Below are 70480 nucleotides of genomic sequence, written 5' to 3'. Positions count from 1 at the left end.
TGCAGGGCCCACTGTTTTCCTCTCCCTTCCCCAGCCTAGCCCTGTCTGGCCCTGCAGAGGAACTGCAGGCACTGGAGGTCAGGGACAGCCACTCTGGGTCTGGAATGCTCAGCAGATGCTCAGCTCGGGCAGCTCCTGCAGCCCCAGGGCCAGCCCCGCTGCCCAGCCCAGCAGCAGAGTTGGCCCCGGGGCTCCTCAGGCAGCTCCTGCTGGCCCAGGGACAGGCCAGCCTCTTGCCAGGGCTCCTCTGCACACCCACGGGCTCCTGCTCTGCTCCTGGCCCATGCCAGCTGCCCCCAGAGCCTTTGCCAGGGGAACACGTCTGTGCTGGCCCCAGCAGCCATTGCTGCAGCCCCTGCCCTGGTGCCCAGAGCCCCGAGCTGGGGCTGCTGCTCTGCAGAGCACGGGGGCTGTGCTGCCCGGGGCCCTGGGCTGCCTCTGCTGAGCTCTGCTGCTCAGCCTGGCACACAGAGGCAGCTGATGGTGCTCCCTGCACTCACCCCCTCCCACACAGGCTCTGCAGGGCATGGAGGGGGCTCAGAGGTGCCTGCCTTGTGCCAGGGCTGCCAGAGGGGCTTGGGGCTGCCCTGGATCCTCCTGGGGGAGTTCCCTGAGGGTCAGAGCAGGCAGTGCCCAGACTCCTTTCCCTGGGCCTGCTGTGTCCCTGGGCTGCAGAGCTCTCCTGGCTCACAGCAGACATTCAGTCCTTGATCTCGGGGTGAGCCCAGCCTGGCCAGGCCTGTGCCCAGTGAGCTCCACTCCCTGCTGGTCCCTGGCACACACTGTCCCTGCAGGTCCCCTGTGTTCTCCTGGCAGCTCCCAAGGCCCTCCAGACAAACCTTCCCCTGCCATCAGCCCTGGCACAAGCTGCAGAGCCCCAGGAAGGTTCAGCACAGACCATTCAGCATCTGATGGGCACTGGCCACCCACAAGCAAAACCTGACCCAGACCTGAGTCCCCTGAAGGCCCCAGTGAGACCCTGATCTCATCCCACTGAGCCCTGGGAGAACAAGCAACACAAAGAGCCTCTTGAGAGTCCTGAGAGTGACTCTGGAGGAGAGCAAAGCCTTCCTGCCCTGCGCTCAGGAGATGCCCTTTGCTGGTGGAGCTGCTGTGCTGGAGCCCAGCTGTGTCCCAGCAGTGCCCATGGCCTGTCCCTGCCTGAGGGCACAGCACGGACACGCAGCAGGACAGTGACCAAGCTGCCAGAGCACTCCGGCCTTGCCCCCACAGCAGGGCTGGGAAGGGGAGTGTGGAGTTGGGCAGAGCAGATGTGGAAAGAGGCAGGGCCATTGTCCCTGGCCATGCTGCTGTGCTGGGAGCCCCTTCCCTCCACCTCTGCTCACAGGCACTGCCCCTGCAGAGCCAGAGAAGGGCTGAGGAAATGCCTTGGACACACAGGTCAGGGCAGGCACTTGTTTTTATTTAAATGCCAAAGGAACAAGCCTCTTGCAAGTCTTTCTGTTTCAAAAGAAAGGTAGATATTAATATAGAAATGCTAAAAGTAATACTACAGTATTTTGTAAGAAACATTACAACAATACAAATAGTCCCCATAATAAGAAATAGACAAATAGGGGGGAAAAGGCTGAGATTGTAAGAGTTACATTCTGAAGGCTATGCAGCAGAAAAGGGAATTTATTGCTTTTGAAGATACAGTCACCAGTTTTCTCAGGGAATCCTTGAGCTCCTTGTTCCTCAGGCTGTAGATGAGGGGGTTCAGGGCTGGAGTCACCACCGAGTACAGAACTGACACTGAAAGATCCAGGGATGGGGAGGAGAGGGAGGGGGGCTTTAGGTAGGCAAATGTGCCAGTGCTGAGGAACATGGTGGCCACAGCCAGGTGAGGGAGGCAGGTGGAAAAGGCTTTGTGCTGTCCCTGCTCAGAGGGGATCCTCAGCACAGCCCTGAAAATCTGCACATAGGAGAAAACAATGAACGCAAAACAACTGAGATATAGAACAGCACTTAGGACAGTAATCCCAAATTCCCTGAGTTTGGAGTGTGAGCAGGAGAGCTTGAGGATGTGTGGGATTTCACAGAAGAACTGGCCCAGGACATTGCCATGGCACAGGGGCAGAGAAAATGTATTGGCTGTGTGCATGAGAGCATTGAGAAAGGCACTGGCCCAGGCAGCTGCTGCCATGTGGGCACAAGCTCTGCTGCCCAGGAGGGTCCCGTAGTGCAGGGGTTTGCAGATGGACATGTAGCGGTCGTAGCACATGATGGTCAGGAGAGAAAACTCTGCTGAAATGAAAAACACTAAAATAAATAGCTGTGCAGCACATCCTGTGTAGGAGATGTTCCTGGTGTCCCAGAGGGAATTGTGCATGGCTTTGGGGACAGTGGTGCAGATGGAGCCCAGGTCGCTGAGGGCCAGGTTGAGCAGGAAGAAGAACATGGGTGTGTGCAGGTGGTGGCCGCAGGCTACGGCGCTGATGATGAGGCCATTGGCCAGGAGGGGAGCCAGGGAGATGCCCAGCAAGAGGCAGAAGTGCAGGAGCTGCAGCTGCCGCGTGTCTGCCAATGCCAGCAGGAGGAAGTGGCTGATGGAGCTGCTGTTGGACATTTGTTCAGTCTGTCCATGGAGTCCTGTCCAAGGAGGAGACAGTAGTAAATCAGGGCAGACTTTGATGTATGATGCCCAAGCCCTTTTTCCCAGCCCTCCCCCTGCTGCTCTGTGCCATCCAATTTTCCTTTTCTCAGAGCCCTTCCTTCAGCCCTGTACCTGGAGCTCTGCTGGGATCTGGCCCTGTTGCTGTGACGAGCAGGGGCTCTGCCCATGGACACAGAGGGGTCAGATCTGCTTTGCAGCAGTGAGGTCATGGGAACGGGGACAGGGGCCAGTCCTGGGCTTGGACTTCATCAGCCCAAACTGCTCCTGAGGCAGAGGAGCTTGGCATCATCTCCTGTCCCAGGGCTAAGGAACAGTGGCAGCCAAAGGCAGTTTGAGAGAGTTTCCTGCTGTGCCCAGTGAGATCAGAGAGAACTGAGCAATGCAAGAGCAGTGGTTGTGACTCAGTGAAGGGTGAGGGGAGCTTCTCTGTTGCTCCATCTGTCCCTATCTGCCCTTTTGAGATCCAGGGCAGTCCCTGTGTTCCCCTGGAAATCAGCCTGACACAGCTGAGAGCAGAGGGACCCACAGCAGAGCAAACTGTCTCAGCCTTTCTCAGTCTCAGTCCCACTCTGGCCAAGGACACTCCTGTCCCCCAGTGTCCCCTGGAGGCAGCTCACAGCTTGGATGGCATCCCAAGGACACACCAAGGGTCATGTCCATGGCATTGCTTGAGGAGAGTTGGCTCATTGCCAGCCTGCCCTGCCCAGAGCTCCCCGGGCACAGGGAGCTGGGACACCCCATTGCTGAGCTCAGCCTGCACAGGAGGAGCCCAAGGGCTGGGCCTGACCCTGCAGCTGGAACTGCCATCCCAGAGAGCCCCTCAGCAATGCCAGGAGCACCTGGGCAAGGCAAGGAGAGAGAAAGCCGGGCCTGAGGAAAAGCCTTTCCCTGCCCAGCCCTGCCCAGCCCCTGCCAGGCAGCACCAGGGCAGGGCAGTGGCCCTCAGGCCCTGTCAGCAGGAATGGGCACATGGCAGGAGAGATGCCCTTCATCTCTGGGGCTGCTCTGCCAGCCCACGAGGGACTGAGGGCCCCGAGCCCCGGGCTGAGGGCTGTGCTGGCTGGGAGGGGACACGAGAGCTGTGCTGCTCAGGGCAGTGTCTGCCCTGCAGGGCAGGGCTGGCAGTGCCACATCTGCCCTGCAGCAGGGCTTCCCTCAGCACTGCCTCCCTCCCTCCCTGCCCACGGCTCTGCTGCTGGAGCTGTCCCAGCCCGAGCTGCTCCTGTGGCCCCGGGCTCCTTCCCTGCCAGAGCTGCCAGAGCCCAGCCCAGCCCCTGGGCCAGCTCTGCCCTGCAGCTGCTCAGGGCTGCAGGGATTAAAGAACAGCTCCCCCAGCCTGGGCACCATGGAAAGGTGATGCTGGATGGGCCTGGAGGCTGGGGGGGGGGGCACTTGCTGAGGTTCCCAGAAAAACTCAGGGTAATGGTTTAAGAGCCCCAGCCCCTTCTCTGCCCTGCACAGCTGAGTTTCCCTTGCCACCAAGCTGAGCCAGGGAAAAGTGGGAGCACAGATTCAGGAAAGCAGAGACCCAAGCAGGAAAGCCCTGCCCTGAATGAGCTCATGAAAAGTCCCCTCAGGAATGAGCTGGGCATGAGCTGGAGCTCTGAGCAGCCCTGGCCCACACAGCACCCTCTCCACTGCAGCAGGACCTGCCCTGGCAGGAGTCACTCCTTGCCCCCACAGCTCCCCTGCCCTGTCCATGGGGAGCTGCCAGGCAGGCTGAGAGCTGCCCCTGGCAGGTGGCACATCCCCTGGGCTGGCCAAGAGCCCTGAGGGCTGCAGGACCTGCTCTGCAGGACAGCCCTGGCAGTCCTGGCTGCAGCCCCAGCTTCACACCCCCTGCAGCCCTGCCCTGGCAGCAGGAGCCGTCCTGCCCAGTCCCTCTGACGGTGCCCAGGGCAGCCCTGTTCTGCAGCACATCCTCCTCCTCCTGCTCCCCTGCCACAGAGAAATTGGGAGAGTCCTTCTGGCACATCCCCCAGGCTGTGGAGTGTGCTGGCTTCAGGAGATCCCTCCAGGAGCACAGGGGACATTGCCCTGCATCCACTGACTCACCATGTGGAGGGCTGTGAAGATCTTTCCCCCAGTGAAGTTTCAGCTCAATGACTTCCTCAGCCTGTCTCTGCCAGGCTCCTGTCCCCTCAGTGCCTGCAGGCAGAGCCCTCAGCCCTGCTGGGCTGGGAGAGGAGCTGGTCCTGGGAAGACCTGTTCCTTTAAAGCTCAGCAGCACAGACACAGAACAAAGACTTTAATGACCCTCTTGGGACATGGACTCTGTTTACATCAGACTCAGTCCCTGAGAGAGCCTTCCAAAGACTTCTCCAGAACTCAAAGTTAAATTTAAACTCCAAAGTTTCTTGAAGTTTTAATGGGTCCCACTGAGGGACATGACTGAGAAAGTGTCCCCACGTTCCAGTCACAGCAGAACACTGGAGGCAGTGATGACAGCTGGGGACAAACAAGGCAAAGGTGTCTCTGGTGCTGAATAAACCTGGATGTGTTTCAGGAATGCAAAGGCCCAAGGCCTGAGCCCCAGCCCCTGGCAAGGCACATCCTGTTCCTCCCTCCTTGTTCAGGGCTCTTCCCGGGATGGGCTCTGGCATGTGGGGATGTGCAATGCCAAGGGCAGCACCATGGGGCGGCCCTGGCCAGGCTGCTGAGCAGGAACAAGCAGCCACCCTGTGATGTCACACAGCCCCTTGGATGTCACACAGCCACCTGTGATCTCATACAGCATCCTGTGATGTCACAGAGCACCCTATGATGTAACACAGCCACCTGTGATGTCACAGCCCACTCTGGGATGTCATACAGCACCCTTGTTTTGTCACAGAGCCAATTCTGGGATGTCACCCTGGAATGTCATGCAGCTGCATTGTGATGTCCCAGAAGACTCTGTGATGTCAGAAAGTTGCTTTGGGATGTCACAGTCTGTTCTGTGATGTCACAGTCTTCTCTATGATGTTACACAGCCACCTAGTGATGTCACAACCCACTCGCTGATGTCACAGAGCCACCAGCTGTTACGTCCGGATCTGCTCTATGGCCTCATACCCTACTCCATGATGTCACAGACAGCTCTGTGATGTCACAACCCCCTCAGTGATGTCACAAAAACCTCTCTGTTATGTCATGCTGCCACTCTCTAATGTCACAGCACACACTTTGACCTCACAGCCTGCCCTATGATGTCATACAGCCATGCCACGATGTCACAGCCCACTCTGTGCTGTCACACAGTCTCCTCTATGATGCTGTAGCTGCTCAGTGACCTCACACAACAAACTCTGTGGTGTCACAGCCCAACCTGAGACCTCACACAGCCCACTCTGTGCTGTCACACAGCCCCTTGCTGACATCACAGCTGCTCTGTGCCTCTAGGACACAGCCACAGAGGTGCCGCTGTGACACAGCCCCCTCTGGGACATCCCCCAGCCCCTGCCAGTGCTGAGCCCCTGTCAGCTCTGGCTGTGCCCTGCTGGTGTCCCTGAGCTGCCCTGGCAGTGCTCCAGCCCTGCTGGGGTGTGCACAGGAGCTGCTCCTGGCCAGAGCTGTCTCTCTGCAGCGCTGCCCTTGCCAGGAGCTGCCTCTGGGCCAGGAGCCCGGCCCAGCTCAGCAGCACAGACACAGCACAAGGACTTTAATCACACTCTGGGGCTTTGGTGCTCTTTCTGTCTTCCATGGCCAAAGTGCTGCCCCAGTTGGCTCTGTCAGGGCCTTGCAGCTGCTGCACATCCCTGTGCCCTGTGCAGCCCAGGCTGTCCTACGGTGTCCCTGCCCTGCGTCTCTGTCCCTGCAGGCTGTCGTCATCCCCCGGCTGCCCCACCTGGCTGGCCCCTTCCTTTGCTGGCAGCTCTGCCTCCTGCCTGCCTCTGCCTGCCCACACAAAGCCTTGGGCTGCTCCAGGCTCCTTCTGGGGGACGTGTTGCACCACAGCCCTGCCCTGGCAGGGAAATTCCTTTCTCCTGCTGTCCAGTCTGGGCCTCCCCAGGTGCCCTTGGTGCCATTATTGCCTTCTCATGCTTATATCCTCTTTGAAGAAAAGCTCCAGCCTCTCTGAAACCACCCTTCCAGCCCTCTCAGACTACTCCTGTTCTGTCCTCAGTCTCCACACCACTGGGCCCAGAGCTATCAGACTCTACATCCTGGTTATGTGATGAGGCCTCCAAACCCCATCTTGGGAGATTTTTGGGTCCTCTTCAAGGTCTGTGAAAATAGAAAAAAAGTGGTCAAAGTTATTTTCTCCCAAATCTTGCAGTGACAGAACAGGGGTCAATGTCTTTAAACTGAATGAGGGTGGATTTACTTTTGTTAAAACGAGGAAATATTTTCCAATTATGAGAGTGGCACAAAACTGCAACTGTTTTCCCAGAAAAGTGGATTCCCAACCCCAGGAATTCCACAAGAGCAGGACCTTTGTGCAGCCTGACCCAGCGAAACAACCTCATCCCCAAGAACAGAATTCCTGTTGTGTGGGTTCTCTGCTGTGCTGGGTGCCCTCACAATGCTTTTGGCCAGAATGTCTGCTGAGGGCAGCCAGGCTGCTGCAGGGGCAGTGACCTCACAGCCATCACCATGGCAGCCCTGTGCCCTGGGCCTGGCTCTCCCCTTTCCTCTGCCCCTGCCTTGTCTCTGCTGGCATGAAGAGTTTTGTCATTCATATCTTGTCCCCAAGGTGCTGGGGCCAATGGCTTCCCAGGCAGGCTCCTGGAGCAGAAGTGGCTTTTCAGAGCCCAGGCAGAAATGAGCCCTGAGGCAGCAGCTCTGCAGTGCTGGCCACCAGGCCGGGCTGCCAAGGGAGGCTTCTGGCCATGGCCTGCAAGCAGCTGCTGCTGCCAAGGTGCCTTTGGTGCCTCAGGCTCTGCCTGGCACAGCTCCCAGCACGGCACTCTGCCCTTGTGCCCGAGCCCTTCCCTGTGCTGGGGCTGGCCTGGGCCTTTTCCTGCAGCGGGACCTGCCCTGCTGATGGCACAGGAAAGGCAGTTCCTGCTGGAGCAGGAGGCTCTGCCTGCAATGGGCTCCAACAACTCCTGCAAGGCCCTGTTGACTTCAAAATTGCTTCCTGGAGCACTATATTCTAATAACTGTTATAATCCCAGTACTGTGGTTAAGACCTTTCTGACTAATCATGATCACAATCCATCAGGGCTGTATTTATATAAATTTATCTGGTATTCCATCGTTAATCGTGTGGGTCAAATTGCATTAAGGTTCAATTCCACCTCTCCAATCTTTTATACATAAACCTTTGACAAACCCTGGGGCTGGGATTGGATGCAGCCTCTCCCAGTCTCCTCTATTAGAAGGAATTTTAGAAGTCTAGGGGTCCTGCAGGGATTTGAGGTTCCATGGTGGCTGTTGGAAGTAATTTCTCCACTTCATGTCTCAACAGGAGTTTCTCCAACAAAGAAATGAAGCTTTGCCTGAAGCTCCCACTGTGCCCATGACAGGAACCCCTGTGAGTGTCTGGGACATCCTGGCTCTTTGGCAGCCTGGGGACTCCTGGAATGTCACTGGGGAGCCCCTGTGAGTGCCTGTGACAGATTGGTGCCTTTGCAGCCCAAGGTTCCCTGGGATGTCACCATGGAATGGCTGTGACTGCCTCTGACCACACGGCTCTTTACGATCCCCAGAAACCCCTGGGAGGTGTCCATGGAGTCCCTGTCTCTGCCTGTGACATTCCAGCTCTTGAACAGCCTGGAGACTTTTGGAAAGTCCCCATGGAACCCCTTTGAGGGCCTGTGACAAATCTGATCCTTAGCAGGCAACCATCACCAGGACCCTGTTGCTATGGGTCATGGGATCCCAGATCCACAGAACTGGCTGAGCTGGGAGGGACCCATCAGGATCCTGGAGTCCAACTGCTGGCCCTGCACAGGACACCCCAACAATGCCAGCCTGGGCCTGGCAGCGCTGTCCAAATGCTGCTGGAGCTCAGAGAGCCCTGGAGCTGGGAGCCTTCCCTGGGGAGCCTGGGCAGTGCCCCAGCAGCCTCTGGGCAAAAACCTTTTCCTGAGATCCAACCTGAGCCTTCCCCGACTCAGCGGCAGCCGTTCCCTCCAGTGCTGTCCCTGGGCACCAGAGGGAAGAGGTTCCCACAGCCCCAGCCAGGGACCCACTCCCAAGGCTGTTGCCATGGCCAGCAGGGCTGGGACCAGCTGGGATGCTCGGTTTCCACAGGCTGGGGTTTAGGAATGGGATTCCCCAATTTCCTGCTCCCACTAAAACCGCACTGCTGCTCGCTGCCCTCCCACCTCCCATGAAAAGAACAAAAGCCAAAGATCCTGGGCTGGGATAAGAACAATTTATTTGGAACAGCAACGAGATAAAAACAAACAGGAACAGAAACAATATTGACAACAGAAGGGTTATAAAAAAGGGAAAACTACAACAAAACTGACTGCATCTTCCTGGCCATAACTTCCTCCTGCCTGGGAAGGACACCCTTCTCCTCAGGAGGAGATAGAGAGAGTCCCTTTCCTGCCCCTGGCAATGACCTGAGTTTGGAGTGAATGCAATGACACAGCCCTGGCCAGACCCTCATGTTCTTCAGGCTCACATCATGTCATTGGCAGGGGCAGGAAAACGAACAGGTGTCTTCCCAGCATGGATCACAGTGAACACGTATCACCAGGGCCCTTCCAAACGTGGTTCTCCCATGGGGGATGAAGTTGGAGCAGTGCACAAAGCTCTTCCTGCAGTTGCAGCATTTGCATGTCTTCCCTTACTGGTGACTGTGTTGGTGTCTGCTCAAATGAGAGCTCTGTCTGAAGCTCTTCCCACACTGGGGACACTCGTAGGGCCTCTCCCTGGTATGGATACGCTGGTGGGTGACAAGGTGGGAGTTGCGGTTGAAGCCCTTCCCGCAGTCAGGGCAGCAGAAGGGCCTCTCATCCGTGTGAATCCGCTGGTGCTGGAGGAGACAGGAGCTCATGTGAAACCTCTTCCCACACTGGGGACACTCGTAGGGCCTCTCCCCAGTGTGGATGCACTGGTGCTTCATGAGGTAGGAGTTGTACTTGAAGCCCTTCCCGCAGTCAGAGCAGCGGAAGGGCCTCTCATCCGTGTGAATCCGCTGGTGGCAGAGGAGATTTGAGCTGGTGTGAAACCTCTTCTGGCACTCAGGACACTCGTAGGGCCTCTCCCCAGTGTGGATGCGTTGATGCCTGACAAGTTTTGAGCTGCAGCTGAAGCCGTTCCCACACTCCCCACACTCGTAGGCCCATTCCCCTGTGTGGATCATCTGGTGGCTGATCAGGGTGCTGCTCTGCCTGAAGCTCTTCCCACACTCCAAGCACTTGTAGGGCTTCTCCCCATCAGGAAGCTTCTCATGGACCACCAGCTCCAAGCCCTGGCTGAAGCTCTGTCCACCTTCCTGGCACAGGGTGGGTCTTTCCTCCTCAGAGCACCCTGGGCTGGGATTGAAGCCCCTCCTCCTGCGGGATCTCAGGGAATTTTCCTCCTTGTTAGATTCCTGTGCCATGGATCCGCTCAAATCTGCCTCTTCCATGAGGTTCTGCCATGGGGATTTGTCCTCCCTGGTCTCTATTCTCAGCTTGTCTGAGGAAGGCAGGGCAAGGAGAGGATGGGATTTGCCTCCATGCCAGAGGGGAGGGGAAGAAAATCCTCCCAGTGCATCCCTGGCAGGATGGCATTGCCAATGTTGTTGTCCTGCAGCCAGGGGCCATGCTGGGCTAGGAGATGGAGCAAAAAAAAAGGGGAAAGGGGCACTGACTTCCTCCTCACCTGCCTGCATGTCCCAGGGCATCTTCCTCTTCCTCACAACCTCCTCCTCCATCTGGAAGAGATTTTGGCATGGGAAATTCTGGTTTGGGAGGAAAACAATGGATGAGTACATGGCGTTTTGTACTGCTTTCAAGGCAAACCACAGGGAGAGTCTAAGTCAGAATTACAATTTAAAAAGGAAATTTAGATCAAGATAATGATACAGAAACACTGCCTTAAACTGACACAGTCAGGATATAACCTGCCACCCTGTTGGTCAGGGTGCTGGTAGCAGTCCCATTAAATGGTGGCTGCAATCCTGTTGCAGTGATGATCGTGATTCTGTCAAGGCAGTGATCCTGGAGAAGGGTCTGGTCTTCCTCTGAAGGTCCAGTGGTGCCTATGGAGCTCTTCTCCTCTGGGAAACCAGTAGCCAAGGTGCTCCTGGTGTCAGAAGCCTCCGGTTATATCCAGGTAGGAATGCTTGGCTCCTCCCCCTGGGCGGAGCATCCCACAATGGGATGATATCATTTTACCAGTCCTGCAGGGACACTCAATGGCCCATTCACAGAAGAGAGCCCCTGGAGGGCATTATCAGGGCTGAGTCATGGAAGAGATAAAGAACACTGCCCTGCCTGTTTATAACAGTTTATGAAGATGGAGATTGAAAACATGCATTTGGTTACATCTTGCACTGCAACCTGAAACAGTGGGGTAATCCCTGCTCGGGGGGTGAACACCACCCCCCTTACCCAAACTGGCTCAGGTGTAAAACCCCCACCCTGGGACAGCCACACACACAGGGGACAATGTCAATCTTGCCCTGGCCCAGGGAAAATCTCTGTTCCTGTCACTACATTGCCCTACCCCCTTTTTTCTCTTTTTCTCTTTTTCCATCTCTCTCTACCTCACACTTATTATTCAATAAAATCCACTTTGGATTTGGTCTTGGTAGCACCTTAATTGGTGCAGAAGCATCTCTCTAAGCATTTTCTTAACCGGATTGCAACATTATTTTGGCACAGTGCGTTTAGGCACTGTTGTCTGACCCCAAGAGCCTTTGATAACAGCATGGTTCCCTCCTCTGAGGAGGTTGTAGTTCATTTGGGAGGAAATCTTGGAAATTTGGACACATCTTCCCCTAAGCGAGTTATGTGAGAAAATGGCTGTTGTGGGTAGCCAGTGTAAAGAAAATATTTTCTTGTTCTTCCTTGAAAAGTTTGTTCAAATCACTGGAGAAAACGGAACAAATATTTTCAGTGAGGCTGACAAGGTTCATTGACCCCAAGGTGAGGAACACAAGGCTGCTAAAGTGCCACAGGAAGCCCAGCTAAGGTAGCCAAGTTCCTGAATAACTCCCAAATTCGCAGGCTTAGGGGCTTTGCCAAATGTGAGAATCGTTATTCTCTTCATCCCTGTCACATTTGTGATAGTTACACAAAACTTTCTCTTGCTTTTAATAATCTGTACTGGGCTGAATTTCCACTTTTCTTTTACGAGAACCTGCCAGCAGCTGAGCTGGAACTGTGCAGGAACCGATGGAAATTGGAATATTCACACAATTGCTTCTATTGTTGTTTTATTAATGCTTGGGATTGGTTTGCGTTTTCATCACATGCCACTTGTGGGAAAATCAAATATTCATCAAAGTGGTTTATGCAGAGTTGAATTTGATTTCTGCCAAGTTTATTTTGTCCAGTGCCCAGGGGATGCTCGAGGGGTCTCTGTTCTTGCCTCTCATCCTGGGGGATGCTTGGGAGGGGCTTTTGGGGGCTGTCCCTGTCACCCCAGGCCATTACTCAGGGGCTGTCCCTGTCCCTGTCACCCCAGACCATTCCTGAGGTGGTCTCCATCATTCTCATCCCAGGGAATGCCTGGGGGTCTCCCTCCCTCTCACCCCCATGCCAGGAGATGCTCGGGGCAGTCTCTGTCCCTCTCAGCCAAGGGGATGCTCAGGGGTCTCTGTCCACTTGCTCTGGGCGATGCTCAGGGGTCTCCATCCCTCTGGCCTCAGGGAATGCTTGTGCAGGGCTGAGGACCAGGGGCTCTGTGTCCCGCTCACCACTGAGGGTGCTCGGGGCTTGTGGGGCTCCCCGACCATCTCATCCCTGTGGAGACGAGGGTGGTCTCTGTCCCTCTCAGCCCTGGTGTGACCCCAACCAAACATCATCGGGGTCAGAGGGACAGAGACACCCCCAAACCCCCAGAAGGGCTGAACCTGGGATCATGCTCATATCCTCTTCATCTGTTTAACCCAGAAATGAGTTCTGCACCTTTAAGGCTGGTTCTGAGACCGAAGGGAGGCAGGAAGTGAGCAGGTTTTTTAAGAAACTGCACTCCTCCATATTCCGGCTCCTGGACAGACAGATTGCAGGACAGGGCTCTCCATTGGTTTTAATTAGTTTTTAGCTCTCTAAGGCAGATAAGTGCCCTGGACTGTGGTTTTTCTTTTACTTTAGAGCTGTTTAAACCTGCTCTGAACATCCAGGAGAGCACTGGCAGCTCCACCTGTGGCCCATTGGCCTGGGCCTGGTCCACAGCATTTCCAGTGCTGGAGAAACTGATAAGAGACTGAGTGAGCCGAGCTACAGCCCACAGAAGGACTTTCTGAGTTTGTCATCTCTTTTGGAGCGGCAACAGATTTTATTGTTTAATATTGGTCATTTTCTGTGCTCATGAATGCTTTGTCTGTTAAATAAACAGGTTTTTCAACTTTTCTCCAAGGAAATATTTTCCCAAATTGACTGGGGGAGAGGCTGCTTGAATTTGCTCTCTAGAGGAAACCTCTTTTAGAGGTTTTCTCCAAAATTTGCCCTAAACCAGGACGGGGCAGTGGGGAGAGGAGAGAGCCCCAAGTAACTGGATTGGGTGGAGATTGCAGACGGGGACCCTGGGACCCCAAAAGCCCCCAGCATCCCTAAGCAGGACCCTGGAGAGGGGGGATCCCCAGGTGCTCTGGGATCCTCGGCAGCCTTGAGAGAGGGGACCACCAGAACCCCAGAGGGATGAGACTGGAAATGGGACACTCCTGGTGGCTTTTTTTGATTCACTTTTGCTTTTTGAAGGTTTTTATGGACACCAGGTGACTTGGGCAGAGGACCTTCAGAGTCACTGTGCTCATCCCTTGTTTTTCCCCAAAGCAGGTTTTCCCCTTCCCAAATCTTGGCCCAATTGAGGAGAATCCTGCACGGAAAAGGAGGCCCAGAGACACCCAGGCAGGTGAGGAGGAAGTCAGTGCCCCTTTCCCCCTCTCTCTTGCTCCATCTCCCAGCCCAGCATGGCCCCTGGCTGCAGGACAACCCCGCTGCCAACGCTGTCCTGCTGGGGATGCACTGGGGGATCTGCTGCCCCTTCCCTCTGGCACGGAGGCACATTCACAGGCTCTGGGGCAGGAGGGGGAACCGCGGGCGCTTTGGGGTGCGTGGCTCAGCTGCTCCCGGCGCGGTTCCCCCGAGCCCCCGGCACGGCTCCGCCAGGCCCCCCCACCATGGCACTGGCCAGAGGTTTTTTAACAGAAATGCTGGTAAATTGACCATCTGGAATGACACAAAATACAATTGCAAGAAGCTGCTGGTTTGCTGGGCAGTTTGCCACATTCCACATTATTGTTTCTTTCAGTAAAATTGCACTTTAAAAGGCATTAGTAAATTCATGCTGGCATAAAATTTGTGGCTACCATGGGCTTCTCTCAAAACTAATTTACATAAAATCATGACACACACCTTCTATCCTTTTAATCCCTCCAATAAATCCATCATGCTGTTATTTCAATCCCAGATTGTTCAACTTTTCAGTGCCTTTTTTCCATTAATAACATCATTTAATAAGTTAAATTTTGTTCTATGTATAACTCCTAATGATACTAATTTTTGATTCTATGATGTTTAATGTAATGCAAATTCAGGGTTGATAAGATTAAGCAAAATAGAACTTCATTATTGTTAGATTTGAGCAATGTTAAGATACATTCTATTAATTTGAAATCCTGCTGTTCTGGATTGAGAGATAATGTGTGTATTCTATTTGCCATCTGTCAGAGGTAGGGCAGTTATCTTCTGCTAATTGGGCAGTTTTCTTTATCTTTTCAACAAATCAATCCTCCCTCCAGGGAGATATCTTTTGTTAATGGGCCATTGAGTGTAACTGCAGGACTGATAATATTGCATAATCCCACTGTGAGATGCTCTGCCCAGAGGGAGGAGCCATGCATTGCAGACATGGTGAGGCTGGGGGTGAGGAGCAGCTTGTCCAAACAGGGTCAGCCCTCAAGGGGCTCATTCTTCTACATGCCCAGACCTCCCAAGGAGACATTCAGCATCAAGATCTACTGGGGAATGCTTCTATCAGCTCTTCTCTGAACTGGAACCTAAAAAAAATACTTGATTAAAGAAAAAAAATAATAATGAGGTGCACTTTGAAATCTTTCATCCTTAAAGGAACTCTACACTGACTCCAATCAGCTGCACAAGCCATGGACACATGAAGAGCACTGAAGAAAGAGCCCTCAAGATCTTTCTCTGTTTTGACAATCCCCATGTTGGATTTGTTGCTGAGTCCAGGACCCCGACACACTGAGAGGAGGATGAAGAAGCTGCTCAAGGAGTCAGCAGCAAAACTCCAAGTGCCTTGGAGCATGGCTGGGCCCCAGTGAGGGCAGGGAGTGCCAAAGGCTCCCCAGGGACTGGTGAGAGCAGATCCTTGAGGCCAGGAGTGCAGGGAGCCCAAGGCTCTGGGCAGGGAACTGCAATGCTGAGCAAGGCCTGGGCTGGCTGGGGGAAGCAGAAAGGCCAAGCCCTGAGCCCAGCCTGGGCCAGCAGGGCCTGTCCCTCACGGGTGGCTCGGGGCTCTCTGTGGGGCAGGGGGATGTGAGGGGCAGCAAGGACAAATGCCATAAACCCGTGTGACACTCCAGATCCTGATGGAAACAAGAGGCCAGTGGAGCACTGTAGGGCCTCATGGAAACAGGAGGCCATTGTGAGCCTGCAGGGCTGGAACACCCCAGAACACTGAAATGCTGGGGGGAACCAAAGGCTCCTTTCCTTGACTTTGGTGCACAGGAGAAACAGCAACCAGATATTCTCAACATGGCCAGATGCAAAGAATATTCTTGGTAGGACAGGACCCACAACAAGTTCATCAAGTCCAGCTCTGAAGTGATTGGCCCACACAAGGATTGAATCCACTACCTCAGATATCCAAAATCGTTCCATGTAAGTAGGACTACAAGGAGAAGAAATACAGAACAACAGAAAGACAGACAATTGATAGACATGCATGTAAGTATCAACAGTTCTGTTTCCAGTGTTACTAACAGAAGAACCCCAGCAGAAGGCAGGATCCAGACCATGGGCTTGGCCTCGTGCTCCAGCTTTTAATCCCCTGGGCCTTCATGGGCCTGCCCCAGGGGTGGGACTGCCAGTGGCTTGCCCAATCAGAGTCAGGGAGGGCACCCGCTGCTAATGTGTGATTGATTGGCAGCTCTGCCAATCAGAGCTCGGCCAGTGCAGCGGTTGTGTTATTGATTGACAGCTCAGCCAACCAGAGCTTGGTTAGAACAGCCCCTGCTGTGTGATTGACAGCTCTGCCAGGGTGGGGCGGGGCTCTGTCCCACCACAAACCAAGGCCTGACCCCGGCCTGGCCCCACACGGGCATTCCGAGCATCCCGAGGTGTCTCGGGACATCGATCTCATCCAGCCCCTGACAGCGACCACGGTGACACTTCAGAACCTCATGGTACCATGGGTGAGTTGTAACAATGGAGATCCAAGGAAACTATGGTGGGACTGGGGAACTTGATAGAATCAAGGAGACCATTGTGCAGTTCAGGGGCCCTGTGGAAGCAAGGGTCAATGATGAAACTGTGGGGCCAATAAGAACAAGGAGCCATTGTGACACAGAAGGGCCACATGGAGCCAAGGGACCACTGTGACTCTACTGGGGCTCATTAAACCAAGAAGCCATTGCGACATTGCAAGACCTCATGGAATCCATGAGAACATTGTGACATTGAGGAGACTCATGAAATCAAGGGAACATAGAACAAGTCTGCTAGGTTTAGCCTCCTGGGGGCTGTCTGACAGGTCCCACTGAATTTGGCATGTCAAGGGCCACTTCCCATCTGACTGTGAAGCACTAGGGCTCTGTGCTTTCATTCCTATGGAAAAGAAATGTTTTTCTTGTCTAGGTGGCCATGGCCAAAATTGGAATTCTGCCTCTAAAATTCCCTATATCCCATGCTTACTCCCAGACCAAATCTGCCAATACAGTCAAGTCTGGCTAGCCTTGGCCTCTGGTGACTACCTCTCATCTGCCACTGCACCACTGGGGCTCAGTTTTTTCCTTCCTGTGGAGACCTCTGCGACACTGCGAGGCGTTGTGGAGCCAAAGGGCATTGTTACACTGTAGGAACTTGTGGAACCAAAGGGATCATTGTGACATGTGGCCACATGAGTCCAAAAGCTCTCCTTGAGGGCTGCCCCAGGCTAGCTCTTTGGCACACAAGCCACAGCGAGGGGGGGCACTCTCCTCGCTTCCGCTTGCAAGGAGAGAGCCTTATGCACTAATGCCTTGAAGGAGTCTGGGCCAATGCCAACGGGAGTGAAGACAGCGGGTTTCGACTTCTGGTGATACAGGGTCTATTGGGAGGAGCAGGGAGATGAAAAGTCTAGGAGGTCTAGAAACTGAAGACAGTGGGAAAGGGCTTACAGCAGCTTATAAAGGGGGGTGGCAACAGGGGTGGAGTTGGCCCTCCAACCAAGAGAGGAGCAGGAAGGAGTGGAAAAGGAAAGAAGGACACTGCTGTGGGACCAATGGAGAGCAACTAGGGGAGCGGCCCCACCCCCTAAACCAATCACTTGATGCCCAGAAGAGAAGCTTCTAGATGGAGAAGATGTGTCGCCAAGTGATGGACAGGGCACCAGGCTCAGTCAAAACAAAAGATGCATTTGTAACTGGGGCAACAGGGGAGGAGACAGAGAGACTGACAAGGACTGCGGGGGAGGAGGCAACCTGGGTAGAACCATTGTATAACTAAAGGGGTGAATGGAACAAAACAACTTACAATATACAACTTAGCATAAGTAAAAACCCAAAAAAAACACAACACAACATCTCTCCCTTTTTGGTTTAAAATTAATCACAAGAGGAGAAAACAAGTCCTTAAAATGAAGTAAATTCAATTTGATTGTTAAATTCCAAGTAAATGTCCCCAAACCAAGGTTGAGCTAGTGGGGCAGAAGCCCACCAGCCCTCCTCAGGAGCCAGATGGTCTTCGGTGGAGTCTTGATCTTCTTCCTCCAGGTCTGATGTTGGAATTTGCACTCAGTTAATGCTTGGGGAAGATGTCATCTTTGTAAGAAATTTTAGTATTAGCTGCCATATGATGCTGGCAGCAACACAGACAATTAAAATGACTAAACAGAACAAAAGAATGGTTATTAAAACAGAGCCCACCCAGCCTGAAAGGCCCCATCTGGAGAAAATGTCCCCCAGGCAGTCTGCACTCTCTTTCTTAATCTGATGCACCATGTCCTTCAGTTGTGCAATTGTATTCCTGATGTCCTTGGCCTTAGATGTCAAGTTCAGACAGGAGAGCCCCTCAAACTTCACATTGATGGTAATGGAGCAGGAGCAGGAAATCAGTTGCTGCCCTGTTCGGAAGGGTTGCCTGCCTTGTTATTTCTTCATCTGATAGGAGGTCGCTCAGGACTGCTGAGATTAAGTTCGCTTGTTTGGCTACCCAGAACTCTAGGTGAGCTAATTCACCTGCAGCTTTTGTCGCAGCCACCCAAGGTAAAAGGACTGTGATTGCAACACCTTTAGGTTTGGACCAATGAACAATTTCCAAATCACACTTAGAATCTAATTCTTGAAGGTTTCTCCGGGAATGGGCTGAATTGTGTGTGACGTTTCTAGATTTCCAATTTGAAATTTGGGTATTGTTGGGTGCAAACAGCGTCAGCCTCCCAAAAGAACAAGGGCCTCCTATCAGGCGAGAGGGGATGCCTGCCCAAGCTGGGTCTCCACAAATTAAGAAAATTCCCCGGGGAAGGGATCGGGATTTGTGGTCATAAGTCGAAGCCATGGAAATTTGGGAAACGGCTTTGCACCAGTTTCCAGCGGTGTAATCTTGATTGTGTTGAAGGACTGGGAGGTAGGATTTATCAAGGGGGTCTGGGGAAAACAGAAATTGGACACAAACTGAGGCTGGCACGGAGCCGAGCAAGGTAAACTCAAGGGGTTCAGAATCTGAATGATTTAATTTGGGGAGGAGATTTCTCCAGACAAGGTTAGGGTTAATTCCAGGGGAGAGGTAACTTTCTAATGGGCAAGGAGTTTCAGGGAACTGTTGAGAGGGGGAGGAAACTCATCTAGGTTTGAAGGGATCCCCACAAGGCAGGTCGACAAGGGGTGTGCTGCTGAAACAGTGGTCAAACAAAGAAGATCCTGGTCAAGGACCTTGGTGAGCACTTTCCAGATGTTAACTTTTGGCTGGGGGATGATCCACATATCAACAGGTGGTATGGTGGACCAGATGAAAACCAGGATGACGGTGATCCAAAGCCAGATGAGGGCCATTAGGTTTGGGTTTACTGGAAAAGAATCAGAATCAGTGAGTACAATGCAAAAAAAGGGGGGTGGTTCTACTCCAGGATGATGAGATCATCTGAAAAAGGTCTCTTCTTCCTCCTCCAACAAACATCTTCTACTTGCACTACCTGACAAGCCAAACGTTTTTTTGGTAGAAATGGCTTGACCCATTTGGAGGGGTACCCACTTAGGCCCAGAGGGAGTGGATACTCAAGCGTATTCCCCTCCCCAGGTGACAAGCTGGAAGGGGCCCTCCACTTTCCAGGTCTCCGGGTCTCTTACCATGACCCAGGACCTGTCCTTCAGCTCCAGTAGAGGGTTTGCGTGGTAACACCGAGTCATGGGTGGATTCAAATTGGTGAGGCACTGGCCCAGGCTGTGCACAGAGGCTGTGCATGCCCCATCCTTGGGAACAGGGCTCTGAGCAGCCTGCTCTGGGGGAAGACTGCTCAGCTGGGAACAAGATGTTGTTCTTCAGGCTCCCTTCCAAGCCCAACCATTCAGGGACTCCATCATTCCATGGTCTCCACTGTCCACTTCAGATGGAGCCTGGGAACTGTGATGTCACAGCCCACGCTCCAGCTGGAACGTCCAGCGCCCAGCAAAGGGCACAACACAACCCTTGGCTGCTGTGTTGACACGCTCTGCACCTTGCTCCTGCCCTCGCCTTTCACTCTTCTTATCCCCCCGATACCCCCATCATTCCTGACAGCTCCTGACTGCCTGGATTTCCTCATCCAGCCCTGCAGGATGCTCCCCTTTGTTCTGAGGAAGGTATGGTGCCATTCCATGGAGGTGGACACCCCGCACCTGCCCGGGTGGGCTGGAGCTCTGTGGGGATGGAGTGGGACAGGGACCCCACTCTGAGGTTCTGCTACCTCTGCAGCCTGTCCCAGACAGAGAGGAGGAGATGGAGGTAGATACAAAGATTGATATGGAGGAGGAGATGGAAATCGACGGAGAAGACCCTGGAGAGGAAGAGATGGATGTGGATGTGGATGTGGATGATGAAGAAGAGATGGATGTGGATATGGATGAGCAAGAAGATATGGATGTGGATATGGAAGAGTCCATTGAGGACATGGATATTGATTAAGAAGGTGAGGAAGAGGCCATGATCTTGGCATGAAGAGCAATGCCAGCAGCGGGACAGGCAGAGTGGGTCTCCTGCTGCCAGGCTGGGGCTGGGCTGGGTGCTCCCTGCTCAGGGACATTGTACCCAGGGCACTGGATTCTGGTGGCCATCCACAGCCTGTCCTGTGCCTGCTTTGCTCCACACAAGCTCCATGCCAGACCCAGCCAGGCTCAGTCCTGGTAGCAGAGTCCTGCTGCTGTGCCAGTGTCTGCCAAGCCTGGGGGCACATGCAAGAACCCTCTGTGCCTGACTGGAGTGACCGTGGCATTTGCTTTTCTTCCAGGTGCAATGGACAGCACAGACAGAGACACCACCCTTGTATATATATGTTCTACAGTTTGTTGTTGTTCTTTAGAATGTAGATTGTAGGGCTATTTTTGACATCTGTAAATACGTTTCCCATAGTTTTGCTAGGTAGGTTTTTATGTATATATGTTCTCTCGATTGTTGTTGTTACAAATATTCTTACAATGTAAATGTATTCTGCATTTTTGCTGCTGTTTTTCTGTAATAAACAAATTTTACTTTTCACACCCCAGTTCTCCTTGTATTTGCTTCAGGCACAGGCAGCATTTTGGAAACTGGTTGTTTCCACTTGCTCCAGGTCGCCAGGACTGGGGGTCCCTGGCATAGCCACCACAGGAGTGGGGGTCCCTGTGCACAGAGGGGTCCCACTGACAGAGGTGAGCCTCTCCTTGCAGTTTCTCTGGACACACTTGGGAGCTGTAGGGGCAAAGCCCAGCGTGCCCTGGCCCATGGATCCCATGTTGGAGCAGGGCTGAGCCTGTGTGCTCCTGCAGAGCCTCAGCCATGCCTCTTCCCTGGTGTGAGAGTCTGTCCGAAACTTCCCTCATTTTTTTTGCCTCTCGATCGTCATGAAAGCCAAGACCACCGGGGAAAGGGAAAGATCCTGTTCTGAAAATCCAGGTCTGTCTGGTCCATCAAGCCAGATTATTGCCTACGGGTGTGTTTGCTCAACTCATGGAACACTGCACCCGAGAAGGGGCAGTGTGCTCTCCTTCACCTGCATCACCTAGCAATGCTAGTGCTGGAATTTCTCCACCCTTCTGACTTGGCTGGACTTTCTTTCTGGAAGGACCTTCCCGGGGGTCACCACAAAAGGACCCTCCATTCACCGTACATCAACCACCGTGACAGATGGACTGAGATGGGAGAAGGTTCTCCCTCAAGGACTGAGACATGCGACCCCTACATGGAAAAGCTCCCCCCTTCTTCCCAAAAGGACTGAGACTGAAATCCCCACCGTAGGGTGAGGGAAGGTATGCATGGGGACCGGAGCAAGTTTTGCAAGCGACCACTGGACCGAGAAGACAATGGTTCTTGCCTACGACATCTGCTGCTGACGACACCTGCTCCTGATGGACTACTGATGGACTCCTTGTAGACTATTTTGAAATGGGTCCCCTTCCCCATTTCAAAAGGACTATAAAAAAGGTTAGACCTGACTGATACCTTTGAGATCTCCCCTGACGTGAAGGCGACAGGCTCTTCGTCGACCGGACTTCGAGGAACTTTGTCATCCGCACGTCTGGTAGCTATATACCTCCTTGCCCTCCCTCTCTTCTTTTTCTTTTCCTTATTCTTTTCCCTTTCTTCTTTCCCCTTCTCTCTAACGCATCTTCTCTATGGCTATTTAATAAAAGTACATGTATTTTGATTTTACTGCAAATCCCCTTGTCGTGTCAGTTTTTTGCACCCTGAGATCAGTGAAAAAGAACCTTCACGAATCACGTCCTTAGGACGGATCGTGTCAGTTTCCCACCAGCTCCAATCTCCTCCTGCATGAGCAGACTCACACCAAGAAGAAGCCATTTCGCTGCCCCGACTGCAGGAAGGGCTTCAAGCACAACTCGGCCCTCATCACCCACCGGCGCATCCACACTGGGGAGAGGCCCTACAAGTGTCCCCAGTGTGGGAAGAGCTTCACCCAGAGCTCTCACTTGACCCAACACCAACGGAGGCACCAGTAAGGGAAGCTCTGCAAATGCCGTAGTTGCAGGAAGAGCTTCATGCCCAGTTGCAGCTTCATCCCCCACTGTAAGACCCACGTTGGGAAGAGCCCTGGTGATCAATGGTCCCTGTGATACATGCTGGGAAGACACCTGTACCTTTTCCTACCCTTGCCAACGACATGATGTGGGCCTAACATGAGGGTCAGGCCATGGCCCTGTCATTACATTCACTCCCATCTCTGGTCAGTGATAGGAGCACGAAAGAGACTCCCTGTCTCCCTGAAGAGAAGGGTATCCTTCCCGGGAGCGAGGATAAACATGGTTGGGTAGAGGCAGTCAGTGGTAATGTAGCTTTTCCTGCAAATCCTTTCTCTTATTCCTTGCGGTTATCGATATTGTTTCTGTTGCTGTTTGTTCTTTGTCTTGTTGCTATTCCCAATAAATTGTTCTTATCCCAGCCCAGGACCTTTGCCTTTTGTTCTTTCCATGGGAGGCAGGAGGGCAGTGAGGGCAGCGCGGTTTTAGCAGGAGCAGGACATTGGGGACCCGAAGTCCTAAACCTCAGCCAGTAGAAACCAAGCCCTGGTGCCCATGGCAGCAGCCTTGGGAGCAGGTCCCTGGCTGGGGCTGTGGGAACCTCTTCCCTCTGGTGCCCAGGGACAGGACTGGAGGGAACGGCTGCAGCTGAGTCGGGGCAGGCTCAGGTTGGATCTCAGGAAAAGGCTTTTCCCCAGAGGCTGCTGGGGCACTGCCCAGGCTCCCCAGGGAAGGCTCCCAGCTCCAGGGCTCTCTGAGCTCCAGCAGCGTTTGGACAGCACTGCCAGGCCCAGGCTGGCATTGTTGGGGTGTCCTGTGCAGGGCCAGCAGTTGGACTCCAGGATCCTGATGGGTCCCTCCCAGCTCAGCCAATTCTGTGGATCTGGGGGAACAGGGGCCTGGTAATGGATGCCATGGAAACTGACCATAGCAACAGGGGCCTGGTGGTGGTTGCCCACTAAGGATCAGATTTGTCACAGGCTCTCAGAGGGGTTCCATGGGGACTTTCCAAGAGTCTCCACGCTGTTCAAGAGCTGGAATGTCACAGGCAGAGACAGGGGCTCCATGGACACCTCCCAGGGGTTTCTGGGGATGGTAAAGAGCCCTGTGGTCAGAGGCAGTCACAGCCATTCCATGGCGACATCCCAGGGCACATTGGGCTGCAAAGGCACCGATCTGTCACAGGCACTCACGGGGGCTCCACGGTGACATCCCAGGAGTCCCCAGGCTGCCAATGAGCTGGGATGTCCCAGACACTCACAGGGGCTCCTGTCATGGGCACAGTGGGAGCTTCAGGCAAAAGCTTTATTTCTTTTTTGGAGAAACTCCTGATGAGTCATGAGATGGAGAAATGACACCCAACAGACACCATGGATCCTCAAACCCCTGCAGGACCCCTAGACTTCCAAAATTTATTTTATTAGAGGAGAGTGGGAGTGGCTGGATCCAATCCCAGCCCCAGACTTTGTCAAAGCTGTAAAAGATTAGACAGGTAGAATTGAACCTTAATGCAATTTGTCCCACAGGATTATCGATGGAATACTAGATAAATTGATATAAATACAGCTCTGATTGATTCTGATCATGATTAGACAGAATGGTTTGTTTACACCACAGATTAAATTTTAAAAAAGAGTTATTTACTCCACAGTATAGGAGCTATAACAATTGTTAGCATATAGTGCTCCAGGAAGCAATTTTGATGTCAACAGGGCCTTGCTGGAGTTGTTGGAGCCCATTGCAGGCAGAGCCTCCTGCTCCAGCAGGAACTGCCTTTCCTGTGCCAGCAGCAGGGCAGGTCCCGCTGCAGGAAAAGCCCCAGGCCAGCCCCAGCACAGGGAAGGGCTCGGGCACAAGGGCAGAGTGCCGTGCTGGGAGCTGTGCCAGGCAGAGCCTGAGGCACCAAAGGCACCTTGGCAGCAGCAGCTGCTTGCAGGCCATGGCCAGAAGCCTCCCTTGGCAGCCCGGCCTGGTGGCCAGCACTGCAGAGCTGCTGCCTCAGGGCTCATTTCTGCCTGGGCTCTGAAAAGCCACTTCTGCTCCAGGAGCCTGCCTGGGAAGCCATTGGCCACTGCACCTTGGGGACAAGATATGAATGACAAAACCCTTCATGCCAGCAGAGAGAAGGCAGGGGCAGAGGAAAGGGGAGAGCCAGGCCCAGGGCACAGGGCTGCCATGGTGATGGCTGTGAGGTCACTGCCCCTGCAGCAGCCTGGCTGCCCTCAGCAGACATTCTGGCCAGAAGCGTTGTGAGGGCACCCAGCACATCAGAGAACCCACACAACAGGAATTCTGTGCTTGGGGATGAGGTTGTTTCACTGGGTGAGGCTGCACAAAGCTCCTGCTCTTGGACAATTCCTGGGATGGGAAATCCACTTCTCTGGAAAAACAGTTGCAGTTTTGTGCCACTCTCATCATTGTAAAATATTTCCTCGTTTTAACAAATGTAAATCCACCCTCATTCAGTTGAGTGATATTGACTCCTGTTCTGTTACTGCAAGATGTGGGACTAAATAATGTTGACCACTATTTTTCCATTTTCACAGACCTTGGAAAGTAACCAAAAATCTCCCAAGATGGGGTTTGGAGGCCTCATCACATAACCAGCAGGTAGAAGGTGGTGGCTCTGGGCTCAGTGGTGTGGAGAATGAGGACAGAACAGGAGCAGCCTGAGAGGGACTGAAGGGTGGTTTCAGAGAGGCTGGAGTTTTTCTTCATTGTGTAAAACACCCAGAGAAAGAAATAATGGCACCAAGGGTGTAGAGTTCCCCCGCCCCAGGAAGCAGGCATTCTACCCAGACAGACAGCATCGGGTGAGGGGCGTGATTTAAAGAGGATTCCGTCCCTCCACCCTGTGGGGCATGCCTCTGCAAGTCCAGGAAAAGACACTCCATCCCATCTGGTCAAATAAGGAGTGGCCACAGAACATTTTTCCTTTTCTGTAACCTCATTGGTTCAAATTCTACTGAAAAGTGCCCGCCACACATTTTTCCATTGTTTGTCCTCCCCAATCCACTCCTTTGCAGTCCCCTGCTCCTTCTGCGATTGGACCCCGACCCTAAACTCCACCCCTACCCTGTCATATAAAACCCATGACAAGCCACCACCCCCTTTCCCCCTTAATTTCTTGTCTTGGTACCTGGCACAATAAAGGATCCTGTGCTTTTCTAAACCAGTACCCATCCTGTTGCCTTCCTTTCCCTGTTGGTCATCGATGCCTGCCTGAGGTCTGAGACTCTGGGGTCTGGGGGAGTGGTTTTGCTGCTTACTGCAGTGGAACACAACACAAGGGCAGCTGGGGAGGCCCAAACTGGACATGAAGAGAAAGGAATTTCCTCCCCCAGGGCAGGGCTGTGGTGCAGAAGGAGCCTGGAGCAGCCCAAGGCTTTGTGTGGGCAGGCAGAGGCAGGCAGGAGGCAGAGCTGTCAGCAAAGGAAGAGGCCAGCCAGGTGGGGCAGCCGGGGGATGACAACAGCCTGCAGGGACAGAGGCACAGGGCAGGGACACCGTAGGACAGCCTGGGCTGCACAGGGCACAGGGATGGGCAGCAGCTGCAAGGCATTGACAGAGCCAACTTGGGCAGCACTTTGGCCATGGCTGCTGGCCCTGGACCTGAGCCAGGAGCAGGAGATAAGTGACCCTTGCAGGCCTGGAGCCTCATTGCCTCCTTGTCCCTGCTCAGCAGCCTGGCAGGGGCTGCCCCATGGTGCTGCCCTTGGCATCGCACATCCCCACATGCCAGTGCCCATCCTGGGAAGAGCCCTGAGCAAGGTGGGAGGGACAGGATCTGCCTGGCCAGGGGCTGGGGCTCAGGCCTTGGCCCTTTGCATTCCTGAAACACATCCAGGTTTGCTCAGCACCAGAGACACCTTTGCCTTGTTTGTCCCCAGCTGTCATCACTGCCTCCAGTGCTCTGCTCTGGCTGCAACCTGGGGACACTTTCTCAGTTGTGTCCTTCAATGGGCACCATTATCCCTTCAAGAAAACTTCTGTTTTTCAATCTGACTTTGAGATGTTGACAGGTTTTTGAGCACACTCTGAGGGACTGAGTCTGATGCAAAGAGCACAAAGCCCCTGAGGGTCATTAAAGTCCTTGTGCTGTGTCTGTGCTGCTGAGCTGGGCCGGGCTCCTGGCCCAGAGGCAGCTCCTGGCAAGGGCAGCGCTGCAGAGAGACAGCTCTAGCCAGGAGCAGCTCCTGTGCACAGCCCAGCAGGGCTGGGGCACTGCCAGGGCAGCTCAGGGACACCAGCAGGGCACAGCCAGAGCTGACAGGTGCTCAGCACTGGCAGGGGCTGGGGGATGTCCCAGAGGGGGCTGTGTCACAGCGGCACCTCTGTGGCTGTGTCCTAGAGGCACAGAGCAGCTGTGATGTCAGCAAGGGGTTGTGTGACAGCACAGAGTGGGCTGTGTGAGGTCACAGGTTGGACTATGACATCACAGAGTTTGCTGTGTGAGGTCACTGAGCAGCTACAGCATCATAGAGGAGACTGTGTGACAACACAAAGCAGGCTGTGACATCATGGCATGGCTGTATGACATCATAGTGGAGACTGAGGTCAAAGTGTGTGCTGTGACATTACAGAGTGGCAGTATGACATCACAGAGAGGGTTTTGTGACATCACTGAGGGTGTTGTGACATCACAGAGCTGTCTGTGACATCATGGAGTAGGGCATGAGGCCATAGAGCAGATCCGGACGTAACAGCTGGTGGCTCTGTGACATCAGCGAGTGGGTTGTGACATTACCGCGTGACGGAGTAACATCATAGAGAAGACTGTGACATCACAGAACAGACTGTGACATCACAAAGCAACTTTCTGACATCACAGAGTCTTCTGGGACATCACAATGCAGCTGCATGACATTCCAGGGTGACATCCCAGAATTGGCTCTGTGACAAAACAAGGGTGCTGTTTGACATTGCAGAGTGGGCTGTGACATCACAGGTGGCTGTGTTAAATCATAGGGTGCTCTGTGACATCACAGGATGCTGTATGAGATCACAGGTGGCTGTGTGACATCCTAGGGGCTGTGTGACATCACAGGGTGGCTGCTTGTCCCCGCTCAGCAGCCTGGCCGGGGCCGCCCCATGGTGCTGCCCTTGGCATTGCACATCCCCACATGCCAGAGCCCATCCTGGGAAGAGCCCTGAGCAAGGACGGAGGGACAGGATATGCCTTGTCAGGGGCTGGAGCTCAGGCCTTGGCCCTCTGCATTCCTGAAACACATCCAGGTTTATTCAGCACCAGAGACACCTTTGCCTGGTTTGTCCCCAGCTGTCATCACTGCCTCCAGTGTTCTGCTCTGGCTGCAACCTGGGGACACTTTTTCAGTCATGTCCCTCAGTGGGACTCATTAAAACTTCAAGAAACTTCGGAGTTTAAATTTAACTTTGAGTTTTAGAGAAGTTCTTTGAAGACTCTCTCAGGGACTAAGTCTGATGTAAACAACACCAAAGCCCTGAGAGAGTCATTAAAGTTTTCCAAGTCCAATTATGGAGAAATATTTCAAAGAGCTTGTAAGACATACACATGCCTATTTTAAAGGGTTTATTTTATTACATTTCTCTTCAGAGCAGAGGCATTTGCAGCATTCTGTGATTGATATTGACCCAGGGTCTCTCCTCAGGAGCTCTGGCCTGCTCAGAGAAGCTGTGCCTTGAGCTCTGACCCAGTGTGGACAACCTTGCTCCACGTTCCCCACCCCCATCCTGTCTGTCCTCACTCACCTGGGACCTGCTGTGCTTGTAGAGCTGGCTGCACTCAGCCTAAGAGGGGTTTTCCCTTTTTGGGCTTTTTTGAAGCAATCTCAGACTCCTGAGTTTCCCCACTGAACACAGACACACTCCTCAGGTGTGTGCCAGCCCAAGGTGCCACCAAAACCACTGCAGAGCTGCCCTGGGCCAGCTGTGAGGGTGGATCATCAGCCCAAGCTGCACTGGGCCACTGCAAGGGGCTGTGGCCATGGACACTGCCCTGACCCCACTGCTGGGTTTGGCTGCCACGGCAACCCTGAGAAATTAAACTGTGCTTGGAAACACTGCGGAGGACTGGGACAACCTGAGAACACAAGGAATGCTGAGGGAGAATCTGGATGGACTGGGATGGACTGTGGGGGTACACTGAGACACAGTGGGACATGCTGGAACATACTGGGATATACTGGGAGTGACACTGGGGCATGGGACATTGCAGGGAAGACTGGGAGACACTGGGGCATACTGTGGATGGCATTGGGAGGAACTGAGAGGGACTGGGAATGAACTTATGTGTATTGGGACAAATGGTCTCTACTGGGAGGGCCTGGAGGGGCATAGTGGATGTGCTTGGTTGTACTGGGGATGAACTGGGCAATACTGAGAGGGACTGGAGGGATTGAATGGGCTGTTCCCACCTCTGCCGTCTCCCATTTGCCAAAGCTCCCATCCATCACCGCTCACAACCAAACAGCCCAAGGGATCGGGGCCTCAAGGGCAGAGCCTGATGTCAGTGCCATCTTTTCGTTTTTTCCTACAACTCCTGTCATGCTCCAGTCGCAATTGAGCCCCATTGGAGCCGGGACTGCAATGCTCGTCATGCCCCGCGCTCCACAGAGCCCACCCCGGCATCCACCCCCCATCTGTCCCATAAGTGTCCCCCCGACCCTCCAGGATCCCTCAGTGCCCCTCAGAGCCCATTCGGGACCCCGCAAAAGAGTCCCCGGATCCCCCGAGTGCTCCCAGCCCCACAGATGCCCGGTACAGCCATTTCTGGGAATTCATCTCCTCTCATCCCCCGCAGCCCCAGAGCTCCTCATAGCACAGCCCCGCACCTAAAACTCGTGCCGTGCCCCACGCCTTAAAGAGCCCAGTTGGAGCTCCCCAAGCGCCCCCCAGGTATTCCCGAACCATTTACGTTCCCCCCGAGGACTCAAGTCGCGGCTCGGGCCCTGAAGTGTCACCCCAAGTGCCTTCCTGAACCCCCAAACGCCGCGGTCCAGCCACTTCCGGGACTACAGCTCCCATCATGCTCCGCGGCGCAGGTACAGCGCTCTTCGAGCCGGGACTTCATCTCCCGTCATGCCCCGCCATCACCAAAAGCCATTGCAGCTGTGCCTACAACTCCCGTGATGCTCCGCGGCGCGATTAAACCGCATTATACCCGTGCCTACAACTCCCATCACCCCCCGCGCCCCAGAGAGCCCCGTTCGAGCTCCCCAAGGGCTCGACCAGACCCCGAAGGGCCCCAAATTCCCCTCCCTGGCCTCCAAGGGCCGCCCTGGACCCCCAAGTGCTCCCCCGGACCCAGAAATGTCCCTCAGAATTCCTGAGTGCCCCTCCAAGTGCCCACCCGGCTCCCCCAAGTGTCGTCCATACCCTCAAGTTCTTTCTAAATTCCCTCCCCAGACCCACAACTGCCTCAAATGTGCCCCAGAAATGTCTCTCTGGACACCAAAAGGCTCTCCCATGCCCCTGTCTGAGAAAAAGATGATAAAAACAATGACAAAATGACTGGACATATTACTAATTACCATAAAGAGGAAGAAATAAATAGCCAATAGATCTTCATTAGTTAAGGAAGGGGAATGTGCTACATAGAACCAAAGAACATTAATGTTCTTGGCTACTAAAAATGTATAGATTTTTTATGCAAATATAAAAACTAGGTAAGAAAAACCACTGTTAATATTATAAATGAAAATAAATATATACACAATTAAATAATCACACAAAATAATGTGTTACAGAATAAAACAAAATAATAAATTACATTAACATTTTTGGATATTTTGGGATGTCAGCCCCAGGTGGGTTATGACAGACATGGTGAGGTAGGGGGTGAAGAGCAGGTTGTCCAAAAAGGGTCAGCCCAAAAAGGGCTCATTCGTCTCCATGCCCAGACCTGCTAAAAAGACATTCAGCATCAAGATCACTTGAGGAATGCTTCTATCACCTCTTCTCTGCAATGAAAAATAAAAACCAAACTCACATATGTGATTAAAAAACCAAAAATCATGAGGTGCACTTTGTAATCTCCCTCCTTAACTCCAATCACTGCACAAGCCCTGGAGACTTGAAGACAATTGAAGGGAGACAAAGAGCTCCTGAGGGCTTTCTGTGTTTTAATCAGCCCCACGGTGGATTTGGGGCTGGGTCCAGGAGCCTCAGGCACTGAGAGAAGGATGAAGAAGCTGCTCAAGGAGTCAGCAGCAAAACTCCAAGTGCCTTGGAGCATGGCTGGGCCCCAGTGAGGGCAGGGAGTGCCAAAGGCTCCCCAGGGACTGCTGAGAGCAGATCCTTGAGGCCAGGAGTGCAGGGAGCCCAAGGCTCTGGGCAGGGAAGTGCAATGCTGAGCAAGGCCTGGGCTGGCTGGGGGAAGCAGAAAGGCCAAGCCCTGAGCCCAGCATGGGCCAGCAGGGCTTGTCCCTCACGGGTGGCTCGGGGCTCTCTGTGGGGCAGGGGGATGTGAGGGGCAGCAAGGACAAATGCCATCAACCTGCAGCCCCTGCCAGCCTGGCCAGGGAGGCCGAGGGAGAGCCAAAGTGCAGCCCCTGCCAGGAAAGTTCCTGCTGTGGGGCCTCCAGAGGCGCTGCCCGAGCCCAGGGCACAAAGGCCTGGGTGCCTGTGGCCCTGCCAGCCCTGCCCAGCCCTCGGCCATCTGTCCTGCAGGCTGTGCCCCCTGTGCGTGCTGCTCCTGTGCCCTGGCCGGCTGCACTCGCCCCTCTGGCTGTGCCCCAGCATTTCTCAGCCAGCGTTTCTGTGCCCTCCCTGGGCTCCCTGCACCCAGCGCTGCCGGCTCCTGCACACAGAGCCGGCCATGGCCCAGCCTCACGCTGCCACACCTCGAGCACCACAATTCCACCCTGGCAGGGACTTTGCTTTCTCCTCAGCTCCAGCCTGAACCTTCCAAGCTGTACTTTGGGGAGGTTTCCTGCAATCCCCACTCCCAGGGAAAGCTCTGTCTCCTGCTGTTCATGAACAGAGAAGGGCTGGTGGGAGAAGTGCTGGTCAGAGGCTGTTTGGGGCACAGTCACCATGAAATTATTGACTTTTTAAATATTCTGTGAAAGAAGGAGGGACATCAATAAATCTTCTACACTGGACTTTTAAGGGCAGACTTGGGCCTGTTGAGGATGCAGATTTGGGGAGTACCAAACCAGGTATTGATTTTTTAAAGACAAACAGCCCATAAAAACAACGAGTTCCAGGAAGGATGGAAACACTTCAAAAAAGAAATCTTGAAGGAGCAAGAGTAGGCTGCCCCTTTGTGCAGAAAGATGACCCAGAGGAAGTAATGACTGGCCTGGCAGGGCATGGAGCTTTTCAAGGAAAAGGGGGATTAAAAAGGGATTAAAAAGGATATTTTTAGGGATTAAAAAGAGGGTGCACCACCTGTGGTCGTAGAGGCAAGTAAATAAAGAAATGTTTAAGGATGTTGTTAGGTTGTGCAGAAAGGAAATGAGGGGGGTGAAAGCCCAGTCAGGACTTAACTTGGATACTTCTGTGAAGGATAATAAACATGTTTTTATAAGTACATTAATGGTAAAAAGAGGGGTAAGGACAACCTGCATTTTTTATTGTGGGGTATATAGTTACAAAAGATGAGTAAAAAGCTGAGGTACTTCACCCCTTCTTTGCCTCAGTTTTCAACAATAAGACAGGCCATCCTCAGGACAAGTGTTCTCCTGAGCTGGTAGATGGGCACAGGGAGCAGAACAGCCCCCTGTAATCTAGGAGGAAGCAGCTGGGGACCTGCTGAGCCACTCAGGTGCTCACAGGTGTCTCTGGGAGCTGATGGGATCCATCCCAGTGGGATGAGGGAACTGGTGGATGAGCTCCCCAAGCTGCTCTCCATCATTTACCATCAGTCCTGGATCAGCAGGGAGGTCCCAGAGGAGTGGAGGTGCCAATGTGAGCCCATCCCCAAGAAGGGCTGGAAGGAGGATCTGGGGAACTCCAGGCCTGTCAGCCTGACCTGGGTGCTTGGCAAGGTTATGGAACAGATCACATTGAGAGCCATCACAGGGCACCGACAGGATGGCTGAGGGATCAGAGCCAGCCAGCGTGGATTTCAGTATCTGCACTGATGATGTGGATGAGGGGATTGAGTCCAACATCAGCAAATTTGCAGATGACACCAAGCTGGGTGTGAGTGTGGATCTGCTGGAGGGTAGGAGGGCTCTGCAGAGGGCCCTGGACAGGATGGATCCAGGAAACAAATTCAACAAGGTGAGGTTTAACAAGTCCAAGTGCCGGGTCGTGCAGTTTGGCCACAACAACCCCTGCAGCTCTACAGGCTGGGGACAGAGTGGCTGGAGAGCAGCCAGGCAGAAAGAGACCTGCAGGGACTGATGGACAGCAGGCTGGACATGAGGCAGCAGTGTGCCCAGGTGGGCAAGAAGGCCAATGGCTCCTGGCCTGGTCAGGAATGGTGTGGCCAGCAGGAGCAGGGCAGTGATTCTTCCCCTGTGCTCAGCACTGGTTGGGCAGTACCTTGAGTGCTGTGTCCAGTTCTGGGCCCCCCAATTTAGGAAGGACATGGAGGGGCTGGAGCGTGTCCAGAGAAGGGCAACAAGCCTGGTGAGGGGTCTGGAACACAAGTCCTGTGAGGACCAGCTGAGGGAGCTGGGGTCATTTTTCCTGGAGAGAAGAGGCTCAGGGAGACAAGGTGGTGTCAGGGCACAAGTTGGACTTGATGATCTCCAAGGTCTTTTCCAGCCTTGTTGATTCTGGGATTCTCTGAAACCACCCTTGGGGCAGTTGCAGATTGAGCCCTGGGCCTCGTCTTCAGAAGCTGCAGCAGCCCAGGTGCCTCAGCTTCGCCTCCCAGCTCCAAAGCCCATCCTGTCAGTCCTGCAGAGCCTCTGCAGCTCCTCCTCATTGCCCAGAACAGGGAGCCCCACAGGCAGACACAGCAGCCCAGATGTGCCCCCCTGGCCTGGGGTGCCTCTGGCAAGGGAGCAGCACCAGGCACTGCAGGAGCCTGCAGACAATTCCTGCAGCACTTGGAGGATGATCCTGCTCCCCAGGGGATGGTGACAAGTCAGGAACTGGAATGGGGAGTGGGGCCAGAGAGGAAAGGGCAAACAGGGATGGGCTGTTTGCAGGGGAGGGGACAGAGATGGGGAATAGGCAGAAATCTGGATCAGGGATGGGTAAAGAAAGCAAAGCTGAAGCCAAGGAAAGGTTTGCAGCAGTTTGGAGGTGGCTGCCAGGCAGCCCTGGCTCTGAGCAACAGCATCTGCAGTGGCACAGGAAACTCCCAGCTGATGGGAACAAACTTTCTGGCTGACTGCAGAGGCCAGGACAAAGCTGAGTGGTTTCCCTGGTGTCCCCCAGCCCTTGCTGGCCCCAGGGGCTGATGGCATTTGTGCTCCCTCAGGTTCATGTCCCCACAGCAGCAGCATGGGGGTGCTCCTGCCTGCTCTGTGCAATGCAAACAGGGGCTCCTGAGCCAGTGCTGCCGTGTCTGTGCCTGCAAGGATGCGGCACCTCTGTGAGCTGGGGGAGAGGCCAGGGCTGCAGAGGGGGGATGTTGTTGGCAGCTCCATCAGGACGCTCTGGGACGCTGCCCTGGGCTTTGCAGCACACTGGGGATGGATCAGCCCCTGCTCTGCTGCTCCTTCCCGTCTCCCCCAGGGCCCTTGCAGAGCCCCAGCCATGCTGTTTGCCCCCAGCCTGCCCACAGCCAGCCTGGGGCTGCTCAGCCTGGGGCTTTTCTGTGCTGAGCATTGGCCTGGCCATGTTCTTGAGAGAGCCTGGGCAAGGAGCCTGGAGCCCCCAGGGCCTGGCCTGAGGCGTCAGCGCTGCCCCAGCAGTGCCCATGGCCTGTCCCTGCTGCAGCCCCGGCACTGCCACCCCCAGGACTGTGCCCGGCCCCGAGAGCACTCAGGCCCTGCAGCAACACCAGGGCCACCAGGGCAGCGGGGCAGGGCCACGGCAGCAGCACTGGCAACACCAAGTGCCGCTGCTGCTGCTGGGCACAGCTGCTGTGCCAGCACTGATCTGCCCCAGCTCTGCACACAGACATTGCTGCTGCAGCTCCAGAGAAGGCAGCAAATGGGCATCTCTGCAGAAAACTCTGCTGGGAGATCCTTCAGTTCCTTTAAAATAATTGAGAGTGCAGCCTCTCATTTACACAGCATGTGGCCACAGGGAATGCGGCGAGAAACAAAATGAGAATTGGCACAAAATATTATCTGTCTTTGTCGACAACATAAAAATTTAAAAAAAAAGGAAAAGAAATTCCAAAATGAGAAGAATAAGAAATATCAATGCTTTTTTTATTACAAGTGAAAGATGACTTTTCTTACAGAAATTGTCTAGCATTTTAATATTTCTGAAACCATCTGGTCATCAGTCTCCACACTGCAGCTTTCAGCTCCTGGTTCCTCAGACTGTAGATGAGGGGGTTCAGGGTTGGAGGCACCACCGAGTACAGAACTGACACAGCCAGATCCAGGGATGGGGACGAGATGGAGGGAGGCTTTAGGTGGGCAAATATGGCAGTGCTGAGGAACAAGGACAGCACGGCCAGGTGAGGGAGGCAGGTGGAAAAGGCTTTGTGCTGTCCCTGCTCAGAGGGGATCCTCAGCACAGCCCTGAAGATCTGCACATAGGAGAAAACAATGAAAACAAAACAGCAAAGTGCTAAACAGGCGCTAACAGCAATGAGCCCCAGTTCCTTGAGGTTTGAGTGTGAACATGAGAGTTTGAGGATCTGTGGGATTTCACAGAAGAACTGGCCCAGGGCATTGCCATGGCACAGGGGCAGGGAAAATGTATTGACTGTTTGCAGCAGAGCATTGAGAAAGGCACTGGCCCAGGCAGCTGCTGCCATGTGTGCATAAGCTCTGCTGCCCAGGAGGGTCCCGTAGTGCAGGGGTTTGCAGATGGACACGTAGCGGTCATAGCACATGATGGTCAGGAGATAAAATTCTGCTGAGATGAAGAACAGAAAGAAAAATACTTGGGCAGCACATCCTGTGTAGGAGATGGTCGTGGTGTCCCAGATAGAGTTGTGCATGGCTTTGGGGACAGTGGTGCAGATGGAGCCCAGGTCGCTGAGGGCCAGGTTGAGCAGGAAGAAGAACATGGGCGTGTGCAGGTGGTGGCCGCAGGCTATGGCGCTGATGATGAGGCCGTTGCCCAGGAGGGCAGCCAGGGAGATGCCCAGCAAGAGGCAGAAGTGCAGGAGCTGCAGCTGCCGCGTGTCTGCCAATGCCAGCAGGAGGAAGTGGCTGATGGAGCTGCTGTTGGTCATTTATGCTGTCTTGGCATGAGGATCTGTAAAAAATAGTAATCATGGAATAGCTGAATTTAGAGAGGACTTCAAATATTCCAGCCCAGCCTGGGGGCACTTTCCCCCCACTGCCTGCCCAGGGCTCTGCTGCCTGGAGCTGTCCCTGCCAGCAGCTGCTTCCCTATGCCCAGGGCTGGGCCCTGCCAGTGCTGCCAGAGCCCAGCCCAGCCCTGGGGGCTCAGCTCTGCCCTGCAGACCCCTCCCAGCTCTGGCACTGCCCAGGGGCAGCTCTGGCTCTGCAGGCTCTGATGGCAACATCAGAGCACCCCTTAGGAGGCTGGAAAAGTGACACTGATGCTGCCTCTAAGGGGCCCTGTGCTGATTTCTGTTACTGCCTGGTTTGTTAACATGTGAGAAAAAATGTTTTTATTTTTCCCAACATGGACTGAGAGATAAATATGGGCAATTTCCCAGCTTGGCAACCCAGAGTAGTAGATTAAAAAAGCAGGAAATTCCCTTTTATGCAGCCTCAGCCTAGCTGTGTTCCCTGTATAATCTACATGGAAATGTTATGAAAATGAATGTTATGCTGGGAGCAGTCCTGAACAATGCAGCATCTTCACCACACAAAGAGAACACTTCCAAGCCTTACCAGTTCTCTCCTTCCCCGCAGATCTTGTCCCCCAGTGCTGGCAGCAGCTCCCCGGGCTGGCTGAGAGCTGTCCCTGGCAGGCAGCAGAGTCCCTGCCCCAGCACAGCGCCCTGGGCTGCAGGAGCCTGCTCTGCAGGACAGCCCTGGGCAGCCCTGGCTGCTCTGCACAGGAGACAATCAGAGAATGTACTCACAGGGTCTGCAGGCATTGGGATGTTCCAGCTTTAGGAGATGGCTCCAGGAGCTGCAGCTGCATTGTCCTGCATCCAGAGGTTCCTGTGCCAAGGGCTGGCAGTGCTTCTGCCCCAGGCACTTCTCAGCACCTTCCCAGTCCTGACTGATTGAAGCTCTCTGTGCCTCTGGGCTGTGCCTGGGCTGGCTGCAGGCAGTGCCCCAGCCCTGCTGGGCTGTGCACAGGAGCTGCTCATCAAGAGAAATGTGCTTTTGAAGCTCTTCTTGCTTACCAGGAGCTGCCTCTGTGCCAGGAGCCCAGCCCAGCTCAGCAGCACAGACACAGCAGCAGGACTTTAATGACCCTCTGGGGCTTTGTGCTCAGGCCCTGAACATCAGTCCCTGAGAGACAGCTGAAGAAACCTCTCCAGAACTGCAAGTCAGAATCCAACTCCAAAGTTTCTTAGACTTTTAATGGGTCCCACTGAGGGACACAACTGAGAAAGTGTCCCCAGGCCCCAGGCAGAGCAGAGAACTGGAGGCAGGGATGACAGGTGGGGACAAAGAGAAGCCAAGTCTTGGTGGCCTGGGGCACAGCAGGGTCTGTGCCACCAAGGGCTGGGAGGAGACACCTTGTCCTGAGGCTCTGGGGCCTCCTGGCACAGCCCCAGCCAGGCTGGGCACTGTCAGCCCCTTGTCCTGCCCTCAGCTTCCCCCCCTAGCCCACATCCCAGTGGCCTCAAGGATCTGCTGGAAGGAGTCCCTGGGGAGCCTTGCTCAGCAATGGCCCTGGGGGCTCCTGAATGCTCCCAGGGAATGCAGGTTTTTCAAAGGATTTTGGGTTGGGCTTTTGCCTTGGAGTCTCTGAGAGTTTTGTGCAATCATGGCCTTCAATTATCTGCTTTAATTAGTCCCTGGAGAGGCTTTGTCAGTAACAACACTCAGTGGGGCTCATTAATGCTTTGAGAAACTCAAGGTGTTTAAGGTACTTTGGATTTTCCTTTCCCCGCTGAGTCTCTGAGAGGTTTTTGTGCCATCCTGGCCACCAATTCACTCCTCCAAGGAGTCCATGAGGATCCTGTCTTGGGGGACCTCAGTGGGAACCATTCATGCCTTGACACACTTTGGGGTTTTCTTCTGACTTTGACTCCTGGACAGGTTTGTACAATCTCCTCTCAGGTCCTGAGGTTCCAGGGCTCAGCTCTAAATGCACCATAGGGCTCATTAGGATCAAGCAAGTCCTGCCAAACCATGGCTCTGCCTTGATTTCCCTCTGCTCTAGTGCAGTTCATTAGGAGGGTTTCCTTTTTCAGTTATGGAGAAATATTTCAAAGAGCTTCTAGCAAGTATGTATTCCTATTTTAAAGGGTGTCTTTTATTGCTGTTCTTATTACACAAGAGGTGATTGCAGCATTCAGTGACTGATATTGATCCAGCAGGGACTCTCCTAAGGAGTTCTGGCCTGGTCAGAGAAGCTGTGCCTTGAGGTCTGACGCAGCGTGGACAACCTTGCTCCACATTCCCCATGCCCATTTTGTCTCTTCTCACTCACCTGGGACCTGCTTTGCTCAGAGAACTGGCTGTACACAGCCAAAGAGGGGTCATCTTCTTTTGTATTTTGAAGCAATCTAAAACTCCTGAGTTTCCCCATTGAAAACAGACATCCTCCTCAAGTGTGTGCCAAGCCCAAGCTGCCACCAAGGAGGTTCCCCTTCCCTAAGGCAGAACCCTGCAAGGAATATTTTAGACACACAGGAAGTTCTGCAATAAACACAAATCCAGAGTTTGTTCAGGGCAGAATTAGACCAACTCCTGACGGACAGACCAGCTTTGAACTCCTTGCAGCTGAAAGCTCTGAGTTGGGAGGTGTGGGAGAGATCCAGGCGTGAGGGAAGGGAAATGCAGAGCACCCAGCAAGTGCTTCTGTGCAGACAGGCTGTGAGGAAGGGCACTGCAGACCTGCCCTGGGCCAGCTGTGAGTGTGGATCATCATCCCAATCTGCACTGGGCCATTACAAGACACTGTTGGATGGACACTGCACCGACCCCAGCGCGCCAGCCCCTTGCTCAGGGCTGGTGTCACTGCCCAGAGCCAGAGGGGATCCTTTGCTAGGGGCTTGTGCCATGGCCACCTGCCCTGTGCCGCGCTGGCCGCTCAGGCACCAGGAACCAGCAGCAAAGGGCACTGCCAGGGCCAAAGGCCAGCTCAGCCAGACAGAAAGGGGCAGTGCTGGCACTGTTTCCATGGCAGCCCTCACTGGTGGTGACACCTGGGTCACCTGTCCTGGCAGCTGCCATGGAAAGCCCTGGCAGGGACTGAGGGCACAGACACTGGCACTGAGACACTGCTGGGCCGGGTGCTGAGCACAGGGCTGAGCACGCAGAGATGGTTTTGTTCTTGCTGAGCTGCAACAGAGCCAAGGCCTGTCCTGCCCCTCCTCCAGCCATGCTGGGCAGGGGCTGGGGCTGTGGGGAGCTTGGCAGGGGACACAGCCAGGACAGGTGACCCCAACTGACCCCAGGGATACCCCAGACCACAGGACATCATGCTCAGTGTATGAAGTGCGGGGAACAAGGAGGAAGGGGGGAATGTTGGAGTGAGGGTTTTTGCCTTCCCAGGTAACTCTTAGGCAACAGGGAGCCCTGTTTCAGCACTGGGCAGGGTCAGTACCAAAGACACAGACACCAACTTAAGGAATACTGTCATTTATATAATTCACAGCTGCAAAGAATTACAAAAGGATAATCTCAGCAAAGCACATAATCGTGAGCAAAGAATTACAAAAGAAGTTCAGCAATCCAGTGCACACCAGTCATTACCAACATAGATTGCCTGCAGTGATTAAATAAAGATCCATTACCAGTTACCCTCAGACTTTACCATCACCCAGATCCACACATCAGCTGGGGCAGACAAGGACTGCAGAGCCACTCCCAGACACTGGGAATTCCTGCAGGTGCCTCCACCTTTGCAGGCAAGGAGCCTCCAAGCCTTCTGTGAAAGGACACAGCTTTTACACTGTCAAATAAACAAACTGACATCACTGCTAGTGTGGGAACATCTGGTTTCATTCTCCTGATTGGTTTCTCCCAAAGCCTGGCCAGGGCTCAAGGAGGAATCAAGGGAGTTGACTTTGATCCTTCAGCCCCAAACAAGGCCAGATGGGGCCTTGTCTGGTTTCTGAATACAGAAAGAGAAATCCATGTTTTATCAAGGAACACATCCACTGATCATGTTGTTAATAATGCTTTGTTAGGGAGTGGATAAAAATATAATATTTGGTTGGAAGGTTCATCTAGAGATGAACTTTGCCTCCGGGCCTGTTCAGGCCTTGATACTTGGATGGGTCCTGAGACCTACAATGAACTACAAGCTTCATAACAATTCTTTCAATAACACAGTTTAGATTTAGATATTAGGCATAAACGCATCTCCCCTTGTGCTTCAATTAAGTGCTGTTAAATTTCATTACTCAAAGCTATTCACGTTCCTTTTCAAACATGCCTAAAGAGTTGCTGTGTTTCCGTTATTTATCAAATGCTCTCTTTTCTTGAGACTGTCTCTTTTAAGACAAGTCTCAATACTCCACTGCCCAGCACAAAGTGTCACAACAACTCGAACATGGAATGTTAGAGTGCACACCAAGTGCACATACTGCAATGATGACAGACACTGCCACAAATGCATTTCACAGCAGCCTCCAGTTTGGCAGCCATGAAGCTAATTCCACCAAGAATTTCTGCCACTCTTCTCCTGCTCTTTCTGTCAAGGTGATTGCTGACTGTTGGCCTTCAAACCCATCACTGACAGCAGTGCAACATTCTTGTCCCATGACAGCCCAGGTTCCTCCTTGGCCAGCAAGCAGATAATCTAAGGCCATGCGGTTCTGTGGAGTCCCCATTTGTGTTTGTTGGAGCCCATAGGATGTGCTACTGGACATTTTAACAGCATCATTTGCTACTTCTAATAATCCATCCAGTCAACTCCACAGGACGGAGCAGCACACATGGGGCACAGGATGAACCAGAATCTTTTGCTTTCTGAAACCCAAGGCACTCCTTGGGGGGAAAATGTTCTCTGGGTCCCAACTCTTCCTTGTGGTTGTTGCTGAAGGACCCTAAATGGTGGCCCTGCAGCCAGGAGTGGGGTAACACTGACACCGACCAGCTCCAGCAGTCCAAGCTCTACTGACATTGGGAGTGATGGTAAAGCACAGAAATCCTCTCACACTGTGGCCTCTGTAACTAGAACAGGCTTGGGTTTCTCCTGAAGGGAAATCTTAGTGAATCCTGTCAAAGGGATCATTGTATTCCTGTGTTTTCTTGAACTGTCCCTTCATTGACAGTTACGAGTCAGAGCCCATGGACTGAGTTCTGGCCACCCCACAGGGTGGGCCCTCCAAGGGAGCCCCATTCCTCCCAACTTCAGCTGAGAACATACCCAGCAATTACTGACATGGAGTACTTTAGCTACCCTGATCTTGAAATTGCAAGAACTACTCATTAAATTTTGATGACTAATCCCTTGGTGAAACACTGGAGGTGTTTGTGGCAAACAAAGATTCTGGCTGATTATCAAGGTACAACCTCCAGACATGAGTAGTACTTTAGTGACACTGTTCTTCATTCTTTTCGCTCAATCTCATTTGAGTTAGGAACAATAATTCTGTTGTCCATGGAGCTGGAGCCTTTTTTATTCCAGAACAATGCCTCCAAGGTCCTTTGCTGTTCAGCTGTACCATGTTGTCTGTGGCTAACAAGGCTTGGTGGGGCCCTTTCCCCTTTGGCTGGAAGGGGGCCGGGTCCCAGTCCCTGAGGGCACCCAGGCTCCTGGATGGAATTTGTGTGCAAGTCCCTCAGTGTCACAGCAGCCTTCACAGGGAGCCCTGTGGATCAGAGCATTTTCCAAAGGGGCCACTGGGGCAAACAAGGAGATTTGGTCTGGCAGGATGTGCAAAACAGTATCCTGTAATACCTACTTGTTCTCAGACAGAACACTTGGATGCAGGGACACATTCCCATTGTTCCTGCCCAGGTTTCAGGATTCAAACAATGCTGTCTTTCCCCAGAGCTGTTCCTTCAGCTGCCTCAGGAGGGCCTTTTGGCCTCTGGGCCCACACTCTGGTTCCTTTATTAGGACTGCTGGATCCAAACCCTTTATCTCTTCCAACAGCAGTGATTTGAGGTGGATGTCCTTTTTTCGCAATTGTTTTAAAAACTGACAATATCAATAATTCTGCTACTCTGCCATGGGATTGAATAATCCAATCTTTTTCACTGTTGTTCAACACAATTCCTTTAATTTCTCCTTGATAATCTGCATCAGTTCCTCCTCCCAGGACATGAACACTTTGCAAAGCCAAGCCCTAAGTGAGCAGTTTCCAAACTAAAGTGTCCTGGAGGAATCTGAATTCCTGTTCCTGTATGGATAACTCTAATTTGCTTCTGATTTATCCTAATTAATTCCAGTGCATGAAGGTCCAACCCTGCAGCCTCTGGGCTGGCCCTGCCAGGGGCCATCACACCCACAACAATTTCCCAGGCAGTCCAAGTCTCACTGCCCATGGTTGTAGTTGCAAATTGGGTGCAGCTGTGCACAGCCAGGGGTTTCCATTTCCCCAGTGGGCCATTGTTAAGGGCATGGAGCACATCTGGGAGATGGGTTCTCCATGGGGACAGGTTCCCATCTCCTCATTTTGTCAACTGCTCTTTTAACAAACCCTTCACCCATTCAACCAATCCTGCAGCTTGTGGATTGTCTGGCACATGAAAAACCCAGAAGTCTTAATCACTGCATTTCTCACAGTAATAGATAAAGCATTCCACATCACAGTATCAGCAAATCCTATAAAAATTGCCAATTTCATCCCTTCCTTTTTTATTTGTTGTATACAATCTCACAAAATTTACCACTGACACTGGGGTCTTGGCCAGTTCTTTTCTGTAGGCCATTTAGTATCACAGTGAGCAGCCAAAGCTGACATATTACCATTGTCACCCTTATTTCACATTATCAATTTTTAATTACATAGATAAAAAAATTGATTATTTTATTATATTATATATAGGTTCTGGCTTGAAAGCAAAACCAGTGAGACACTCCAAGTCAGAAATACAATTTATTATGAAAAGGGAAAAAAACCCCAAATACACGCAATAATGCAAGAAAAAAAAAAAAACACTGACAGAGTCAGAATACAAGCTGACACCCTGCGAGTTAGGGTGGTGAAAGCAGTCCAGATGAAACGGTCTTGTTGAAGTGGTGATGCTGTAGAAAATATGTAGTAGCTCTTGGCCTCTGGAAACCAGTGGGTAAGGACAGCTTGTTCCGTCCCAAAACTCAGATTGTATCCAGGTGGGGATGCTTAGCTCCTCTCCTACTTGGACAGAGCATCTCACAATGGGCTGATATCATTCTATGAGTCATGGGATGGATCCTTAATTACCCATTAAACAGAAATGGCTCTTGGAGGGAGTTATCTCTGAGTCATGTGGCAAGGCATTGATGGGCCCATTAACAGGAGATAAGGAACAAACAGTGCCCCTCCTGGTTTCAACAGCTCTTGAGGATGGGAATAGAATACATCTTTGTATTGTAACCTAGGACACCACTTTATTCCTCTTAACTCCCTCTAGCCTCTGTTCCAGCTCCTTAGGGCATCACAACAGTCCAGGAGCCGGAATGTAGAGGAGTGAGTGCAGTTTCTGAAAACAAACTGCACAATTCTTCTTCTCCCCCTTCACTCTCAGAACCAGCCTTAGAAGTGCAGAACTCATTTCTGGGCTAAACTGTTGAGAGCTTTGTAACAAGCTAGCTCCGAGCTAAAGCTCACAGTGAGATTAATTTGACCAAGATAGAAAATGAGGGAGTTGCCATTCCAATTAACAATAAGCGCAGTGCCAATGGTAGCGGCGGCGGACGTGCACCAGTAATGCGAAACCCAAAAGCTGGAGCTAGGAGGGCTTTTTCACTTTTTGCAAACGCACAAAAGCACCAGCGGTGTGGGACGTGCTCCCGCTGGCTGCGGGTGTTGGTGCAGAGCCAGGGGGAACCAGCCCAAGTGGAAATCCAAGCAGAGCGGAGCCCAAAGGAGATCGGGGCTGCGCGGGTCCAGGCGAGAGCGTTCCTTTCCTCACCCCCGGGATAGCGCAGACTAAAGCGGTACTGGAGCAGGCAGGAGACAGGTGCGGGCAGACATTCCTCAAAGCACTGCCCTGTCACAGCTGCCTGGCAACCACAGCAGCCAGCCCATCGCAGCAATTCAAACAAGTGTCTGAGAAAAAACAGGTCAGGAATTTCCTTCAAGATCACGATAGAAAACTTCTGAAAATTCACACAGTGCTTCATCCAGATGTTATACGGGGCATTTCACCCAACTGTTCCACAGACTTTACAGTTTGTTTACCAGTTTTTTTTGTAAATATGTTTGCCTTTTTAAAAGTGATTGAGTATTTGGGTTTGATGGCTTTAAGTGTGATGAATTTATTACCTTTCCCTTGCCTGAAGCGAGAACAACCTTTTAGTGGGGCAGAGTCTAAGTAAACTTCCTAGTTTCTGTTTGGACTACATATGAGAAGATTTAAACTGTAATATTTCTGTATACTATGGGCTTTATAGTCTTTGCTCTCTTCTATTCATTAAGAGATGGCATTAGATAAATGGATGTAAATGTGCTAATTATTTTGTACTATCCTTATTTTAAGTGAAATTATTTGTGTTTAAGATTATCTGTCATCTTTTTCAGTTTTGTTTTAAAATATCTATCCAAGATTCAAAGTTTTAAGAATTATTGATATTAAGTTTATAATCTTTGTTATTTCCAGTTTTTGTAGGTAATGCTGATAGATAGTGATTGTTGTTAATACTAGATGAATACTTTGGGAAAGTTGTTTTAACCCCTTCAAGCACCTTTTGTTAAGAAGTTTTCAGATTTTTGTGATAAGAATTATTATTAAGGTATTGTTGTAGTATTTGCAGCTAGCTTTCATGTGTTTTCCTTTTATGTGTTTTTCTTTTTTTTTTTTTTTTTTTTTTTGTGTGTGTGATCACCTGCAAGACACGTGTCTCTTCAGGATCCTGTCTTTTTATTTCCTAACTATTTAGATGTTTCTGAGGGTTTTTATCCAAATTGCCAGTTTTCTGGTTCTTTTAATTATTATTACAGGAATACTCCAGCAGAGAATTCAAGAAGTTTGCTGTGTTTGGAAAATCTCTGTTTTGACAGAAACTTCAGAAGGATTCAATTACTTGCTGGTTTGAACTGGTTTGTAACCCTAAGGTTTCTTGTTTATAACCGTTGTTTTTAAAAGTCCTGTTTAAAAAATGTGTTAAGTGACACTCACCAATTAGAGTTTGGGCTCTGGCCAAGCTCTAGCTCTATTTGGATGGAGTGACTGACAATCAACCCAGATGTTTTCTGCGTCAAATAGTATTCAAGTCCTTTTGACTTGGCGATTTGACCATCTATGATAGCTGAGCTATTTTCAGAAGGAGTTGGGGGAAACATGAATCCGGACATGATTTCTCCAATTCTCTGTCATTTTAAGGTTTGTCAGCTGTCGCAGACTCTGGGATAAGAGTTCAGTGTGGTAGTGTTTAGTAATTTTCTGATCTTGTATGTGTTGTTGATTGTGTGTATTATCTAAATTGATTCCTAATTACTCTTATCTTAACATTTCTCTATGTAACATTGCAAAATGAAACCAGGACCCATTCTTCACCTCCAGGATTTTAAGAAAATTCTTCAGTCCTGCAGGGACGTGGGATTTGTTTGTGTTTTAACAGGTGCAAAGTCCAGATGGATTTCAATGAAGAATGTGTAACTCTATCAAGAGCAAGAGAAACGTTGACCATTCAACAGGCAAAGAAGATAGACAGATATTGGACATGCTGTCTCAAGATGTACAAAGTGTAAATCATGCAGTATTGCAGAATAGAGCAGCAATGTATGCTATAGGGATATTAGGTGTGATAGTATTGCTAATGCTTGTATTACCATACTTGCTTAACTGCGTACAAAGAATAGTGAGTCAGATGATGGAAAGGGCTTGGAAAACAACACTTCTGGCCCAAAAAGAAAACGGGGGAAATGTTGGAAGCTTTGTAACAAGCTGGCTCCAAGCTAAAGGTCACAGTGAGATTAATTTGACCGAGATAGAGAATGAGGGGAGTTGCCATTCCAATTAAACTGTGTCCTTGGCCCACGGATGAAGGTGGTGGAGCGAGACACAGGCAGGTGGTGGAGCAAAACAGCCCGGGAAAGTAGTAAGTAGTTATACCAAAACAACAGATAGCTGATAACTAATTAGCCAATGGTGAGCTGGGATTTTGCACTATGCATGAGCTAATTAAAAGGTGTATAATAATTGGCGATTCGGGAATAAAGACGAGACTTGTCGATCATGATCCGGTGAGCAAGTCTTCCTTCTCCATCAGGTGTTGGGTGTCATTTCTCCACCTCATGACACAGCAGGAGTTTCTCCAATAAAGAAATGAAGCTTTTGCCTGAAGCTCCCACTCTGCCCATGACAGGAACCCCTCTGAGTGTCTGGGACATCCCGGCTCTTTGGCAGCCTGGGGACTCCTGGGATGTCACCGTGGAGCCCCCGTGAGTGCCTGTGACAGATGGGTGCCTTTGCAGCCCAAGGTGCCCTGGGATGTCACCATGGAATGGATGTGACTGCCTCTGACCACAGAGGCTCTTTACCATCCCCAGAAACCCCTGGGAGGTATCCATGGAGCCCCTGTCTCTGCCTGTGACATTCTAGCTCTTGAACAGCCTGGAGACTCTTGGAAAGTCCCCATGGAACCCCTCTGAGTGCCTGTGACAAATCTGATCTTTAGTGGGCAACCATCACCAGACCCATTCCTCTGGTCAGTTTCCATGGAAACCATCACCAGGACCCTGTTCCCTTAGAACCACAGAACTGGCTGAGCTGGGAGGGACCCATCAGGATCCTGGAGTCCAACTGCTGGCCCTGCACAGGACACCCCAACAATGCCAGCCTGGGCCTGGCAGCGCTGTCCAAACGCTGCTGGAGCTCAGAGAGCCCTGGAGCTGGGAGCCTTCCCTGGGGAGCCTGGGCAGTGCCCCAGCAGCCTCTGGGGAAAAACCTTTTCCTGAGATCCAACCTGAGCCTGCCCCGAGTCAGCTGCAGCTATTCCCTCCAGTCCTGTCCCTGGGCACCAGAGGGAAGAGGTTCCCACAGCCCCAGCCAGGGATCCGCTCCCAAGGCTGTTGCCATGGCCACCAGGGCTGGGACCAGCTGGGATGCTCAGTTTCCAAGGGCTGGGGTTTAGGAATGGGATTTCTCAGATTCCTGCTCTGGCTAAAACAATGCTGCTGCTCGCTGCCCTTCTGCCTCCCATGGAAAGCACAAAAGGCAAAGATCCTGGCCTGGGATAAGAACAATTTATTTGGAACAGCAACAAGATAAAGAACAAACAAGAACAGAAACAATACTGCTAACAAAAGGGAAAAGAAAAACTATTTACAGGGAAAACCAAAACAAAACTCACTGGGTCATCCTGGCCACATATTTCCTCCTGCCTGCAAAGGACACCCTTCTCTTCAGGGAGAGACAGACCCTTTCCTGCCCCGGCAATGACCTGAGGAGGGAGTGGATATAATGACACGGCCCTGGACCGAACCTCATGTTCATCGATCCCATATCATGTCATTGGCAGGGGCAGGAGAAGGGACAGGTGTCTTCCCAGCATGGATCACAGGTCTCTTCACAATGTGGGTCCTCCAGCTGGGTATGAAGCTGGAGCCAGGAACGAAGGTCTCCTTGCAGTTGGGGCATTTGCAGGGCTTCTCTTAACGATGCCTCTGTTGGTGTCTCGTCAAGTCAGAGTTCTGGATGAAGCTCTTCCCACACTGGGCACACTCGTAGGGCCTCTCCCCAGTGTGGATGCGCCGGTGCCTGATGAGGTGGGAGTTGCAGTTGAAGCCCTTCCCGCAGTCAGGGCAGCGGAAGGGCCTCTCATCCGTGTGAATCCGCTCATGCAGGAGGAGATTGGAGCTGGTGTGTAACCTCTTCTGACACTGGGGACACTCATAGGGCCTCTCCCCAGTGTGGATGCGTTGGTGGCTGACGAGTTCTGAGCTGCACCTGAAGCCTTTCCCACACTCCCCACACTCATAGGCCCATTCCCCAGTGTGGATCATCTGGTGGCGGACAAGATTGCTGCTCTGCCTGAAGCTCTTCCCACACTCCAAGCACTTGTGGGGCTTCTCCCCATCATGAAGCTGCTCCTGGACCACCAGCTCTGATCCCTGCCTGAAGCTGTGTCCACCTTCCTGGCACAGGGTGGGTCTTTCCTCCTCAGAGCACCCTGCGCTGGGTTTGCAGGCCCTCATCCTGCGGGATCTCTTGGGCTTTACCTCCCTGTTCAATTCCTGTGCCATGGAGTCCTTCAAAACTGCTTCTTCCATGAGGTTCTGCTGTGGAGATTTGTCCTCTCCGGTCTCTGTCCTCAGCTTCTTGTCTGGGGGATGAAGGACAAGGAGTGGATGGGCTTTGCCTCCGTGCCAGAGAGAAAGGGAACGAGATACCTCCAGTGCATCCGCAGCAGGATGGTCAAGGCAGAGGGGTTGTCCTGCAGCTACGGGCCATGCTGAGCTGGGAGATGAAGCAGGCGAGAGAGAAAAAGAGGCACTGACTTCCTCCTCACCTACCTGGTGGTCCTGGGACATCTTCCTCTTCCTCGCAGCCTTCTCCTCCATCTGGCAGTGGTTTTGAGATGGGAAATTCTGGTTTGGGAGGAAAACAAGAGATGAGTGCATTGAGTTTTGCACTGGTTCGAGGGCAAACCAGGAGGAGAGTCTAAGCCAGAATTACAATTGAATAAGAAAATTAAGATCAAGGCAATGATACAAAAACACTGCCTTAAACTGACAGAGTCAGGATATAACCTGCCACCCGGTTGGTCAGGGTGCTGGTAGCAGTCCCATTAAATGGTGGCTGCAGTCCTGTTGCAGCGATGATCGTGATTCTGTCAAAGCAGTGATCCTGGAGAAGGGTCTGTTCCTCCTCTGAAGGTCCAGTGCTGGTGATGGAGGTCTTGTCCTCTGGAAATGCAGTAGCCAAGGTGCTCCTGGTGTCAGAAGCCTCAGCTTATATCCAGGTAGGAATGCTTGGCTCCTCCCCCTGGGCGGAGCATCCCACAATGGGATGATGTCATTTTACCAGTCCTGCAGGGACACTCAATGGCCCATTCACAGAAGAGAGCCCCTGGAGGGCGTTATCAGGGCTGAGTCCTGGAAGAGATAAAGAACACTGCCCCGCCTGTTTATAACAATTTGTGAAGATGGGGATTGAAAACATGCATTTGGTTACATCTTGCACTGCAACCTGAAACAGTGGGGTAATCCCTGCTGCGGGGGTGAACACCACCCCCCCTACCCAAACTGGCTCAGGTGTAAAACCCTCACCCTGAGAAGGTCACACACACAGGGGACAATGTCACGCTTGCTGCACCCCAGGGGAGGTCTCTGTCCCTGTCACTTTCTTGCCCTCTCCCTTTTTTCTCTTTTATTCCATCTCTCCCTACCTCACATTTACTGTTCAATAAAATCCACTTTGCATTTGGTCTCGTTAGCACCTTAATTGGGGCAGAGGTATCTCTAACAATTTTCTTAACCAGATTGTGTACAATATTTTGGCACAGTGAGTTCAGGCACTGTTCTCTGACCTTGACAACAGCATGGTTCCCTCCTCTGTGGGAGGAGAGCTCTTTCTTTCCAGAGGAACTCTTGGAAACTTGGATGCAAATTCCTCTGAGCAACTTGTGGGAGAACTGATGAGGAAAATGGCTGTTGTGGGTGGCCAGTGTAAAGAAAATATATTGTTGTCCATCTTTGAAACATTTGATCAAATCACTGGAGGAATGTGAGCAAATGACACCAGTGAGGCTGACAAGGTTCATTCACCCCAAGGTGAGGAACACGAGGCTGCTAGAAGTGCCCAGCTCAAGGAGCTAAATTCCCAAATAACTCCCAAATTCAGAGGCTTGGGGACTTTTCCAAATGTGAGAATCATTATTCTCTTCGTCCCTGTCACACTCATGACAGCTCCACAGTGCTTTCCCTTCCTTTTAATAATCTGTATTGGGCCACATTTCCACTTTTCTTTTTTGGGAACCTGCCAGCAGCTGAGCTGGAGCTGTACAGGAACCGATGAAACTTGGAATTGCCACAGAATTGCTTCTATTGTTGGTTTATTAATCTTTGGGATTTATTTGTTTTCTCCTCTAATGTTACTTGTGAAAAAATCAAATCTTCATCCAAGTGATTTATGCAGCGTTAAATTTAATTCCTGCCAAGTTTATTTTGTCCAGTGCCCAGGGGATGCTGAAGGGGTCTCTGCGCCTCTCGCCCTGGGCCATGCTTGGGAGGGGCATGGGAGGGTTGTCCCTGTCCCTGTCCCTGTCCCTGTCACCCCAGGCCATTCCCCAGTGGGTCTCCATTATTCTCAGCCCAGGAAGTGGGGTGCTCACCCCCATGCCAAGGGGGTGCTTGGGGCAGTCTCTGTCCCTCTCAGCCCAGGGGATGCTCAGGGGTTTCTGTCCCCTCGCCCTGGTGGTTGCTCTGGTGTCTCTCCATCCCGCTGGCCTCAGGGAATGCTTGTGCAGGGCTGGGGACCAGGGGCTCTGTGTCCCTCTCACCGCTGAGGGTGCTTAGGGCTGGGGGGGCGCTCTGACCTTCTCATCCCTGGGGAGGCCGGGGATCCTCAGCAGCCATGACAGGAGGCACCACCAGAGACCCAGAGGGATGAGACTGGAAATGGGACACTCCTGGTGCCTTTTTTTTTTTAATTCACTTCCGCTTTTTGAAGGTTTTTATGGACAGCAGGTGACTTCTAGAGATGGACTTGAGCAGAGGACCTTCAGACTCACTGTGCTCATCCCTTGTTTTTCCCCAAACCAGGATTTCCCATTACCAAACCTTGGCCCATGTAGGAGAAGGCTGCAGGGAAGAGAAAGATGCTCTGAGAAACTCAGGCAGGTGAGGAGGAAGTCAGTGCCCCTTTCCCCCTCTCTCCTGCTCCATCTCCCAGCCCAGCATGGCCCCTGGCTGCAGGACAACCCCACTGCCAACGCCGTCCTGCTGGGGATGCACTGGGGGATCTCCTGCCCCTTCCCTCTGGCATGGAGACACATTCACAGGCTCTGGGGCAGGAGGGGGAACCATGGGCGCTTTGGGGTGCGCGGCTCGACTGCTCCCGGCGCGGTTCCCCCGAGCCCCCGGCGCGGCTCCACCAGGCCCCCCCACCACGGCACTGGCCGGAGGTTCTTTAACAGAAATGCTGGTAAATTGACCATCTGGAATGACACTAAATACAATTTCAAGAAGCTGCTGGTTTGCTGGGCAATTTGCTGAATTCCACATTGTTTCTTTCAGGAAAACTGCACTTTAAAAGGTCTTAGTAAATTTATGCTTGCATAAAATTTTTGGCTACCATGGGCTTCTCTCAAAACTAAATTACATAAAAACATGACATACTTATTACATCATTTTAATCCCTCCAGTAAATCCATCACACTGTTATTTCAATTGCGGATTGTTCAACTTTTTCAGTGCCTTATTTCCATTAATAGCATCAGAATAAGTTAAATTTTGTTGTATGTATAACTTTTAAGGATATTAATTTTTGATTCTGTAATGTTTAATTTAATCCAAATTTCGGGTTGATAACACTAAGCAAAGTTAAGCTTCATTATTGTCAGATTTGAGCAATGTTAAGTTAAATTCCATTAATTTGAACTCCTGTTGTACTGGATTGAAAGACAATGCATGTATTGTATTTGCCATCTGTCACAGGTAGGGCAGTTATATTCTGCTAATTGGGCAGTTTTCTTTATCTCTTCAACAAATCAATCCTCCCTCCAGGGAGATATCTTTTGTTAATGGGCCATTGAGTGTAACTGCAGGACTGATAAAAATTACATCATCCCACTGTGAGGTGCTCTGCCCAGAGGGAGGAGCCACGCATCGAGACATGGTGAGGCTGGGGGTGAGGAGCAACTTGTCCAAACAGGCTCAGCCCTCAAGGGGCTCATTCTTCTACATGCCCAGACCTCCCAAGGAGACATTCAGGAGCCGGGCTGGGGGCTGCAGAGGTGGCTGTGGAGCATTGCCTGTGCTGTGCTAGGGACTGGCAGACACTGCTGGGCTGGGATAGAGGCTCTGGGGGGATTGGGGTTCCAGGGCAGGGCAAGGCTGGACCTGCCCCTTCCTCTGCTTCAAATGAAATGTTTTGAGCCAACAATCTCCTTCAGTCTGTCACAGTAGGGAATGTTGGAGGTGAAATCCTGACTCTGGCCATGGGCACCTGGACATGAAGGACAGTTCTTTTCCATAGGAAGGAAAGCACAGAGCCCCAGTGTTTAGAACGCAGGTGAGAGCCTCACTAGTCCAAGGCCATCCAGACTTGTCAGGAATGGCAGATTTTGTCTGGGAGCAGTCTTTGAATTTTAGGAATTTTGGAGGTGGAATCCCAGTCTCAGCCATGGGTGCCTGGAGAAGCAGGACAGTTCTTTCCTATAGGAAGAAAGCACAGATCCTTCCCCAGTGTTTTGGGGACATATGAGAAATCACTGCCAGCAAGACTTGTCCTGGCAATATTCCAATGGGAACATTCCCTGGATATAAGGAAATTTGGAGGTGAAATCCCAATTCTGGGCATGGGTGCCTGGAGAAGAAGGACAGTTCTTTTCCATAGGAAGGAAAGCACAGAGCCCCAGTATTTGAAAAGCAGTTGAGAAGAGACCCTTAACCTGCCAAGATCAGCTGTCTGGCAGCCCCTGTGAGGCCAAACCAGCCAAACCTGTCCCATGTTCCCTTGGTTACATGAGCCCTGCAATGTCACATGGACCTCTGGATCCTGGGAGTTTGAAGCGTCACAATAATCTCCATTATCTCCACAGTGTGACAATGGACCTCTGATGACATAAGGCTCCAGTGTCACCCTGGAGCTTTGGTTCCATGCAGCTCTGCAGTGTCACAAAGGCCTCTTGGTTTCACGAGGCCCCACAATACCACAATGGTCCTCTTGGTTCTGTGGGGACCCCCAGGGTCACAATGGTCTCACTGGTTCCATAAGGCCTTACAGTGTCTCCATGCTTTGAATATTTCCTGGGCCCTCATAGTGTCACAATGGTCTCCATGATCCCATGAGTCCCCTCAATGTCACAATGTCTCCACGATTCTATGGTGTGCCTCAATGTCACAATGGCCCCTTGGTTCCACGAAGCTGTGAAGTCTCTTAATTGTCTCTCCATGATGCCATAATGCCTTGCAATGTCTCGATGGACTTTTGTCTCCATGGAGTCTCACAAAGTCACAATGGCCTCCAATGGTTCCATGACACCCCAAAGTGTCATAATGGTCTCCACAGTTCCAGGAGGCCCTGTGGTGTCACAATGGCCCCTTGCTTTGATGGGGCCTCACAGTATCACAATGATCCCTACATTCCATGGAGCCACAGAGCGACAGTACGGTCCCCTTGGTGCCATGAGTCCCAGCAATGTCACAGTGCTCTCCATGATTCCATGAGACCCCCCAGTGTCACAATGGTGCCTTGGTGTCACAGGGCCCCACAGTGTCACAATGGTCCCTTGGTCTCACAGGGCCCCACAGTGTCACCATGGTCCCTTGGTTCCATGGGCCCTGTGCTGCTGCATTCCCCCCTCCCCTTCTCAGGCCGTCCTGCCAGCTCAGAAATGCTCCTTGGGCCTCGGCCTTGGCCAACAGCCCCTGGGCTCAGCTCCTCTGCAGCTCAGCACAAACACTGTCTGCTCCAGCCACTGCTGTGCCCAGCCAGCTCCTGGTTGCTGTAGGAGCAGCCCTGGGAACGGGTTTTGTTCCCTTAGTGGCACAACATTCCTGTTCTCACACTGCCAAAGAAAGCTGTTGATGCCAAGTGTGGCCAGGATGAACCATTGCTGTGACTGCAGCCCCTATCTTGGGGCCCTACAAACAGCGCTGCAAAAGGAGCCCCTTGGAGCTCTCCTGGGCCAGCGACTCCCTCTGAGTGGGGCCTCTCCCAGCCGGGAACTCTCCTGTTTGCTGCACTCGGGGATCCTGGACAACGAGGGAGCCTGGGCCGATCCCCCCACTCCTCCAGGCTCAACCCTTCACCAGCTGGGGAGATGCCAAAGCATCCACAGGGAGCATTTCCTGCCCTCAGGGGAATTTCTCACAGGTGCCTTGCACTGACTCTTTGTGTCTGTGTGCACACAGGAGTGCCTGTGCTGGGGAAATGTGGCAGAAATGCTGCTCTCTGCGGGGCTTGAGTGCCTTGGATAGCTGAGTCAGTCAGGTCTGTAAGTCAGGTTAAGTCACGAGGTCTAAGCTAAGTTAAATGCTGCTAAGTGTTGTTCTTTTGCTAAGTTGTTAAGTTTAAGTTATAAGCTAAGTTAAATATTATTAAGTGTTATTCCTCTGTTAAATTACTAAGTAATATTTAAACTAACTTATAATGACCTATAAGCCATTGTACGTTAGGTTAAATACTGTTATGTGCTGTTCTTTTGCTAAACTCTGATGTGTAAGGTATCACTTAAGGTTAAGGTATAAGTTAAGTCCTGTTAACTTTGAGCTCTGTTCAGCTTTTAGGCTGTATTCCTTTTATCCTTGCCCTCACTGTCCTTATGTCGCGCACACACACGCACACACACAGGGACTGTTCATGGTTCATTTCTGGTTTGACTGCCTGAATTTGATTTGGTTTTGTTGTTGCTTTGTTTCCTTGATGTGTGTGAAGTGTCCAGTCAGGAGCAAAGTCACTCTTTCCAAGGAACTTTGTGGTGCTGTCGCTTAATATTAAATCTGGTTTTTGCTGATCCCTTGCCGAGGATTTTTTCAGCGCTCTCAAGCCCTCGTTTGTAACAGGGTGAAGGAGCCCTGGCGCAGGCTCTGGCCCTGGGGGACATGGGGACACTGCCGGGGGGTCCCTGTCCCACCCCCAGGGCCCCGGCCCCCCGTCCCCGTGTCAGGCTCTGGGGTCGATCTCGTGGAACATCCTCTGGGGGAGGCTGTGGCGCCGGGGGCAGGGGGGACCCGGGGGGACAGGGGACCCCGCTGTGCACGAGCAGCGTTGGACTGCTCTGGGGGAACTGTGAGGGGGGCTGGGGCAGAGTGACCTCCCCAGTGACATCACACAGCCCCTGTGATGTCACACAGCTTCCTGTGATGTCACACAGCATCCTGTGATGTCAAACAGCCCCTGTGATGACACACAGCCCCTTTGTGATGACACAGCGCTCATTATGATATTACACATCCTACCCTGGGATGTCACACAGCCATTCTGTGATGTCACATCCCCTCTGTGATGTCACACAGATACCCTGTGATGGCAGAACCTATTCTATGATGTCACAGCGCCTACTCGATGATGTCACAGGCAACTCACTGATGACACACTACTTCTCTGTGATGTCACAGCCTGCTCTGTGATGTCGCAAAGCCCCTTCATGATATCACAGGGCCAATGATGGGATATCACTCTGTGATACCGTAAAGCTGCTCTGTGATGTCACAGAAGATTCAGTGATGCCACAAAGTCACCATGTGATGTCACAGTCTGTTCTGTGATGTCACAACCCCCTCAGTGATGTCACACAGCCCACTCGGTGCTGTCACACAGCCCCTTGCTGACATCACAGCTGCTCTGTGCCTCTAGGACACAGCCACAGAGGTGCCGCTGTGACACAGCCCCCTCTGGGACATCCCCCAGCCCCTGCCAGTGCTGAGCCCCTGTCAGCTCTGGCTGTGCCCTGCTGGTGTCCCTGAGCTGCCCTGGCAGTGCCCCAGCCCTGCTGGGCTGTGCACAGGAGCTGCTCCTGGCCAGAGCTGTCTGTCTGCAGCACTGCCCTTTCCAGGAGCTGCCTCTGGGCCAGGAGCCCGGCCCAGCTCAGCAGCACAGACACAGCAGCAGGATTTTAATGACCCTCTGGGGCTTTGTGCTCTTTGCATCAGACTCAGTCCCTCAGAGTATCCTCAAAGAACTTCTCAAGAACTCCAAATCAGATTCAAACTTCAAACTTTTATTAACTTCTAATGGGTCCCAAGGAGGGACACAACTCATGTGAATGTGTCCCCAGGTTCCAGGTAGAGCAGAACACTGCAGGCAGTGATGACAGCTGGAGAAAAACAAAGCAAAGGTGTCTCTGGTGCTGAGCAAACCTGGATGTGTTTCAGCAAGGCAAAGGGCCAAGGCCTGAGCCCCAGCGTCTGGCAAGGCAGATCTCATTCCTCCCTCCTTGCTCAGGGCTCTTCCCGGATGGGCACTGGGATGTGGGGATGTGCAATGCCAAGGGCAGCACCATGGGGCGGCCCCTGCCAGGCTGCTGAGCAGGGACAAGGAGGCAATGAGGCCCCAGGCCTGCAAGGGTCACTTGTCTCCTGCTCCTGGCTCAGGCCCAGGGCCAGCAGCCATGGCCAAAGTGCTGCCCAAGTTGGCTCTGTCAGGGCCTTGCAGCTGCTGCCCATCCCTGTGCCCTGTGCAGCCCAGGCTGTCCTACGGTGTCCCTGCCCTGGCCTCTGTCCCTGCAGGCTGTCGTCATCCCCCGGCTGCCCCACCTGGCTGGCCCCTTCCTTTGCTGACAGCTCTGCCTCCTGCCTTCCGCTGCCTGCCCACACAAAGCCTTGGGCTGCTCCAGGCTCCTTCTGGGGGATGTGTTGCATTGCAGCCCTGCCCTGGGAGAAGAATTCTTTTCTCTTCATGTCCAGTCTGGGGCTCCCCAGCTGCCCCTGTGTTGTGTTCCACCACAGTGAGGGGCGCAACAATTTCCTCAGGGCCTGGAGTCTCAGACCTCACGCAGACACCGATGACCAACAGGGAAAGGATGGCAACAGGATGGATCTTGTTTAGGAAAACCCAGGATCCTTTATTGTGCCATGGAACCAAGACAAGAAATGAAGGGGGTGGGGTCATGGGTTTAGAGGTGAAGTTTAGGGTCGGGGTCCAATAGCAGAAGGAGCAGGGGACTGGAAATGGGTGGATCGAGGAGGACAACCAAAAAAAATCTAAGCTGGAGACATTGCAGTAGAATTTAAACCAATAAGGGTACAGAAAAGGAAGAACATTCTGGGGCCATTCCTTATTTGACCGGATGGGGTGGAGTGTCTTTTCCCGGGATTGCAGAGGCACACCCCACAGGGTAGAGGGGTGGAATCTGCTTTCAATTACACCCCTCGCCCGATGGTGTCGGTCTGGGTAGAATCCCTACGTCATGGGGCAGGGGCACTCCACACCCTTGGTGCCATTATTTCTTTCTCTAGCTGCTTTTTACAAGAAAAACTCCTCTCTGATACCACCCTTCACTCCCTCCCGGACTACTCCTGTTCTGTCTTCAGACACCACACCACTGAGCCCAGAGCCATCAGCCTCTCCCTGCTGCTTATGTGATGAGGCCTCCAAACCCCATCTTCAGGGGTTTTTCGGTCTTCTCCAGGTCTGTGAAAATGGAAAAATAGTGGTCAAAGTTATTTTCTCCCAAATCTTGCAGTGACAGAACAAGGCTCAATATATCTGAACTAAATGAGGGTGGATTTACATTTCTTAAAAGGAGGAAATATTTTACAATGATGAGAGTGGCACAAAACTGCAACTGTTTTTCCAGAGAAATAGATGCCTCATCCTCGAAATTGTCCAAGAGCAGGAGCTTTGTGCAACCTGACTCAGTGAAACCCTCTCATCCCCAAGCACAGAATTGCTGTTGTGTGGGTTCTCTGATGTGCTGGGTGCCCTCACAACACTTCTGGCCAGAATGTCTGCTGAGGGCAGCCAGGCTGCTGCAGGGGCAGTGACCTCACAGCCATCACCATGGCAGCCCTGTGCCCTGGGCCTGGCTCTCCCCTTTCCTCTGCCCCTGCCTTGTCTCTGCTGGCATGAAGAGTTCTGTCATTCATATCTTGTCCCCAAGGTGCAGGGGCCAATGGCTTCCCAGGCAGGCTCCTGGAGCAGAAGTGGCTTTTCAGAGCCCAGGCAGAAATGAGCCCTGAGGCAGCAGCTCTGCAGTGCTGGCCACCAGGCCGGGCTGCCAAGGGAGGCTTCTGGCCATGCCCTGCAAGCAGCTGCTGCTGCCAAGGTGCCTTTGGTGCCTCAGGCTCTGCCTGGCACAGCTCCCAGCACGGCACTCTGCCTTGTGCCCGAGCCCTTCCCTGTGCTGGGGCTGGCCTGGGGCTTTTCCTGCAGCGGGACCTGCCCTGCTGATGGCACAGGAAAGGCAGTTCCTGCTGGAGCAGGAGGCTCTGCCTGCAACGGGCTCCAACAACTCCAGCAAGGCCCTGTTTGCAAAGCCCCCAGTGGGAAATGAAGGAGGAGGGTCATGCTGCTTTTGGGGTGAATAATGCTGAAAGCAGACTTCTCCATCTCAAAATTTGACATCCTGAGAGGGAGAGGAAACTGTGGCAGGGATGGAATAATTCGCAGAGAAAGGAACAACCAAGGGACAGCACTGAGAGCTTCTGCAGAGCTGCTGAGCTGCCCCAGCCTGGGCACATCTGACTGTCAGGGCAGCACTTCAGACTAGAGAAGCCCCATCCCAGATTTTAACAGCAGCATCTCCTGACATTTCCCTACTTGGGGGTGTAGTGATTCCTCCCTACCATGGGGACACCCCTCATGGTCACCCTTCCAGGCTGAGCCAAAGGAATTTGCCCACGATCATTAGTCTGGGGGAGTGACATTAATCTCTCTTAAATAACTGGTTTTGCTTTAACACAGTTGCTTTGAAATCACTTACAAGTACTCTGTACAATATAATATGTTATAGCTCTTATATATTGGTGTAAATATTTCTGATTAAGATAATTTTGTCTCATCACTGCTATAATAGATATTTATATAAATATCTCTGGTTTGCCATCCTTAATCCTGTGAAACAAATTCTATAAAGGTGTCATGGTTTGACCCTGGCACAATGCTAGTGCTCCCATGAAAGGTATATTTGCAAAATGGTTACTGTGAGATGGGACTCGGAAACAGAACAAAGCAGGTTCCAACTTGGGAATGGAGAGGAAAAAAACCCAAAAACCAACACTTTATTAATCTACAACATAGAGACAAAAGGGGAAAAAAAGGGAAAAAAAAATTACACACGATAATCCACAATGGAACACTTCCAAAACACTTTTCCTCCTTCTACCTTTCTAACACTCAATCCTCTCTAACACTCACTTCTCAGTCCAATATCATCTCTCACACAACCTCCCCCAGTTCATCAGGAGAGAGGAGTCTCCCTCTTGCACCATGGGCCTCCCCAGGAAACACAGTTGGAACCTCCTGTGCTTCCGTGTCACACGTGGCAGCCGCCCGGAGAGAATCTGCCATGGTGATCATCTTCCTTCCATGGCCAGTGCTCTCACCACCGGCCATGGATCCAAACTGCTTCTTAGGTCTTTTTAAGAATGCTTTGCTCAGTTTCAAGAAGTGGCAGCCTCTCACTATTTGGGACACCTGTCCCCCCCTTATTTCACCCCTTGGGGCCAAAGGGCCTTGTGAAACAGAGATCTTTCTCCTCTGAAGGCAGAGGGCTCCACCACACCCTCCTCATCAGTCTCTGTTCCCTCTATTTCTTCTTACAACAGCTTTGTCACTTTTGGTTTTTGGCCAACCGCCTCCCCCAAGGTGCAGTCTCGACATTACAGGAAGAAATTGGTTCTGTCCCATGGCCATGTAAGAGAAAAGTCTAGCCCAAAATCCCACTCCATCATCTCCTCCATCTACGGCGCTTCTCATCTGCTGGCATTTCTTTATTCACTCAAACCTTCTTCTCATTTGCTCATCCTTCGTTCCCTCTCAATTCTCAGCTGGGGAGGATCAGTGTTTTTACAGCTTCCATTGTTTCAGTACCAAAGGGGTTAAAACCTCAGCTGTGGTCTGCCCGTGGCTGGGCACCTTGCCCCCACCACTTCTTCTCCTGGCCATGGTGCCGGCACAAGACATCAAATTTCAAGCCAGCACAGTCTCTATCACTCTCTCCCGGGGGGGCTGCCCGAAATATCCCAGGTCTCCTCCACCCTGCACCTTGCAGGGCTCCGACCTCCCTCCCCACAGGCCGCATGGCCTCCCCTGCCCCACCCAGACGCAGCTGGGCAGGGGAGAGGTCAGATCAACTCACTGCTGGAGTCAAAAGAGAGAGTCCCTCTGGGAATTTTCTGCTTTTAACCCCTGTGTGTTCTCAGAGGTGTATCCAGGTCCCCAGTGGCCACACCTGGTGGCAATTTTCAAATCTGGCCACTGATTGGTTTGACCACAACTTTCCCAGAAACTCACTTCCTGATCAAACCACAACAAAATGTTAATTCCACCTCATTAATTCTTTACACAGAAATGCTTGAAAAGTCCAGGGCTGGGATTGGAACCAGCTGCTCCATGGCTGTTCTCACAAAAAGAGTTTAGAAAGCCTGGAGATTCTTGGGGGTGTTTGAGTGTGGATATGACAGTCCGGTCAAGAGACAGAGAAAGCAAGATAAGCTTTCCCATGAATTGGTCTGGGAACTGGGAGCTGGAGAGAAAGAATTGTAACTATCCACAGGTGGTGTTTGTAATAGGTTGTTTTTTTCCATAAAGTTGTTTAATGGAAGGTGTTTTCTTCATTAGCCAGTCATGTGAAATGTGTTGATTAAATGACCAATGAGGTCCACTAGTAGTAAACCAAAGTATAAAAGAAGAGGATTGAATAAATGGGTGGCTTTTAGCTCTCAGCCTTCCGACCTGAGTCTGTGTCATCTCTGACTCCACAGTGACATTTGGGGATCTGTGGGGGCTATTTGGGATCCTTTCTGCACCTGGAGACCAAACAGGAGCTTCTAAAATAAACTTTGCCTGAAGCTCCTGCTGTACCTATGACAGGAAACCCTGGGAGTGTCTGTCACACCCCGGCTCTTTGGCAGCCTGGGGACTCCTGCGATGTCACCTTGGAGCCCTCGTGAGTGCCTGTGACAGATCGGTGCCTTTGCAGCCCAAGGTGCCCTGGGATGTCACCATGGAATGGATGTGACTGCCTCTGACCACAGAGGCTCTTTACCATCCCCAGAAACCCCTGGGAGGTATCCATGGAGCCCCTGTCTCTGCCTGTGACATTCCAGCTCTTGAACAGCCTGGCGACTCTTGGAAAGTCCCCATGGAACCCTTCTGAGAGCCTGTGACAAATCTGATCCTTAACAGGCAACCATCACCAAGACCCTGTTGCTATGGGTCATGGGATCCCAGATCCACAGAACTGGCTGAGCTGGGAGGGACCCATCAGGATCCTGGAGTCCAACTGCTGGCCCTGCACAGGACACCCCAACAATGCCAGCCTGGGCCTGGCAGCGCTGTCCAAACGCTGCTGGAGCTCAGAGAGCCCTGGAGCTGGGAGCCTTCCCTGGGGAGCCTGGGCAGTGCCCCAGCAGCCTCTGGGCAAAAACCTTTTCCTGAGATCCAACCTGAGCCTGCCCCGAGTCAGCTGCAGCCGTTCCCTCCAGTCCTGTCCCTGGGCACCAGAGGGAAGAGGTTCCCACAGCCCCAGCCAGGGATCCGCTCCCAAGGCTGTTGCCATGGCCACCAGGGCTGGGACCAGCTGGGATGCTCAGTTTCCAAGGGCTGGGGTTTAGGAATGGGATTTCTCAGATTCCTGCTCTGGCTAAAACAATGCTGCTGCTCGCTGCCCTTCTGCCTCCCATGGAAAGCACAAAAGGCAAAGATCCTGGCCTGGGATAAGAACAATTTATTTGGAACAGCAACAAGATAAAGAACAAACAAGAACAGAAAAAATACTGCTAACAAAAGGGAAAAGAAAAACTATTTACAGGGAAAACCAAAACACAACTCACTGTGTCATCCTGGCCACATATTTCCTCCTGCCTGCAAAGGACACCCTTCTCCTCAGGGAGAGAGAAAGAGACCCTTTCCTGCCCCGGCAATGACCTGAGGAGGGAGTGGATATAATGACACTGCCCTGGCCAGAACGTCATGTTCATCGATCCCATATCATGTCATTGGCAGGGGCAGGAGAAGGGACAGGTGTCTTCCCAGCATGGATCACAGGTCTCTTCCCAATGTGGGTCCTCCAGTTGGGTATGAAGCTGGAGCCAGGCACTAAGCTCTCCTTGTAGTTGGGGCATTTGCAGGGCTTCTCTTACTGGTGCTTCCGTAGGTGTCTGGTCAAGTTAGAACTGTCGGTGAAGCTCTTCCCACACTGGGGACATTCGTAGGGCCTCTCCCCACTGTGGATGCACCGATGGGTGATGAGGTTGGAGTTGTACTTGAAGCCCTTCCCACAGTCGAGGCAGCGGAAGGGCCTCTCATCTGTGTGAATCCGCTCATGCAGGAGGAGATTGGAGCTGCTCTGAAATCTCTTCCAACACTGGGGACACTCGTAGGGCCTCTCCCCAGTGTGGATGCATTGGTGCCTGATGAGTTCTGAGCTGCACCTGAAGCCCTTCCCACACTCCCCACACTCGTAGGCCCATTCCCCGGTGTCGATCATCTGGTGGTGGATCAGGGTGCTGCTCTGCCTGAAGCTTTTCCCACACTCCAAGCACTTGTAGGGCTTCTCCCCATCATGAAGCTGCTCCTGGACCACCAGCTCTGATCCCTGCCTGAAGCTGTGTCCACCTTCCTGGCACAGGGTGGGTCTTTCCTCCTCAGAGCACCCTGGGCTGGGTTTTCAGGCCCTCATCCTGTGGGATCTCTTGGGCTTTACCTCCCTGTTCGATTCCTGTGCCATGGAGTCCTTCAAAACTGCTTCTTCCATGAGGTTCTGCTGTGGAGATTTGTTCTCTCCGGTCTCCGTCCTCAGCTTCTTGTCTGGGGGACGAAGGACAAGGAGTGGATGGGTTTTGCCTCCGTGCCAGAGGGAAAGGGAACGAGATACCTCCAGTGCATCCCCAGCAGGATGGCCAAGGCAGAGGGGTTGTCCTGCAGCCAGGGGCCATGTTGAGCTGGGAGATGGAGCAGGAGAGAGAGAGAAAGAGGCACTGACTTCCTCCTCACCTACCTGGTGGTCCTGGGACATCTTCCTCTTCCTCGCAGCCTTCTCCTCCATCTGGCAGTGGTTTTGAGATGGGAAATTCTGGTTTGGGAGGAAAACAAGAGATGAGTGCATTGAGTTTTGCACTGGTTCGAGGGCAAACCAGGAGGAGAGTCTAAGCCAGAATTACAATTTTATAAGAAAATTAAGATCAAGGCAATGATACAGAAACACTGCCTTAAACTGACACAGTCAGGATATAACCTGGCACCCTGTTGGTCTGGGTGCTGGTAGCAGTCCCATTAAATGGTGGCTGCAATCCTGTTGCAGTGATGATCGTGATTCTGTCAAAGCAGTGATCCTGTAGAAGGGTCTGGTCTTCCTCTGAAGGTCCAATGGTGCTTATGGAGGTCTTGTCCTCTGGAAATGCAGTAGCCAAGGTGCTCCTGGTGTTGCAAGCCTCAGGTTATATCCAGGTAGGAATGCTTGGCTCCTCCCCCTGGGCGGAGCATCCCACAATGGGATGATGTCATTTTACCAGTCCTGCAGGGACACTCAATGGCCCATTCACAGAAGAGAGCCCCTGCAGGGCGTTATCAGGGCTGAGTCCTGGAAGAGTTAAAGAACACTACCCCGCCTGTTTACAACAGTTTTTAAAGGTGGTGATGGAAAACATGCACTTGGTTACATCTTGCACTGCAGCCTGAAACAGTGGGGTAATCCCTGCTGGGGAGGTGAACACCACCCCCCCTACCCAAACTGGCTCAGGTGTAAAACCCTCACCCTGAGAAGGTCACACACACAGGGGACAATATCACACTTGCCCCACCCCAGGGGAGGTCTCTGTCCCTGTCACTCTCTTGCCCGCCCCCCTTTTTTCTCTTTTATTCCATCTCTCTCTACCTCACATTTACTGTTCAATAAAATCCACTTTGCATTTGGTCTCGTTAGCACCTTAATTGGGGCAGAGGCATCTCTAACAATTTTCTTAACCAGATTGTGTATAATATTTTGGCACAGTGCGTTTAGGCCGTGTTGTCTGACCCCAAATGCCTTTGTCAGAAGCATGGTTCCCTCCTCTGTGGGAGGAGAGCTCTTTCTTTCCAGAGGAACTCTTGGAAACTTGGATGCAAATTCCTCTGAGCAACTTGTGGGAGAACTGATGCAGAAAATGGCTCTTGTGCGTGGCCAGTGTAAAGAAAATATTTTGTTATTCCTTGGAAAGTTTGTTCAAATCACTGGAGAAAAGGGAACGAATGTTACCAGTGTGGCTGACAAAGGTTCATTCACCCCAAGGTGAGGAACACAAGGCTGCTAAAGTGCCACAGGAAGCCCAGCTCAAGGAGCTACATTCCTGAATAAATGCCAAATTCACAGGCTCAGGGGCTTTGCCAAATGTGAGAATCATTATTCTCTTCATCCCTGTCACATTTGTGATAGTTACACAAAGCTTTCTCTTGCTTTTAATAATCTGTACTGGGCCGAATTTCCACTTTTCTTTTATGGGAACCTGCCAGCAGCTGAGCTGGAACTGTGCAGGAACCGATGGAAATTGGAATATTCACACAATTGCTTCTATTGTCAGTTTATTAATGCTTGGGATTGGTTTGCGTTTTCATCACATGCCACTTGTGGGAAAATCAAATATTCATCAAAGTGGTTTATGCAGAGTTAAGTTTGATTTCTGCCAAGTTGATTTTGTCCAGTGTCCAGGGGATGCTCGAGGGGGCTCTGTTCTTGCCTCTCACCCTGGGCGATGCTTGGGAGGGGCTTGTGGGGGCTGGTCCTGTCCCTGTCACCCCAGGCCATTCCTCAGGGGGTCTCCATCATTCTCACTCCAGGGAATGCCTGGGGGGTCTCCCTCCCCCTCACCCTGTGCCTGGGGTGCTCAGGGCAGTCTCTGTCCCTCTCAGCCCAGGGGATGCTCAGGGGTCTCTGTCCCTCTCAGCCCTGATGTGACCCTGTCCAAACATCATTGGGGTCAGAGGGACAGAGACACCCCCAAACCACCAGAAGGGCTGGACCTGGGATCATGCTCATACCCTCTTCATCTGTTTAGCCCAGAAATGAGTTCTGCACCTTTAAGACAGGTTCTGAGAATGAAGGGAGGCAGGAAGTGAGCAGGTTTTTTTAGAAACTGCACTCCTCCATATTCCAGCTGCTGCACAGATTGCAGGACAGGGCTCTCCTTTGGTTTTAGTTAGTTTTTAGCTCTCTGAGGCAGATAAGTGCCCTGGACTGTGGTTTTTCTTTTACTTTAGAGCTGTTTAAACCTGCTCTGAATATCCAGAAGAGCACTGGCAGTTTCACCTGTGGCCCACTGGCCCGAGCCTGGTCCACGGCATTTCCAGTGCTGGAGAAACTGATAGGAGACTGATAAGAGACTGAGTGAGCCGAGCTACAGCCCATGGAGGGACTTTCTAAGTTTATCATCTCTTTTGGAGTGGCAAGAGGTTTTATTGTTTAATATTGGTCATTTGCTGTGCTCGTGAATGTTTTGTCTGTTAAATAAACAAGTTTTTCCACTTTTCTCCAAGGAAATCTTTTCCCAAACTGATTGGGGGACAGGCTGCTTGAATTTGCTTTCTAAAGGAAACCCCTTTTGGAGGTTTTCTCCCAAATTTCCCTAAACCAGGACAGGGCAGTGTGGAGAGGAGAGAGCCCCAAGTGCCTGGACTGGGGGAAGGCTGGAGAGAGGGACCCTGGGACCCCAAAACCCCCCAACAACCCTAAGCAGGACCCTGGAGAGGGGGGATCCCCAGGTGCTAGGGGATCCTTGGCAGCCATGAGAGAGGGGACCACCAGAACCCCAGAGGGATGTGACTGGAAGTGGGACACTCCTGGTGGCTTTTTTTTAGATTCACTTTTGCTTTTTGAAGGTTTTTATGGACACCAGGTAACTTCTAGAGATGGACTTGGGCGGAAGACCTTCAGCCTCTCTGTGCTCATCCCTTGTTTTCCCCCAAAGTAGGTTTTCCCATTACCAAACCTAGGCCCAATGGGAGAGAAATCTGCAAGGAAGCAAAAGATGCCCCGAGACACTCAGGCAGGTGAGAAGGAAGTCAGTGCCCCTTTCCCCCTCTCTCCTGCTCCATCTCCCAGCCCAGCATGGCCCCTGGCTGCAGGACAACCCCACTGCCAACGCCGTCCTGCTGGGGATGCACTGGGGGATCTCCTGCCCCTTCCCTCTGGCACGGAGGCACATTCACAGGCTCTGGGACAGGAGGGGGAACCGCGCGCGCTTTGGGGTGCGCGGCTCAGCTGCTCCCGGCGCGGTTCCCCCGAGCCCCCGGCGCGGCTCCGCCAGGCCCCCCCACCACAGCACTGGCCAGAGGTTCTTTAACAGAAATGCTGGTAAATTGACCCTCTGGAATTACACTAAATACAATTTCAAGAAGCTGCTGGTTTGCTGGGCTGTTTGCCAAATTCCACATTGTTGTTTCTTTCAGTAAATCTGCACTTTACCAGGCATTAGTAAATTCATGCTTGCATAAAATTTGTGGCTGCCATGGGCTTCTCTCAAAACTAATTTACATAAAATCATGACATACTTATTACATCCTTTGAATCCCTCCAGTAAGTCATTCATGCTGTTATTTTATTCACAGATTGTTCAACTTTTCAGTGCCTTTTTTCCATTAATAGCAGCAGAATAAGTTAAATTTTGTTGTATGTATAACTTTAAGGATATTAATTTTTGATTCTGTGATGTTTAATGTAATGCAAATTCAGGCTTGATAAGATTAAGAAAAGTTAAACCTCATTATTGTTAGATTTGAGCAATGTTAAGTTACATTTTATTAATTTGAATTCCTGTTGTTCTGGATTGAAAGATAATGTGTGTATTCTATTTGCCATCTGTCACAGGTAGGGCAGTTATCTTCTGTTAATTGGGAAGTAAATTGGACCCCCAATGGCTCCCACAGATCTCCAAACACCTGCAAGGACCTCCAAGCTTTCTAAACTTCTTTTTGTGAGAGGAGCCTTGGAGCAGCTGTTTCCAATCCTAGTCCCAGACTTTCAAGATTTTGTTCATAAAGAATTATAAAGGTGGAATGAAACCTTTCTAGAATTTGTCCCACAGGATTAAGGATGGCAAACCAGAGATATATAACCTATATATTATCTATATTATCTATCTATCTATCATCTATCTATCTATCTATCTTCCTATCTATCTATCTATCTATCTATCTATCTATCATCTACCTATCTATATTTATTTATTATTTATATATTTTTATAAATTTTATATATATTCTATCCTATATATAGGATTAAGGATGGCAAACATATAGATTTCTGTAGATATATATTATCTATTATGGTAATGATTAGACAATACTATCTTAATCTGAAAAATTTACACCTAGGTATAACAGCTGTAACATATATCATATATAATATCATATTATATAATATACTAGTAATATACTAGGAAGTGATTTCAACATAACTGCATTAAAGCAAAACCAGTTATTAAGCAGAGGCTGATGTCACCCTCTCTTGGTTTGGAAAAACGGGTGTCTGCTAAGGAAGGCAGGAGCCTCTCCTAAAATGTAAAATGTAAACCCCCTTCCCCTGAATTGTTATAAATTTGAAATTAAGGGGCTCTCAGGAAAAAGTATGGGAGCAGGAATAACAGTTCTTTATTAGGGAAACAATACAAATATAAAATAAACAATGCAGTAAACCAAGACAACACTGACAGAGTCAGAACACAACCTGACACCCTGTTGCTCAGGGTGTTGGTAGCAGTCCAGTTGGAATGGTGGCTGCAGTCCTCCTGGAGTGTCAGGTGTGGTTCTGCTGGAGCAGGGATCCTGTAGAAAGGTGCAGTCTTCCTCTGAAGATCCAGTGGAAGAGGCAGCTGCTGTTCCTCTGGGAAATCCAGTGGAGAAAGCCATGCTGGTGTTCCAGAATTTCAAGATTATATCTGGGTAGGAATGCTTGGCTCTCCCCTCTGGGCAGATCATCTCACAATGGGGTGCTGTAGTTCTTATCAGTCATGCAGTGACATTCAATAGCCTGTTATCAGCAGATGTCTGCCTGGAGGGAGGAGTGGGTGTGGAAGAGATAAGGAAAACTGCCCACTTAACAGAAGACAACTGCCATACAGATGGCAAAGAGAATACAATCTGCTTGGCAATCCAGGAGGGTCTCCATTGTGAAACACAGGGGCCCCAAGGAACCAAGGGTCCATGGTGACCTTGTGGAGCCTATAGTGTCACAGAGGAGCCATTGTGACACAGCGAGGGCGCATGGAGCCGAGGGGACATGGTGACACATCAGGGCTTTGTGGAACCACAAAGCAGTTGTGACATTGCAAGGCCTCATGGAAACACGGGGCCATTGTGACACTGTGGAGTCCCAGGAAACCAAGGGAACATGGAACAGGTCTGGCTGGCTGGGCCTCCTGGGGACCACCTGACAGGTCCAGCTGACCCCTTGGCATGTCGAGGGCTGCTTCTCATCTGCCCTTGAAGCACTGGGGCTCTGGGCTTTCCTTCCTATGGGAGAGTGTCGCTACAGGACACAAGACAACACGACGCAGACACGCTGCTGCTCTCAGACAGGGAAAAGAGAGAGTTTATTTTCTGACTCCTACATTTATAGATTTCCAAAGGTGATAGAGGATTGGAAGGTGAAAGTGCCACCTCTCCAGGGACACTGGACAAACCAACAGTCCATCAAATTTCTCCTCCTCCATAAAAGAATGCAAACAATAAGTTGTTTACAGAAAAGTGTGTGAGAAAGTTTCATACAAGAATGCAAACATCAGAAGGCTTTAGAAAGTCTTAAAAAATCAGGCGACATCTCACCCTTCTCAGTTTTAAAAAGAAAAGGAAAAAATGAACAACGTGAAAAGAAAAAAACCCATGAACAAAATTCAGCGTCCATCCATGGAGGAATCATCGGAGTGATCACTCGCATCATCTGCATCCGAATCATCACTCCATGATTCACCCACTTGACGCCTTTCAGGTTGGTCACGGCTTCTATTTTGCCTGTCAGCCGGATTCTGTCTCTGCGGTTGCAGGTCAGGGCGAACACACTTTGAAGGTACCCAGCGCACCCCGGTATCTGTGGATACACAAGCATACCCACGCCCCGAAGCGATAAGATCATAGGGACCTTCCCACTCTTTGGTGACTAAATTCCGCACCCGAACCTTCGCTCGAGGCTGATGTGCTTCGTCCGCAGCCTGCAACGAGAGATGGTGATTCAAAACAACAGGGTTATTTGAGTTCTGCGGCACCGTAAGATGATTGATGGTGTACAATGCCTTTGCCAACCGACTGTGCGGGGTTTCACCCTGCATTCCCCATTTTTGTTTTTGAAGAACCCGCTTCAGAGTACCATGAGCACGTTCTACAATAGCTTGGCCAGTCGGAGAATGAGGGATACCAAACTTGTGTGACACACCCCACAACTGCAGGAACTGCCGCACCTTTTGCGATGCGTAAGCAGGACCATTGTCGGTCTTCACAGCAGAAGGTATGCCCAGAATGGCAAAGGCCTGCCTCCAGTGGGCAAGGACATCACGGGCCTTCTCTCCGGTGTGAGCAGAAGCCCACATTGCAGAGGAGAATGTGTCCACCATGACATGCACATACTTGAGCCGGCCAAACTCGGCAATCTGGGTGACATCGGTCTGCCAAAGCTCCAAGGCCCTAAGGCCCCTGGGGTTTACCCCTGCCGGTAAAGGCGGAGCCAGTGCATGGCAGTCATCACATGACTCAACAATGTCACGAGCCTCTGTTGGCGTCAGCTGAAACTGCTTCTGCAGAGTATGTGCGTTCTGGTGGAAAAACCCATGAGATGCCTTGGCCTGCGCGAGTGTATCAGGCTGAGGGGCTACCCACGCTGGGTTAGCTAACTTGTCAGCCCTCGCGTTACCTTCCACTATAAAGCCTGGCAAATTGGTGTGACTCCTTACATGCAGAACGTAGAAAGGATGAACCCGAGCCTGAATGGCACACCACAAGCCCTTCAGCAAATGAAACAAGGCAGGGTTACTGACCTCTTTCAAGACCGAGTGACCCAACCGCTGTGCAATGTCGGCCACATAGGCAGAATCCGTGACCAAGTTGAAAGGTTCCTGGGAAAATTTCTCAAATGCCATGACAGCAGCCTTCAATTCAACCAATTGGGCTGACCCATCCTCATGACCTTCCAGAACCTGCCACTCAGATCCGTCCGTCCAGGTAACAATGGCCTTTCCTGTCCTCCCTGAACCGTCGGTAAAGACGGTGGGTCCTTGCACAGGTTCCTGACTATTTTTGGGCCGCAAAGAGATTTGTGTGGACTTCGCCATATGCAACAGCCTATGGCTGGGCAGATGATAAGTGATCTGCCCTGAAAAGTTTTCCAGAGCACTCTGCAGGGACACACTGTTTGCAAAGCTCCAGTCAAAATCCTCCCGCTGTACTGGGAGTATGATCTTTGCGGGATCCGCACCCATCAATTGCAAGCACCGTTGACGGCATTTGATTATCAAACGAGCAAAAAGCTCAGACAATGGGGTTGCCGTCTTTTGCAGCTGATGGGGCAGGAAAACCCATTCCAAAACGTGCAAGGAATCGGACCATTTGTCACTCCATTGGCCAATGATACCTGTGGGATGCGAATCTGGAGCGGTGATGAACACAGTGACATCAATGGAGGGATCAATGCGGTAAACTTGGCAAGCCGAAACGGCCTGCTGAACCACCTCCAGCACCTGACGTGCCTCAGGGGTCAATGAACGAGGCGACTTTAGATCAGAGTCTCCTTTTAGTAGATCATACAATGGAGACAGTTGTGCATCGGTTAGCCCCAGGTATGGACGTAACCAAGTGATGACACCTACCAACTTTTGGGCATCATTCAGTGTCTTCACAGGATGCACGAATTGCACCTCCTGGTGACAGATTGTCTGTTCCAGAATTTTGACCCCCAAATACTTCCAAGGCGGTTGTTGCTGGACCTTTTCTGGAGCCACCTGCAGTCCATGTGCATCTAAAGCATCGAGCAACTGAGGCTGAATTCTCAGCAGCTCATCCTGGGTGGGAGCAGCCACCAAAATGTCGTCCATATAATGATACAGACGTGCACCAGGAAACTGCTCACGAACTCCAGACAAGGCACGGGCCACATACCACTGGCATATGGCCGGAGAATTGCGCATGCCCTGAGGAAGGGTCCTCCATTGATACCTCTGTGCGGGCTCAGCGTTGTTAATTGCTGGCACTGAGAAGGCAAATTTCGGCCTGTCATTGGGATGCAAAGGAATCGTGAAGAAACAATCCTTCAGATCCACAATGAGGACTGGCCAATCGGCAGGGAGCATGGCAGGCGATGGCATGCCCGCCTGCAATGTTCCCATGCCTTCCATCACGGCATTGACC

The 70480-nt window shown here is 51.8% G+C and overlaps 2 protein-coding genes and 1 long non-coding RNA gene across 3 annotated transcripts; 1 reads left to right on the top strand and 2 right to left on the bottom strand.

The window, feature by feature from the left end:
* Positions 1 to 17498: 17498 nt before the first annotated feature.
* Positions 17499 to 19456, bottom strand: LOC135305732 (uncharacterized). Its single transcript, XR_010366716.1, has 2 exons — positions 19215 to 19456; positions 17499 to 18934 (listed from the first exon to the last, which is right to left on the bottom strand). It is a non-coding gene; the product is annotated as an uncharacterized LOC135305732 (long non-coding RNA).
* Positions 19457 to 19559: 103 nt separating this feature from the next.
* Positions 19560 to 20590, top strand: LOC135305671 (ribosomal RNA processing protein 1 homolog). The gene is made up of 3 exons (XM_064429418.1): positions 19560 to 19706; positions 19819 to 20032; positions 20351 to 20590. Exons 1-2 carry the CDS (start codon positions 19683 to 19685, stop codon positions 20026 to 20028), a joined length of 234 nt encoding a protein of 77 aa, XP_064285488.1. The 5' UTR covers positions 19560 to 19682; the 3' UTR covers positions 20029 to 20032; positions 20351 to 20590.
* A 13796-nt stretch (positions 20591 to 34386) lies between these two features.
* LOC135305933 (olfactory receptor 14J1-like) lies at positions 34387 to 35319 on the bottom strand. The gene has a single exon (XM_064429510.1). It carries the CDS (start codon positions 35317 to 35319, stop codon positions 34387 to 34389), a length of 933 nt encoding a protein of 310 aa, XP_064285580.1.
* Positions 35320 to 70480: the final 35161 nt, after the last annotated feature.

Source organism: Passer domesticus, chromosome 8 (genome assembly GCF_036417665.1).
Source record: "Passer domesticus isolate bPasDom1 chromosome 8, bPasDom1.hap1, whole genome shotgun sequence".
Lineage (NCBI taxonomy): Eukaryota > Metazoa > Chordata > Aves > Passeriformes > Passeridae > Passer > Passer domesticus.
The sequence above is the reverse complement of the archived record's forward strand: the minus strand, read 5'-3'. Positions and strand labels throughout refer to the sequence as shown.

Bases quoted from the DNA above. Each gene is read 5' to 3' on its own strand.
- LOC135305671 (XM_064429418.1), top strand. From the start codon at position 19,683: ATGCTCCCCTTTGTTCTGAGGAAG. The intron at 19,707-19,818 runs GTATGGTGCCAT...CTACCTCTGCAG, and splicing joins TCCCCTTTGTTCTGAGGAAG to CCTGTCCCAGACAGAGAGGA.
- LOC135305933 (XM_064429510.1), bottom strand. From the start codon at position 35,319: ATGACCAACAGCAGCTCCATCAGCCACTTCCTCCTGCTGGCATTGGCA.